The sequence below is a fragment of the Salvelinus fontinalis genome, chromosome 22 (assembly GCF_029448725.1).
Source record: "Salvelinus fontinalis isolate EN_2023a chromosome 22, ASM2944872v1, whole genome shotgun sequence".
NCBI classification, from domain to species: domain Eukaryota; kingdom Metazoa; phylum Chordata; class Actinopteri; order Salmoniformes; family Salmonidae; genus Salvelinus; species Salvelinus fontinalis.
In genome coordinates, this window is record NC_074686.1 from 32,261,032 (window position 1) to 32,333,120 (window position 72,089).

Below are 72,089 nucleotides of genomic sequence, written 5' to 3' on the forward strand. Positions count from 1 at the left end.
CCTGGAATCAGACGTTTTTTTTGACTGAATGGAGGAACGTCATCAGAGAAATGCTGATGAATGTCTTGCTCGAGCTGTGTATTGGAAGAGATTTCTGAATTTTCTTTGCCCAGCATACACGCCTCCAACCAAACATGCTTTAACTACTAATTTGCTGGATGCAGAGTTCAACAGAGTTCAAGTGAAGGCCAAGCAAATCATAGAGAAAGCAGACTGTATTGCAATCATCTCTGATGGGTGGTCCAATGTTTGTGGGCAAGGAATAATTAACTACATCATCTCCACCCCTCAACTAGTATTCTACAAGATCACAGACACAAGGGACAACAGACACACCGGTCTCTACATTGCAGATGAGCTGAAGGCAAACATCAATGACCTTGGACCATAGAAGGTATTTGCACTGGTGACAGACAATGCTGCGAACATAAAGGCTGATTGGTCTAAAGTGGAGGAGTCCTACCCTCACATCACACCCATTGGCTTTGCTGCTCATGCATTGAATCTGCTCCTCAAGGACATCATGGCACTGAAAACAATGGATACACTCTACAAGAGAGCCAAGGAAATGGTTCGGTATGTGAAGGGTCATCAAGTTATAGCAGCAATCTACCTCATCAAGCAAAGTGAGAAGAATAAGAGCACCACATTGAAGCTGCCCAGCAAAACTCGTTGGGGTGGTGTTGTCGTCATGTTTGACAGTCTCCTGGAGGGGAAGGAGTCTCTCCAAGAAATGGCCATATCACAGTCTGCCGATATGGACAACACCATCAAGAGGATCCTCCTGGATTATGCCTAAAACTCCTGAAACCTATAGCAGTAGCCATTGCATGAATTGAGGGAGACAATGCCATCCTGTCTGATGTTTAGACTCTGCTTGCAGAAATCCGTACTGCCCTGCCCACTTAACTGTTGCTCCAAGCAGAGGAAACTGCAGTTCTGAAATACATCAAAAAGCGTGAAGACTTCTGCCATCTCCAAGATGGCGTAGCAGTTGGACGTCTGTTTTGTCTTGTCCCGTCCCATGTATATATCGTTTTCTTCTTATATATTTCGTATATATACAATATATACAAACAAATATATACATTTTAAATCTCAATTTCCATCTACGGACTGAACATGCTCTCCTGCAACCCGCCTCACCCAATATGGTATGGATCTGCTATTTTTATACTTTAGAACCAGAACCCCCATCAGCAGCTAGCCAGCTAACTAGCTAGTGGTCAGTTAGCCACTGCTAGCGGTCATCACCGTTAACTCGGACATCAGCCAGCCTCAGCCCAGTCAATTCCTACCAGTCTGCACAGCGCGATATCAACCCAGAGCATATCGGACTGCTTTTTCTCTACCACATCTCCAGATTCCTACCGCAAGCTCTGAACCTTTACACCGGATCATCACTGCTAGCTAGCTGCTATCAGAGTGGCTACTCTTGGCTAACGTCTCTGTCCCAAAGCAAGCACCAGTTAGCCTGGAGCTAGCCTGGAGCTAGGCCCATCTCCCGGCTAGCCGAAGAGGTCCATCAGCCAATTCTTGGGTTACAATACCTATTTTGCCTATTGGCCTGGACCCCTTTACTGCCGACACAGAGCCCCGCCGATCCATCACGACTGGTCTGCCGACGTAACCGCCCGAGGGGGTTTCAACAGGCTCTTCCGTTCCGATGTCCCCCGGAGGCCCATCTGCTAGCCTGCTAGCCCCAGCCCGCTAGCTGTCTGAATCGCCGTGTCTCTAGCTCGCCTAGCTAGTCATAGGACCCTATGATCACTCGGCTAAACGTGCCTCTCCCTAATGTCAATATGCCTTGTCTATTGCTGTTTTGGTTAGTGATTATTGTTTTATTTCACTGTAGAGCCTCCAGCCTTGCTCAATATGCCTTTGCTAGCCCTTTTGTTCTACCCCCCACACATGCGGTGACCTAACCTGGCCTAAATGGTGCCTCTAGAGACAAAACCTCTCTCATCGTCACTCAATGCCTAGGTTTACCTCCACTGTACTCACATCCATCCATACCCTTGTCTGTACATTATGCCTTGAATCTATTCTTCTGCGCCCAGAAATCTGCTACTTTTACTCTCTGTTCCGAACGCACTAAACGACCAGTTTTTATAGCCTTTAGCCGTACCCTTATCCTACTCCTCCTCTGTTCCTCTGGTGATGTAGAGGTTAATCCAGGTCCTGCAGTGCCTAGCTCCACTCCCATTCCCCAGGTGCTCTCATTTGTTGACTTCTGTAACCGTAAAAGCCTTGGTTTCATGCATGTTAACATTAGAAGCCTCCTCCCTAAGTTTGGTTTATTCACTGCTTTAGCACACTCCGCCAACCCGGATGTCCTAGCCGTGTCTGAATCCTGGCTTAGGAAGACCACCAAAAATCCTGAAATTTCCATCCCTAACTATAACATTTTCTGACAAGATAGAACTGCCAGAGGGGGCGGAGTTAGCCTGCAGAGTTCTGTCATGCTATCCAAGTCTGTGCCCAAACAATTCGAGCTTCTACTTATAAAAATCCACCTTTCCAGAAACGAGTCTCTAAACGTTGTCACTTGTTATAGACCCCCTTTAGCCCCCAGCTGTGCCCTGGACACCATATGTGAATTGATTGCCCCCCCATCTATCTTTAGAGTACATACATGCTTAACACCCCAGCCGTCCTACAATCTAAGATAGATGCCCTCAATCTCACACAAATTATCAAGGAACCTAAAGGGGTAGAACTTCATAATGAGCAAATGTATCTTTTACTGAAATATTAACTAGGAACACCAGTATTGTACATATTGTACATACAATCCTATCTCTAAATCTGTAACCATGGGCATCCTCTTAAATATCATCCTGACCAACAACTTGCCCTCTAAATACACTTCTGCTGTCTTCAACCAGGATCTCAGCAATCACTGCCTCATTGCCTGTGTGCGTAATGGGTCCGCGGTCAAACGACCACCCCTCATCACTGTCAACCACTCCCTAAAACACTTCAGCAAGCAGGCTTTTATAATCGACCTGGCCCGGGTATCCTGGAAGGATATTGACCTCATCCCGTCAGTAGAGGATGCCTGGTTGCTCTTTAAAAGTGCTTTCCTCACCATTTTAAATAAGCATGCCCCATTCAAAAAATGTAGAACTAAGAAGAGATATAGCCCTTGGTTCACCCCAGTCTTGACTGCCCTTGACCAGCACAAACACATCCTGTGGCGTTCTGCATTATTTTTTAAATATTTATTTCACCTTTATTTAACCAGGTAAGCTAGTTGAGAACAAGTTCTCATTTACAACTGCGACCTGGCCAAGATGAAGCAAAGCAGTGCGACACAAACAACAGCACAGAGTTACACATGGAATAAACAAGCGTACAGTCAATAACACAGTAGAAAAAAAATCAAGTCTATATACAGTGTGTGCAAATGGCTTGAGGAGGTAAGGCAATAAATAGGCCATAGTAGCAAAGTAATTACAATTTAGCAGATTAACACTGGAGTGATAGATGAGCAGATGATGATGAGCAGATGATGATGTGCAAGTAGTGAAACTGGTGTGCAAAAGAGCAGAAAAGTAAATAAAAACAATATGGGGATGAGGTAGGTAGATTGGGTGGGCTATTTACAGATCGACTATGTACAGCTGCAGCGATCGGTTAGCTGCTCAGATAGCCGATGTTTAAAGTTAGTGAGGGAAATGTAAGTCTCCATTAGCATCGAATAGCCCCCGCGATATGCAACTTTTCAGGGAAGTCAGGAACCAATATACTCATTCAGTTAGGAAAGCTAAGGCTAGCTTTTTCAAACAGAAATTTGCATCCTGTAGCACTAATTCCAAAAAGTTTTGGGACACCGTAAAGTCCATGGAGAATAAGAGCACCTCCTCCCAGCTGCCCACTGCTCTGAGGATAGGAAACACTGTCACCACCGATAAATCTACGATAATCGATCATTTCAAGAGGCATTTTTCTACGGCTGGCCATGCTTTCCACCTGGCTACCCCTACCCCGGCCAACACCTTAGCACCCCCTGCAGCAACTTGGCCCAAATCCAAACAGCTGATGTTCTTAAAGATTTTCTAAATCTTGATCCCTACAAGATTGCAAAATCTGGATCCCTACAAATCAGCTGGGCTAGACACTCTGCTCTCTCTCTTTCTAAAATGATCTGCCGAAATTGTTGCAACCCCTATTACTAGCCTGTTCAACCTCTCTTTTGTATCGTCTGAGATCCCCAAAGATTGGAAAGCTCCCTCTTCAAAGAGGGAGACACTCAAGACCCAAACTGTTATAGAACTATATCCATCCTGCCCTGCCTTTCTAAAATCTTTGAAAGCCAAGTTAACAAACAAACCACCAACCATTTCAAATCCCACCGTACCTTCTCCACTATGCAATCTGGTTTCCGAGCTGGTCATGGGTGCACCTCAGCCACGCTCAAGGTACTAAAAGATATCATAACCGCCATCGATAAAAGACAGTACTGTGCAGCCGTCTTCGTCGATCTGGCCAAGGCTTTTGACTCAGTCAATCACCATATTCTTATCATTTACATTTTAGTCATTTAGCAGACGCTCTTATCCAGAGCGACTTACAGTAGAGTGCATACATTTTATTACATTTACATACTGAGACAAGGATATCCCTACCGGCCAAACCCTCCCTAACCCGGACGACGCTATGCCAATTGTGCGTCCTCCCACGGACCTCCCGGTTGCGGCCGGCTGCGACAGAGCCTGGGCGTGAACCCAGAGACTCTGGTGGCGCAGCTAGCACTGCGATGCAGTGCCCTAGACCACTGCGCCACCCGGGAGGCCAGCAGACTCAATAGCCTTGGCTTCTCAAATGACTGCCTCGCCTGCTTCACCAACTACTTCTCAGATAGAGTTCAGTGTGTCAAATCGGGGGGCCTGTTGTCTGGACCTCTGGCAGTCTCTATGGGGGTGCCACAGGATTCAATTCTCAGGCCGACTCTTTTCTCTGTATATATCAATGATGTTGCTCTTGCTGCTGGGGATTCTCTGATCCACCTCTACGCAGACAACACTATTCTGTATACATCTGGCCCTTCTTTGGACACTGTGTTAACAAACCTCCAAACAAGCTTCAATGCCGTACAACACTCCTTCTGTGGCCTCCAGCTGCTTTTAAATGCTAGTAAAACAATGTACATGCTCTTCAATCGATTGCTGCCCGCACCCTCCCACCCGACTAGCATCACTACTCTGGACGGTTCTGACCTAGAATATGTGGACAACTACAAATACCTAGGTGTCTGGGTAGACTGTAAACTCTCCTTCCAGACTCACATTATGCATCTCCAATCCAAAATTAAATCTAGAATCGGCTTCCTATTTCGCAACAAAGCCTCCTTCACTCATGCTGCCAAACATACCCTCGTAAAATTGACTATCCTACCGATCCTTGACTTCGGCAATGTAATTTACGAAATAGCCTCAAACACTCTACTCAGCAAACTGGATGTAGTCTATCACAGTGCCATCCGTTTTGTCACCAAAGCTCCATATACTACCCACCACTGCTACCTGTATGCTCTCGTTGGCTGGCCCTCACTACATATTCGTCGCCAACCCCACTGGCTCCAGGTCATCTATAAGTCTATGCTAGGTAAAGCCCCGCCTTATCTCAGCTCAATGGTCACCATAACAACTGGAACGAATTGCAAAAATGTCTGAAGCTGGAGTCTTATGTCTCCCTCTCTAACTTTAAGCATCAGCTGTCAGAGCAGCTTACCGATCACTGTACCTGTACACAGCCAATCTGTAAATAGCACACCCAGCTACCTCATCCCCATATTGTTACTTATCCTCTTGCACTTTTGCACCCTAGTATCTCTACTTGCAGATCATCATCTGCACATCTATCACTCCAGTGTTAATGCTGAATTGTAATTATTTTGCCTCTATGGCCTATTTATTGCCTTACCTCCCTACTCTTCTACACTTGCACACACTGTACATAGATTTTTCTATTGTGTTATTGACTGTACATTTGTTTATGTGTAACTCTGTGTTGTTGTTTTTGTCGCACTGCTTTGCTTTATCTTGGCCAGGTCGCAGTTGTAAATGAGAACTTGTTCTAAACTGGCCTACCTGGTTAAATAAAGGTGAAATAAAAATGAAATAAAAGCACATACACGCTGCAGCGTACATGTTGGACCCCAAGTATGCTGGCAAGAGCATCCTGTCTGGTGCAGAGTTCAACAAGGCCTATGGTGTCATCACTACCTTGTCTCACCACCTTGGCCTGGATGAGGGCAAGGTTCTTGGCAGTCTGGCAAAGTACACTTCCAAGCAAGGGCTTTGGGATGGAGATGCAATATGGCAGTCGTGCCAACATATCTCATCAGCCACCTGGTGGAAGGGACTTTGTGAATCTGAGGCTCTTCCCCCTGTTGCCTCCATCATCCTCCAAATCTCACCAACATCAGCCGCCTCAGAGCGCAACTGGTCCTTGTTTGGGAACACACACACCAAAGCACGCAACAGGCTGACCAATACAAGGGTTGAAAAATTGGCGACCATCCAGGCAAATTTGATGCTTTTTGAGCCTGACAACGAGCCATCCTCAACAAGGTTGGAAAGTGACAGTGAAGATGAGGCCTCAGAGTCTGATGTTCAAGAGGTGGTCGTTGAGGAGGTCCAGGGAGAAGACATAGAAGCCTGAGATGAAGACAACCAAAGCTTTAGTTTCTAGACTATAATTTTACAGATGTATGTTGAAAACGTTTTTGGGAGATGTGATGGATCATTCAATATTCCCTTTTGTTGTTCAGTGAAATCATCCCATGTGAAGAGTGAACACATTTAATTAATGTTCAATTCATAACTAAACATTTTTTTTCTTCAATTGGAACGATTTAATAATTTGCAGTTATGTATACTTAAGGTTAATGTTTCTGTCTCCATATGATATGGTAAATATATCCAATGCAAAAAAATCTACATTTAAATTGTATTAATTTGCATATATTTCCGTTAAGTCCCATATATTCCCACGGAGAGTTTCCACCTCTGAATATTCCCCAAAATGTGCAACCCTACTCTCTCATAACCTCTACGAACTCGGGCGACATGAATGCGTCAAGTAGAATAATAAATACAAGATTTAGTAGTGACAGAAAGTTTAAGACATTCTTCACAAAGTTGATTTCGTGCTGCAAGTGAGCAACTTTTGGCGGTTTCAGGGAAATACTGAGATGAGAACTGAATAATAAAAAATGGGGTGGAATATATAGTTGTGGGTGGCTCTCCCTCCCTCTCGTATGAGTAGAGGAGGCTGTGTCTGATTTGCTGTGATAGGAGTTGCAGACCGACAGAGTGTAGCGGAGTAGGCTACAATGTGCTACGTGCCATAAATCAAGTCTGAACTGTCTCAACCGAGTCTGAGAAAAAGGCATTTTGGTTTCGGCTGTAGAGACTGTTTACCTCCTTGTTTTATTGGGAACAACAGGCTGAATTCCGATCAGGGAGCTGCATAAGGTAAGCGGCACCGGGAGGGGATAGAGCAACGAGAGAGAGGTAGAGACGAGCGCATAAACTCGTTTGGCCACATAGGTCTCTTCTCTCATAATCAGCGTGCGCTTGTTCTTCGAGGGTTATGTAGGGTTTATTATCGACCCTGTACAAACTGAACGCTGTTCTGCAAGATAACTGTTTGGTCTGTCTGTGTCGAATTCATTATTCGAGGAGCAGTTGGAAAATTTTGTGGATGTGGACCAGAGCCATATTCTAAATATATGGCTATGATGTGGACTACTATTATGTTTTGTTCACACCGGGAGTTTTAACTCGCAGGAGTGAACAAAGGTGCGGACTTTATATCCTCAAAATATAGTTCAATCTGTATAAGTGTGTGTCATCAATGCAATGTTCCACAATGCATAGCTGGAGGCTAATAATGTTATTATTGAATCAGGATGGATGTGGGCAATTGTGAAGAATGTTTTTCAAATGTTTTTTTTTTTTTTTTTGCACAGAATAAATATTGTAGTTGGTAGAGCAGATGATAAAGTCAGTTTAATGTGATATTTTTTAAATAATTGGCATGCTTGTTATTATGTTGATTTCCAGGATATCTAATGTAGCAAATTAGTTAGGGAAATGAAAACAGTGACTAGAGGTGAAATGAATGCCCTTGTTGCTCATTGAAACATTAGACCATTATTTGATGTTGCACATCATCAATCAGTTTATTTACATAGTGCTAGTTGGGGAATGAGAGAAAGCGAGGGAAACATCATTGTGTAATCAGTTCTACAGTCAGGAGGCAGCCAATGTCTTGTTTGTCTCAGATTTATCAGGGATAACTCACTTTTCTGTCTTTCTTTGCCCCTTCCCCTTTGGCTCCACACAGTTGTACACCCTTGGCGCTGTGCTTTTGATGGCGTTCTTGCAGAAGACTGGAGACTACTGTCACGCTCAACATCCCAGGGCATAGGCTGATCCAGGGGAGGATGCCCACTGCTCTGCCTTCTCCGCCTACTACCCTGCACTGAAGGGCTCCCTGCCTCCCAGGACTCTCCACCCCCTTAGATCTCTCACCATAAGACCCTCTCTCAGGAACTCTAATGGGGTGATTGGACTAACTATTCCACTACTCTTCAGTGAAAGCCCCAAGACCGTGGCTACGCTCTTCCTCATCTAAACCAACCATAGTGACAACCAGAGAATCGACCAACCCGAGGACGGATCTTTTCAAAGGAGGGAAAGGACTGAGAAGAGGATTGAAGAGTTTTCGGGGGAGTTTAGCCCACCAGCTACCGTGGCGTCCGTGGTCCACCAGTTTGTGTCCCCTGTGCGTCCCTGTCCGTGTTGCATTCGCTCCCCCAGCTGGGTAACGGTTGTCAACATGGCCCGTATGAACCGTCCGGCGCCGGCTGAGGTGTGCTACAAGAACATGCGGCTACTCATCACGCACAACCCCACCAACTCCACCCTGAACAGCTTCATCGAGGTGAGGACTGCTCTATCCAGCCCTCTCTTTCTCACTTGTTCTTTTCTCTCCTTTATCTCTCTCATCCTCCCTCTTTATTCTCTCCCTGTTCTCTCTCTCTCTCTCTCTCTCTCTCTCTGTTCTCTCTCTGTTCTCTCCCTGTTCTCTCTCTGTTCTCTCCCTGTTCTCTCCCTGTTCTCCCTCTTTATTCTCTCCCTGTTCTCTCTCTTTATTCTCTCCCTGTTCTCCCTCTTTATTCTCTCCCTGTTCTCTCCCTGTTCTCCCTCTTTATTCTCTCCCTGTTCTCTCCCTGTTCTCCCTCTTTATTCTCTCCCTGTTCTCTCTCTTTATTCTCTCCCTGTTCTCTCCCTGTTCTCTCCCTGTTCTTTTTCTATTCTCTCCCTGTTCTCCCTCTTTATTCTCTCCCTGTTCTCTCCCTATTCTCTCCCTATTCTCTCCCTGTTCTCTCCCTGTTCTCCCTCTTTATTCTCTCCTTGTTCTCCCTCTTTATTCTCTCCCTGTTCTCCCTCTTTATTCTCTCCCTGTTCTCCCTCTTTATTCTCTCCCTGTTCTCCCTCTTTATTCTCTCCCTGTTCTCCCTCTTTATTCTCTCCCTGTTCTCCCTCTTTATTCTCTCCCTGTTCTCCCTCTTTATTCTCTCCCTGTTCTCTCTTTATTCTCTCCCTGTTCTCCCTCTTTATTCTCTCCCTGTTCTCTCTCTCTCTCTCTCTCTCCCTGTTCTCTCTCTGTTCTCTCCCTGTTCTCCCTCTTTGTTCTCTCCCTGTTCTCCCTCTTTATTCTCTCCCTGTTCTCCCTCTTTATTCTCTCCCTGTTCTCTCTCTTTATTCTCTCCCTGTTCTCTCTCTTTATTCTCTCCCTGTTCTCTCTCTTTATTCTCTCCCTGTTCTCCCTCTTTATTCTCTCCCTGTTCTCTCCCTGTTCTCCCTCTTTATTCTCTCCCTGTTCTCTCCCTGTTCTCCTTCTTTATTCTCTCCCTGTTCTCTCCCTGTTCTCTCTTTGTTCTCTCCCTGTTCTCCCTCTTTATTCTCTCCCTGTTCTCTCCCTGTTTATTCTCTCCCTGTTCTCTCTGTCTCTGTTCTCTCTCTCTCGCTCCCGTCTCTCTCTCTCTCGCTCCCGTCTCTCTCTCTCTCGCTCCCGTCTCTCTCTCTCCCTGTTTTCTCTCTCTCTCTATCTATCTATCTCTCTCTGTCTCTGTTCTCTCTCTCTCGCACCCGGCTCTCTCTCTGTGTGTTCACGCGCGCTTTGGTTGCACTACTACATTATGTCGATACTGCTCCAAGCCCCTCCTCCCCACACTGTTTCTACACTGATAAAACAGTACAGGGGATGATAACAACAGTGCGCTCGCAGGCTCCTGATTTCACAAAGCCTCCGTTTCTATGGCGACGTGTCCTGGTGCCACCTTCGGACAACCAGGCGGTGAGAGGAGGCAGACACAGACAGAACCCTTCAAAATAACTCGATCAGACTCCTGTTTGTTTGTTTACTCCTGTTCTACCATATGAACATGTGCATGCAGACATATAGGCTATATTTGTAAACATACGCGTACCCCCCCCCCCACACACACACAGTGTGAGTTACTTTTAACCTAACTTGCCCCCTCCCTCCCCACACACACAGTGTGAGTTACTTTTAACCTAACTTGCCCCCCCCCGTAGGACCTTAAGAAGTATGGAGCCACGACGGTGGTGAGAGTGTGTGAGGTCACCTATGACAAGGCTCCGCTGGAGAAGGACGGCATCACCGTGGTGGTAAGTAGAGACCACAGGGTCACATGTCCCTCACATTTCCCTGTGAAGAGTAGAGGGGAGTGTCTCAGACAAGACTTCTCTTCCTGATTCCCCCGAAAGACACGACGAGGGAGGGAAGGAGGGGGCAGAGTGTTACCAAACAAACTGCGCTGTGTTCAGTGGGGGCTGAGGTAGATGGGGGGGGGGCAAATTCCTGGAGCACACCCGGACCTTATATGCACGCAAACACAGGCACACATGCATGCATAAATACTGATATACACCCAACATCCTGATAACAGCCAATACCTCTTTGAAGACTCATCTGGGTCACCCCTAAACGCACAACTCGGACCAGTATCTGAACTCGAAGACACACTGTTTCTGATTACCCATACGTCAACGTTCCATCGTTGCCATGGCAGCTGCAGAGCCTGGTTACTCCGCACGGCCTCCACATCTCCATTTTTTTCTCTCTCGTTACGTAAGCACTAATCTTGTCGCCAGACACTTCCACCCAAATGGGAGAAGAGTCTGGTGGACCAATGTGTCAAACTTGGCCTTTGTTAGTCCAATACAGAAAGATATTGGCTTTATCTCCCACAACACACAATGATGACAAATACTTTACTCAGTAGGTCACACCCATTGAATTCTATGGTCAATCCCACTAAGGCCAACTTTTAATCGTTGATATCCCAGTCTTATATGCGCCGTGCGCAATAGCCTGGGGACGAGGTTAAGTAAACACAAGACCCTGGATTTTTGTTTATGTGAAGGACATACTTGGCTTTCTGCCAGAGCCCTGGAAAACATTGAGGATCATGGCAACAGCATCCAGAAAAACAGAAGTGAATGCCTGGGAGGGGGTAGCCTTTGTCTGGGGGGCGTCATGCACCCCAAAAATGAGGGGGGCTGAGGGGATGTCTGGAGTGGCCCCCAGGCCCTCTGTCCTGAAGTTGGAGAATTTAGAATTTTTCAAACACTCTGCAGCGTGGTCACTAGCTGGCACAGCCACAATCTGATTCTAACATTAACCACACTGCTAACCCTAATGCCTAACCCTAACCTTAAATTAAGATTTTTTTTAAAAGCACAATTTTGTTGTCATTCATTTTTGTGATCGAGCCAATATTGACTTTGCAGTTGGCCCATCTAACGCCCAGTTCTGCCTCCAGGGCAAGATTCAAATCAAATGTTATTTGTCACATGTTCCGAATACAACAGTGAAATGCTTACTTAAAGCATTGTTGGTTAAGTGCTTCTAAGAAGTTAAGAAAAAAAATACAAATAAGTGTACTTTTTTGTTGTTGGTAAAAGTAACAAATAATTAAACTGCAGCAGTAAAATAACAAGTGAGGCTATATACAGGCGGTTACCGGTGTGGGGGCACTGGTTAGTCGAGGTAATATGTACATGTAGAGTTAAAGTGACTATGCATAGATTATAGCAGCAGCGTAAAAGAGGGGTCTGAGTAGCCCTTTGATTAGCTATTCAGGAGTCTTATGGCTTGGGGTTAGAAGCTGTTAAGAAGCCTTTTGGACCTCGACTTGGTGCTCCGGTACCGCTTGCCGTGTGGTAGCAGAGAGAACAGTCTATGACTAGGGTGGCTGGAGTCTTTTTGACAATTTTTAGGCCTTCCTCTGACACCGCCTGATATGGAGGTCCTGGTTGACAGGAAGCTTGACCCCAGTGATGTACTGGGCTGTATGTTCTACCCTCTGTAGTGTCTTGCGGTCAAAGGCCGAGCAGTTGCCATACCAGGCAGTGCTGGAACCAGTCAGGATGCTCTCGATGGTGCAGCTGTAGAACTTTTTTGAGGATCTGAGGAACCATGCCAAATCTTTTCAATCTCCTGAGGGGGAATAGGCTTTGTCGTGCCCTCTTCACAACTGTCTTAGTGTGTTTGGACCATGGTAGTTTGTTGGTGATGTGGACACCAAGGAACTTGAAGCTCTCAACCTGTTCCCTTATATCCCTGTCGATGAGAATGGGGGTGTGCTCGGTCCTCCTTTTCCTGTAGTCCACAATCATCTCCTTTGTCTTGATCACGTTGAGGGAGAGGTTGTTGTCCTGCCCCCACACGACCAGGTCTCTGAACCCCTCCCTATAGGCTGTCTCATCGGTGATCAGGCCTACCACTGTTGTGTCATCGGCAAACGTGTTGTTGGTGTTGGTGAGTCGTGCCTGGCCATGCAGTCATGAGTGAAAAGGGAGTACAGGAGGGGACTGAGCACGAACCCCTGAGGGGCCCCCGTGTTGAGGATCAGTGTTGCGGATGTGTTGTTCCCTACCCTGCTAGAAAAACAGTCCTGTAACTTAACATCTGCTTCATCTGGCCACTTTCTCATTGACCGAGTCACTGGTGCTTCCTGCTTTAGTATTTTCTTGTAAGGAGGAATCAGGAGGATAGAATTATATTCAGATTTACCAAATGGAGGGCGAGGGAGAGCTTTGTACACGTCTGTGTGGAGGGAAGGTGGTCTCGTTTTTTTCTCCTTCTGGTTGCATATTTAACATGCTGATAGAAATTAGGTAAAACTGATTTGAGTTTCCTGCATTAAAGTCCCCAGCCACTAGGAGTGCCGCCTCTGGATGAGCATTCTCCTGTTTGCTTATGGCCATATACAGCTCATTGAGTGCGGTCTTAGTGCCAGCATCGGTCTGCGGTGGTATATAGACAGCTATAAAAAATATAGGTGTAAATAGATCGCTCCTGCTGTCTCTAGAGAGTTGAAAACAGCAGGTCTGGGACAGGTAGCACGTCCGGTGAACAGGTCAGGGTTCCATAGCCGCGGGCAGAACAGTTGAAACTGGAGCAGCAGCACGGCCAGCTGGACTGGGGACAGCAAGGAGTCATCAGGCCAGGTAGTCCTGAGGCATGGTCCTAGGGCTCAGGTCCTCCGAGAGAGAGAAAGAGAGAATTAGAGAGAGCATACATAAATTCACACAGGACACCGGATAAGACAGGAGAAATACTCCAGATATAACATACTGACCCTAGCCCCCCGAGACACAAACTACTGCAGCATAAATACTGGAGGCTGAGACAGGAGTTGTCGGGAGACACTGTGGCCCCATCCAACGATACCCCGGACAGGGCCAAACAGGAAGGATATAACCCCACCCACTTTGCCAAAGCACAGCCCCCACACCACTAGAGGGATATCTTCAACCACCAACTTACCATCCTGAGACAAGGCCGAGTATAGCCCACAAAGATCTCCGCCACGGCACAACCTAAGGGGGTGTGCCAACCCAGACAGGAAGATCACGTCAGTGACTTAACCCACTCAAGTGACGCACCCCTCCTAGGGATGGCATGGAAGAGCACCAGTAAGCCAGTGACTCAGCCCCTGTAATAGGGTTAGAGGCAGAGAATCCCAGTGGAGAGAGGGGAACCGGCCAGGCAGAGACAGCAAGGGCGGTTCGTTGCTTTCCGTTCACCTTCACACTCCTGGGCTAGACTACACTCAATCATAGGACCTACTGAAGAGATGAGTCTTCAATAAAGATTTAAAGGTTGAGACCGAGTCTACGTCTCTCACATGGGTAGGCAGATCATTCCATAAAAATTGAGTTCTATAGGAGGAAGCCCTGCCACCAGCAGGGTTTGCTTTGAAATTCTAGGGACAGTTAGGAGGCCTGCTTCTTGTGACCGTAGCGTACGTGTAGGTATGGACGGCCGGACCAAATCGGAAAGATAGGAAGGAGCAAGCCCATGTAATGCTTTGTAGGTTAGCAGTAAAACCTTGAAATCAGCCCTTGCCTTAACAGGAAGCCAGTGTAGAGAGGCTAGCACTGGAGTAATATGATCAAATTGTTTGGTTCTATTCAAGATTTTAGCAGCCGTGTTTAGCACTAACTGAAGTTTATTTAGTGCTTTATCTGGGTAGCCGGAAAGTAGAGCATTGCAGTAGTCTAACCTAGAAGTGACACAAGCATGGATACATTTTTCTGCATCATTTTTGCACAGAAGGTTTCAGATTTTTGCAATGTTACTTAGATGGAAAAAAGCTGTCCTTGAAACAATCTTGATATGTTCGTCAAAAGAGAGATCAGGGTCCAGAGTAACGCCGAGATCCTTCAGTTCTTTTTGAGACGACTGTACAACTATCAAGATTAATTAACAGATAATCTTTGTTTCTTGGGACCTACAATAAGCATCTCTGTTTTGTCCGAGTTTAAAAGTAGAACATTCCTTATGTCTGAAACACAGGCTTCCAGCGAGGGCAATTTTGGGGCTTCACCATGTTTCATCGAAATGTACAGCTGTGTGTCATCTGCATAGCAGTGAAAGTTAACATTATGTTTCCGAATGACATCACCAAGAGGTAAAATATATAGTGAAATTAATAGTGGTCCTAAAACGGAACCTTGAGGAACACCGAAATTTACAGTTGATTTGTCAGAGGACAAACCATTCACAGAGACAAACTGATATCACAGATAAGATCAGATAAGATCTAAACCAGGCCTGAACTTTTTCGTGTAGACCAATTTGGGTTTCCAATCTCTCCAAAAGAATGTGGTGATCGACGGTATCAAAAGCAGCACTAAGGTCTAGGAGCATGAGGACAGATGCAGAGCATGAGGACAGATGCAGAGCATGAGGACAGATGCAGAGCATGAGGACAGATGCAGAGCATGAGGACAGATGCAGAGCATGAGGACAGATGCAGAGCATGAGGACAGATGCAGAGCATGAGGACAGATGCAGAGCATGAGGACAGATGCAGAGCATGAGGACAGATGCAGAGCATGAGGACAGATGCAGAGCCTCGGTCTGACGCCATTAAAAGGTCATTTGCCATCTTCACAAGTGCAGTCTCAGTGCTTTGATGGGGTCTAAAACCAGACTGAAGCGTTTCGTATACATTGTTTATCTTCAGGAAGGCAGTGAGTTTACATTTTTTTGATAGGAATGGGAGATTCGATATAGGCCGATAGTTCTTTACATTTTCTGGGTCAAGGTTTAGCTTTTTCAAGAGAGGCTTTATTACTGCCACTTTTAGTGAGTTTGGTACAAATCTGGTGGATAGAGAGCCGTTTATTATGTTCAACATAGGAGGGCCAAGCACAGGAAGCAGCTCTTTCAGTAGTTTAGTTGGAATAGGGTTCAGTATACAGCTTGAAGGTTTAGAGGCCATGATTGTTTTCATCATTGTGTCAAGAGATATAGTACTAAAACACTAGCCTGTGTTTTAGTAGCCTGAAATGGCTTCTTGGTAGCTAGTTGCCTGGGCTAGCTAAAGCCAACTTCATACAATTGCTAGGTGGCTAGTAGTATTACAGATGCATTTATTTTAAATAGGACAAATCTGAAGATGCACGTGTCCCTGTGCCCCCTATGGGAATGACACCTCTGCTACCTCCCACCCTCTCCTTTATCTCTGTAGGGATATTGGGGAAATCTGGAAAGATCTAGTCAAAGGGCTCATACTCTATTAACCTCTCTGGGGTAGGTGGGACGCAATCGTCCCACCTGGCCAATAGCCAGGGAACATACAGAGTGCCATATTCAAATAAAATGATATAAAAATCTAACTTTCATTAAATCACACATGTAAGATACCAAATTAAAGCTATACTCGTTGTGAATCCAGCCAACATGTCAGATTTCAAAAAGGCTTTTCGGCGAAAGCATAAGATGCTATTATCTGATGATAGCACAACAGTAAACAAAAAGAGTAGCTTTTTTTAACACTGCAGGCACGACACAACGCAGAAATAAAAAATATAATTCATGCCTTACCTTTGAAGTAGTTGATTTGTTGGCACTCCAATATGTCCCATAAAAATAAATGGTCCTTTTGTTCGATTAATTCCGTCGGTATATATCCAAAATGTCAATTTATTTGGCGCGTTTCATCCAGAAAAAAACACAGCTTCCAACTTGTCACTACAAAATATATCAAAAGTTACATGTAAACTTTACCAAAACATTTCAAACTACTTTTGTAGTACAACGTTAGGTATTTTTAAACGTTAATAATCGATCAAATTGAAGACGGGATGATCTGTTCAATACAAAAGAAAACAAACTGACGCAACTTTTCTGGTAATGTGCCTCTCTCAAACAATTTACTTCAAGTGACCCTCATTTTAAGATGGCCGTACTTCTTCATTACACAAAGAAAAAACCTCAACCAATTTCCAAAGACTGGTGACATCCAGTGGAAGCGGTAGGAACTGCAAACAAGTCCCTTAGAAATCTGGTGTCCCAATGAAATCTCATTGAAAAGACAGTGACCTAAAAAAAAAATGAAATCTGAATGGTTTGTCCTCGGGATTTTGCCTGCTACATAAGTTCTGTTATACTCACAGACATGATTCAAACAGTTTTAGAAACTTCAGTGTTTTCTATCCAAATCTACTAATAATATGCATATTTTATATTCTGGGGATGAGTAGCATGCAGGTGAATTTGGGCATGCTATTTATCCAAAAGTGAAAATGCTGCCCCCTACCCTGAAGAAGTTAAGCAATCAGCTGTCCAGTGCCCCAAAATATCGACAACAACAATGAAGCTGGGGCCAGACAGATGGATGGAGCTGTACTCTGTTATCATAGCTCTATCTGTCTGGCCTGCAGGGTGTTTTGCCTAGAACTCCACTCACATGGACGGAGACCTGGGAGGATGGCTGTTCTTCTTAAAGGCTGCTTCAACTGTTGAATAACTGTTGTAATAGGGAAGAAACAGGTGATGTGAAGTTTTTCAGTTGAAGTGTGAACTCAATTGGGATATCACTGTTAACTAGGAATTGATTATAGTGAATTGTATGTTTATTCAATGTCTCCACTGTGATTTGATGCTCTGGAGGCAGTGAGTTGCCTTGGCTACAGGATTTCACAGCTAGGGTCTCATAATTGGATAGTTAATGTGAACAGTGTGTTCTGTGTGTTGAGAGCATGGTATTGGAGCAGGTCATCTTGTATCTATGACATTCTAAAAAGCATTCCGAGGTCACGTTGACCGGAACGGAACCCTGTGTGTGTGTGCGCCAGTATGCGAGGTGCGCATGCGCGTGATCATACCTCGTTTCTGAAGTAGTCCAGTGCTGCTGTTGTTCCTGCCCTGTTGAGCCCATATTACCTCAGCCAACATCATGCAGCAGCTTACAACATGTACTACACTGCAAATATTTAGCCTTCAGGGGCTGATGCTAGAAAGCCTAGGAAAACAGTAAGACACGGCCCAAGGCAAATAAATAGCCTAACCTCCAAATGAGAGATGGTCTGTTTTGGTGGTGACTGCCGCCCCAGCTGCCTGGTAGGATTATGTGTGTGTGTGTGCGTGCGTGCGTACACGTGTGTGGGCTTTGTGGGGGTAAGAGACTCTTGGTCTCTGCTTCCTCATCAAAGGCCAACTCCCTCCTCTCTTAGGTGCTACCATGGTAATTCCACACTGTTTAATATAAATTACACACCTACAGTACCAGTCAAAAGTTTGGGCACACCTACTCATTCCAGGGTTTTTCTTTATTTTTACTATTTTTTACATTGTAGAATAATAGTGAAGGATTTTTTTTTATGACATAACACATGGAATCATGTAGTAACCCAAAAATGTTTAAAAAAAAAAAAAATTATATTTGATTCTTCAAAGTAGCCACCCTTTGCCTAGATGACAGCTTTGCACACTCTTGGCATTCTCTCAACCAGCTTCATGAGGTATTCACCTGGAATGCATTTCAATTAACAGGTGTGCCTTAAGTTAATTTGTGGAATGTCTTTCCTTCTTAATGTATTTGAGCCAATCAGTTGTGTTGTGACAAGGTAGGGGTGGTATTCCGAAGATTATTCCTATTGGTAAAATACCATGTCCATATTATGGCAAGAACAGCTCAATTAAGCAAAGAGAAATGACAGTCCATCATTACTTGAAGACATGAAGGTCAGTCAATCCAGAAAATTTCAAGAACTTTTAACGTTTCTTCAAGTGCAAGTCCATCAAGCGCTATGATGAAACTGGCTCTCGTGAGGACTGCCACAGGAAAGGAAGACCCTGAGTTACCTCTGCTGCAGAGGATAAGTTCATTAGAGCTACCAACCTCAGAAATTGCAGCCCAAATAAATGTTTCACAGAGTTCAAGTGACAGACACATCTCAACATCAACTGTTCATTGGAGACTGAATCAGGCCTTCATGGTCGAATTGCTGCAAAGAAACCACTACTAAAGGACACCACTAAGAAGAATAGACTTGCTTGGGCCAAGAAACAGGAGCAATGACATTAGACCGGTGGAAGTCTGTTCTTTTGTCTGATCCAACATTTTATATTTTTGGTTCCAATTGCCGTGTCTTTGTGAGACGCAGAGTGGGTGAACAGATGATCTCCACATGTGTGGTTCCCAACCGTGAGGCACGGAGGAGGAGGTGTGATGGTGTGGGGGTGCTTTGCTGCTGACACTGTCAGTGATTTATTTAGAATTCCAGGCACACTTAACCAGCATGGCTACCACAGCATTCTGCAGCGATACGCCATCCCATCTGGTTAGTGGGACTATCATTTGTTTTTCAACAGGACAAAGACCCAAAACACCTCCAGGCTGTGTAAGGGCTATTTGACCATGAAGAAGAGTGATGGAGTGCTGCATCAGATAACCTGGCCTCCACAATCACCCAACCTCAACCCAACTGAGATGGTTTGGGATGAGTTGGACTGCAGAGGGAAGGAAAAGCAGCCAACAAGTGTTCAGCGTATGTGGGAACTCCTTCAAGACTGTTGGAAAAGCATTCCAGGTGAAGCTGGTTGAGATAATTCCAAGAATGTGCAATATTGTCAAGGCAAAGGGTGGCTACTTTGAAGAATGTAAAATCTAAAATATATTTTGATTTGTTTAACACTTTTTTGGCAACTACATGATTCCATATGTGTTATTTCATAGTTTTTATGTCTTCACTATTATTCTACAATGTAGAAAATAGTAAACATAAAGAAAATCCCTGGAATGAGTAGGTGTGTCCACACTTTTGACTGGTACTGTATGTGGGACTATTGTTGAGAGGTATGAGTTAGTGATGCATTTTAAACGCTCCCCAGACAGCCAGTCAGGTTTGTCCCTCCCTCCCTGGAGATTAACAGGCCCTGGGTACAAACCACTGTGGCTGATACTGTGACTAGATCAACAGGCCCTGGGTACAGACCACTGTGGCTGATACTGTGACTAGATCAACAGGCCCTGGGTCCAAACCACTGTGGCTGATACTGTGCTCTTCACTAAGGCCATTCTACTGCCAATTTTTGTCTATTGAGATTTCATGACTGTGTGCTTGATTGTATACACCTGTCAGCAACGGGCGTGACTGAAATAGCCGAATCCACTAATTTGAAGGGGTGTCCACATACTTTTATTCAGTGCCTTTGGAAAGTAGTCAGACCCCTTAACATTTTCCACATTTTGTTACGTTACAGCCTTATTCTAAAATGTATTACATACTTCCCCCCTCAAATCTCCATAAAATACCTTAAAATTACAAAACAAAAACAGGTTTTTAGACATTTTTGCTAATTTTGTGTATATATATTTTTTTAAACATACAGTTGAAGTCGGAAGTTTACATACACCTTAGCCAAATAAGTTTAAACTCAGTTTTTCACAATTCCTGACATTTAATCTGTCACGGTAGTGTTGTGGTGAATGAGTGGACCAAGGCGCAGCGTGAGAGAAATACATCTTCCTTTTATTAGACGAAGACGTAACACGAAAACGAAACACTCTTACAAAACTAACAAAACAATAAACGACCGTGAAGCTATAAACGCAAGTGCACACACAAGCTACTAACGTTCAACATAGACAATTACCCACGAAAACCTACTGTCTATGGCTGCCTTAAATATGGCTCCCAATCAGAGACAATGAATGACAGCTGTCTCTGAGAACCATTCAGGCAACCATAGACTTGCCTAGACAACTATACTAAGCCCAACCCCATACACTCAACAAAACCCCCTATACAATACAAACACCCTAAACTAGACAAAACACACAAACATCCCCCATGTCACACCCTGACCTAACTAAAGTAATAAAGAAAATCAATATAACAGAGGCCAGGGTGTGACATAATCAGAGTAAAAGTTCCCTGTCTTAGGTCAGTTAGGATCACCACTTTATTTTGAGAATGTGAAATGTCAGAATAATAGTAGAGTTATTTATTTCAGATTTTATTTTCTTTCATCACATTCCCAGTGGGTCAGAAGTTTACATACACTCAATTAGTATTTGGTAGCATTGCCTTTAAATTGTTTAACTTGGGTCAAACGTTTCGGGTAGCCTTCCACAAGCTTCCCACAATAATTTGAGTGAATTTTGGCCCATTCTTGCTGACAGAGCTGGTGTAACTGTGTCAGGTTTATAGGCATCCTTGCTCGCACACACTTTTTCAGTTCAACCCACAAAATCTTCTATAGGATTGAGGTCAGTGCTTTGTGATGGCAACTCCAATACCTTGACTTTGTTGTCCTTAAGCCATTTTGCCACAACTTTGGAAGTATGCTTTGGGTCATTGTCCATTTAGAAGACCCATTTGCGACCAAGCTTTAACTTCCTGACTGATGTCTTGAGATGTTGCTTCAATATATCCACATAATTTTCCTGCCTCATGATGCCATCTATTTTGTGAAGTGCACCAGTCCCTCCTGCAGCAAAGCACCCCCATAACATGATGCTGCCACCCCCATGCTTCACGGTTGGGATGGTGTTCTTCGGCTTGCAAGCCCCCCCCTTTTTCCTCCAAACGTAACGATGGTCATTATGGCCGAACAGTTCTATTTTTGTTTCATCAGACCAGAGGACATTTCTCCAAAAAGTACGATCTTTGTCCCCATGTGCAGTTGCAACCCGTAGTCTGGCTTTTTATGGCGGTTTTGGAGCAGTAGCTTCTTCCTTGCTGAGCGGCCTTTCAGGTTATGTTGATATAGGACTCGTTTTACTGTGGATATAGATACCTTTGTACCTGTTTCCTCCAGCATCTTCACAAGGTCCTTTGCTGTTGTTCTGGGATTGATTTGCACTTTTCGCAGCAAAGTACGTTCATCTCTAGGAGACAGAACGCATCTCCTTCCTGAGCGGTATGAAGGCTGCATGGTTCCATGGTGTTTATACTTGCATACTATTGTTTGTACAGATTAACGTGGTACCTTCAGGCGTTTGGAAATTGCTCCCATGGATGAACCAGACTTGTAGAGATCTACAAAAAAAATTCTGAGGTTTTGGCTGATTTCTATTGATTTTTCTCATGATGTCAAGCAAAGAGGCACTGAGTTTGAAGGTAGGCCATGAAATACATCCCCAAGTATACCTCCAATTGACTCAAATTATGTAAATTAGCCTATCAGAAGATTATAAAGCCATGACATTTTCTGCAATTTCCCAAGCTGTTTAAAGGCACAGTCAACTTAGTGTATGTAAACTTCTGACCCACTGGAATTGTGATACAGTGAAATAATCTGTCTAAATAATTGTTGGAAAAATTATTGGTGTCATACACAAAGTAGATGTCCTAACCGACTTACCAAAACTATAGTTTGTTGACAAGAAATTTATGGAGTGGTTGAAAATGACTTTTAATGACTCCAACCTAAGTGTATGTAAACTTCCGACTTCAACTGTACCTGATTTACATAAGTATTCAGACCTTCTTTTGCTATGAGATTCGAAATTGAGCTCAGGTGCATCCTGTTTAAATTGATCATCCTTGATGTTTCTACTACTTGATTGGAGTCCACCTGTGATAAATTAAATTGATTGGACATGATTTGGAAAGGCAAACAACTGTCCAAATAAAGTCCCACAGTTGACAGTGCACGTCAGAGCAAAATCCAAGCCATGAGGTCGAAGGAATTGTCCGTAGAGCTCCGAGACAGGATTGTGGCGAGGCACAGATCTGGGGAAAGGTACCAAAACATTTCAGCAGCATTGAATGTCCCCAAGGACACAGTGGCTTCCATCATTCTTAAATGGAAGAAGTTTGGAACCACCAAGACTCTCTTCCTAGAGCTGGCCAAACTCAGCAATCGGGGGAGAAGGGTCAGGGAGGTGACCAAGAACCCGATGGTCACTCTGACAGAGCTCCAGAGTTCCTCCGTGGAGATGGGAGAACCTTCCAGAAGGACAAGCAATCTCTGCAGCATTCCACCAATCAGGCCTTTTATAGTAGAGTGGTCAAACGGAAGCCACTACTCCGTAAAAAGCACATGACAGCCCGTCTGGAGTTTGCCAAAAGGCAACTAAAGACTCTCAGACCATGAGAAACAAGAATGAACTCTTGGGCCTGAATGCCAGCATCACGTCTGGAGGAAACATGGCACCATCCCTGCGGTGAAGCATGGTGGTGGCAGCATCATGCTGTGGGTATGTTTTTCAGCAGGGGTGTTGTGTTTTAAAAAAATTCATCCATTTTAGAATAAGGCTGTAACGTAACAATGTGGAAAATGTGAAGTGGTCTGAATACTTTCCGATTGCACTGTGTGTATATATATAGTGTATATATAGTGTATCTTGCTGCGATTTGTAAGCACAGATCTAAAATGCTTCTTATTGTAATTTCTGCTCGGCATCAGACTAATTCTGTGCTTCAGATGAGCAGACAGCGCTCTAACTGATTTGTACTGTAGCTACTGTTCTCCGGTGCTTTTCTCTTTGTAGCCAGCCTATTTCTCAGGTAAAATGCAAGATTAACTTTAAGCAAAAAATTTGAAATATAGCTGGCTCCATTATTTTTATGATAGGCCTACACATTAGAAATATGATGGACATGCATAGTGTTAGCTTTTTCATTGTAAGCTCATTTACTTGTGGCTGCACGCCAAATAGCATTGTACTTCTGTTGTCATCTGATGAAAATGAATCTATTTTCTGCTGAATGTGTTGCATTAATGTATTTTCTGTGAAGGATAACTATAGTTGCACGTCCCTGATCACTCTGTTGAAGCAAAAAAACGACACCTGTCAATACACAGCCGGACTCACCTGCTCCCGCTTTCACCCGTTGTGCTATTTACAAACAAACACGTGACTGGATAATCTGTTCTGGGGAACTAAGTAAGCTTCATACTGTAAAATAATGTGACAGGTGAAATGAAGAACGCAATCTGCTTTATCAATGGTATTGAAAAACAATCCCAAATACCCTGGTATACGGTATACTGCCCAATCCTAGTGTGCTTGGCATTGCAGTGGCATGCAAGCCAATGTTTTCACCACTGTGGTCAGCTGAACTTTCATTTTAAACAACTTTGTGAAGCTTAGAAAATGACAATAGAGAACACTTCCAGTACAGTCAACACAACATTCCAAAGTGCTATGCATGAGATTCCAAACCATACTATTTCCCAGGAGCATCGTCTCATTAATGCTCGAACACATCGCACCAAAAGTAGATCTAGTGTTAATCTGCCGATCGTTTTCACAAGATTCAACATGTAAAATCGGTGCGCTAATTATGTTCAGAGGTGCTAAGCCAGCAAATGCGATTGGTGTGTCTGAGCCCTAAGGCCTCAGTCTATCTCTCTCTCTCCCCAGGACTGGCAGTTTGACGACGGCGCGCCCCCTCCCTCTAAGGTGGTGGAGGACTGGCTGAGTCTGCTAAGGTCCCGTTTCCTAGAGGATCCAGGCTGCTGCGTAGCCGTGCACTGTGTGGCTGGACTGGGCAGGTGAGGGGACCAGCTCAGCTGGTAGAGCATGGTGCTCATAACACCATGATAGTGGGTTTGATTCCCGGGACCACCTATATTTAAAATGTATGCACACATGACTGTAAGTCACTTTGGGTATATGCATCTGCTAAATGGCTATTATTATATTATTATTATTATTATTATTGATACTCTGTATTAGGGGACCAGTACGATGCTCTGTAGTGAATTGACAACAGTGTTTGAGTATTCATGCATATCATTGCTTATAATCAGATCAAGGGGACATTTTTGATTTAAGGTTAACAAGGTATCCCAGCGAACCGGATCCAGAGAGGTTGTGTTGACTGTCACTGAGCTTTGCACAGTGCTTACCAAGTTTATCTGCCAGTCAGTTGGTTAAACCTGGGTCAAGGGAGGCTCACTCTCACTGTGCCCACACCTCTCCAGGTTCAAGGATAGGATAGGCACCTCTGGTTGCGTCCCAAGTAGCACCATTCCCTGTACACTATATATGGTGCCGTTTGGGACATACCCATTGTTAATCTCTAGGGAAAGGAACAGGGGCCTTCTGAGTAAGACAGATAATGGCGGCGAGTATCCTTCTAGCTCAGCGCTTCAGCGTGAGTTTTCCCAGTACCCACTCTTCCTGTACACAGCCACAATGAGGTAGCCTGGTCCCAGATCTGTGTGTGCTGGTGTGACAATAACCAAAGGAGTTGGCAAGAAATCACAAAAAGATATGGGACCAGGCTAATGCATAGCTGCCCACCCCATCAAACTGAACAACCTCTTCTAGACCTGTCTGTAGACTCAGACCCCCTCCCTGTCTCCCCTTCTCTCTGAGGGCTAGCTAGCTAGCCTAGCACTGGGCCAAAGTCAACACAAACAGTCCCATTGGTGCTCCCGTGCTGCAGCAATTCAGTAATCCCACAGTATTATTAGAGGCACCGGGGGGTGAAGTCTGAAGACGAAACAGGAAGGAGGCATTTGTTTTTGCGGTCCCCTCTTCACTGTACGTACGCTGGGCTCTTTCCATGACCTTTTAGCTGGGATCAGGCCTGGCCCCAGTCGGAGAGGAGCGGGGGCCAATACCCTATAATTGAATCTGCTGTTCCATCCCATTCCATCGAGTGTTTATATCAGGCCCCAGCCCAGCAGCCCAGTAACTAGAGATGACCCTGGATCCACCCCTCTGTCTGCAGCAGGGATAGGCTAACTTTCCCTCCTGTCATTTTGAAGCTGTGAAGGGAGAAAGTGAGCCATTCTAGCTAGCAACCGCCCCACTGGGACAGTTGGTGTCCCTCCCCACTGGGACAGTTGGTGTCCCTCCCCACTGGGACAGTTGGTGTCCCTCCCCACTGGGACAGTTGGTGTCCCTCCCCACTGGGACAGTTGGTGTCCCTCCCCACTGGGACAGTTGGTGTCCCTCCCCACTGGGACAGTTGGTGTCCTTCCCCACTGGGACAGTTGGTGTCCCTCCCCACTGGGACATGTTTTTGAACAATAGGACAGTATTATACTGATCAAACTTTGTAACACAGTGTGGGTGCTGCTCTTCTTCTTATTAGAGAGTGTGGTGCGCACACACACACACACACACACACACACACACAAACAAACAGTCCAACAGAACGTAGTAGGGGTAGAGTCATAAACCGAGTGACATGGTGGGAGGGGGCCCCCGCCCCTGGCAGTCTAGTTTGGGGGCAGTATAACCCTGGCAGTCTGGGTTTGGGGGCAGTATAACCTTGGCGGTTTGGGGGCAGTATAACCCTGGCAGTCTGGGTTTGGGGGCAGTATAACCTTGGCGGTTTGGGGGCAGTATAACCCTGGCAGTATGGGTTTGGGGGCAGTATAACCCTGGCAGTCTGGGTTTGGGGGCAGTATAACCATGGCAGTCTGGGAGCAACTTCACCCTCCATGTCCCAAGCTTTCACTGTTTCAGTAAAGGGCACCACTCACCAGCTGTACTCTGGCCCTCGTATTCTGGAGGAGTCACTTGTCCTATCCAGCCACAGGTTATTCTGTTCTGTACAGTAAGGTATAGCAGTGTGTCCCCTACCATTTGTATAGTTGGCCTTAGCCCCCTATCTATCCCCTTCTCTATTGTACCCTGCCTAAAATCATATTGGTTTCAATAGATCATTTTGGTGCCGGAGGGCCTGAATGAAGCTTTGGGACAATTTGCATCCCATCTGGAAAAGAATCTGAGAAGTCATCTTTCTATATCAGTTAGTGAAGTGATTGTTTCTGACTGGCCTGCTGTGTATGTTCTGTCTTGGCAGAGCCCCGGTGCTGGTGGCGTTGGCTCTGATCGAGAGTGGTATGAAGTATGAGGACGCCATCCAGTTCATCAGACAGTGAGTATCCCCCCTCTCTTTCCGTTCTTCTCTTCTGTATTCTGCCAAACTCTCTTGATCTACTGCGGTCATGTTATGAAACTTGTTGCTCTTGCGTTCATTGTCATGGCTGTCAGACACACCTTTTTTTGACTGATTTAAATGCATCTGTCTGTTTTGAACAATTGGCCCTATTATTAGAGAGGATATGAACCTCTTCAGATGAGGTCTGTTGAGCTCAGTTCTCTTACTGTAGTTCGTTCTTCAATATCCATGTTTTTTTTGTTTTCCAGGAAGCGCCGAGGGGCGATCAACAGCAAGCAGCTGACCTACCTGGAGAAGTACCGACCCAAACAGAGACTGCGCTACAAAGACCCACACATCTTCAAGAACAAGTGCTGCATCATGTGACCCCCCCCCCCCCACCCCTCTCCTGCTCAGCCAATCAACTGCCTGCCACCAACTGATCTGACCCGAATGGATACCGACGACGACGGACGAGTCCACAGCCAATGCACTTTGTGACTGAACTTTTGAGAACTATTGGATTTATAAATCATGAACTGAGCAGCTCCACCAAAGGAAGGGTGTGATGTCTCCCTGGTGCCTAATGACAGTGCTTACTGGGGGGGGGGGGGGGGGGGGGGGGGTCGATGGATCCAGCCAAGACCTCCTTGAATCTGACTTTTTATCCAAGAGCCAGGTGAAGGTAGCTTGGAATGGATAGTGGACGTCGCCACATTGAACTCCATCATAACCATTGGGTGGTGCCTCGCCGCAAATGACTTGACTTGGTAATTGTACCTCCAACACCCCTTACTACCAAACGGTGGTAGCGCCTCAACTCATGGTCTGAAAGACAGACAGCTTTAGCTGTATGAATATAAAACCAATGTGAATCATGGGGGGAAAAAAGAAAAAAAATTGTGCCTGGTTGCCCTTTTTCATCCTGCCTAGAGTAGGTACTGGGCTGTTCTGTTCACTCCTTGTTCCAATGACCTGATGTTTACTGTAATATATTTTTGTCATGATGCCCCTTTCTAGCTTGAATATTCAGTGGGCTTGCAGATGAGAACAGAGGGGTTGGGATGGTTACAGGAAAAGGGTGGGGTGCACTTGGATGATAACCAACAGGTTTATTTGTACTGTACCTCAATTTTGTAACTGATGTTAGCCTAGGTAGGACGGTTATTCACTTACACTGGCTCACGTGTGTATGGGAGGAAGTAGGGTTAAATTGCCCCTAGACTCTGATCTTGGGTCAGTTTTGCAGTTTCCCCACTAATGTTTAAGGTTAGGATTCGGGGAGGGTAAGCTGATCCTAGATCTTTACCTAAGGGACATAGGAGAGCACTTTGTGGCTCTAAGTCTATGGTCATATCCTGTACTGAATACGTGTTCCTCTCTCTACCATACTTTGTTACACGGCAGCTGTGCGTTGAGTCTACTCGCAGGGAGTTAAAAGCTGTTGCTGAATTCAAGGGTCACGTCAAAGCACTTTGATTTGGTTTACCCCACCCGCCCCCATTGGCATAGTTGGTTAGGCCAACCAGAATGAATGCACGTTCTGCGTTGTTTTCTAGCCCAGTTTCTCTATCAGGTCAACTCTTGTACAGGTGTAGTCAGTTTACACCTCACCAGACACACAGCCTTGTCTCTGTTCTCCGCATTGTAGTCGCCTTCTGTTTGCCTTTTGAAGAAACCACATTCAGCTGTATAGAAATAAAGTGTTTTCAGTCATGGAACTGCTCATTTCTGGTGCTGTCTGGTGTGATGAGCTGAGTGGGAGTAGTGTGAGACATTGGATTATGTAAGAGGAGCGTGAAAATTTGACACAGCAGTAGCAGTCATCCACTTTGTTTTGATTGACTCACTACTTTAATTACTCCAAGAAATGCTTCCACCTGCTGGACGTAATGAGTAACTACAGGGTGTGGATTTAACTTCGATGGACTCGATCCAAAATATGGTATAATTAGCTGTATTAATAATAAACAATTTTGTTATCAGAGTATGACAAAGTAAAAATACCTGTTTTGCCAAGTAGATGGTGCCTTTGAGTTATGGGTTGACCTCAAGACTTACAAAGGGGGATTGACCTGAGGAAAGGGCTTTCAAGAGCCCTGTTTATACCTGGTGTTAACATGTCCCCTGAAGGTTGGCCAAATGTTTAGGTGTAGACGAGTAAAATAACTGATTGGATGAAAGAATCCCTTTCTCAAATTTGGTAGTCTCTACTGTGTGTAGGGGCCCACGCTCATATTCCATTCTTCCACTTCAGCAGGACCAGGGCCGTTTCCCTTCCACAGATGGGAGAGAATCCAAACGGTTTGGTTTCGATTTCCAGGGTTGTATCCCAAATGGCACCCTGTCGAAAGTAGGACACTATATAGGGAATAGGGTGCTATTTAGAACAGGCCCGGTGAGATCTGTGAGTGTTCTCTTCCAGTAAAGGAGATCTGTATCAGACTTACAACAATATCCTCCTTGTGACTCCCATCACTGCATGGAAATCCCTGCTGCTGTTGAACGCCCCCCAACTGTAACGCCATGTCTAGACTTGAATCTGAACACGTCATGCATCTACACCTATATTTAAATGCATCCAGTGTCTACATGCCCTTTTCCCACGCTGTAGGCTAAATCTGACAACTCAACTTGATAGCAGTAGCCAGCTAACCGCTAAACAAAAACCGTTTTTCTAAATAAGCTTGCTGGCTAGCATTTATGAAGCCACAAAACACATTCCTCAAAATCTAGGCATGAAAAAAGGTCCCTCTTGCTCCGACAACACACCTTTACTGCAGACTTGTGGGCGGAGTATTGATGTTGCCACTGTATGTGGTTTCAGTAACCTGATCACAGAGTGAGGAGAAATCAGCAATGTGTCCCTGACCACCACCTGAAGTGTTCAGCCAGCTCTGAACACAATCCAACTTTTGTGCATCTAGATGTCTTTTCAATGTGATATTCTTATTCAAGTGTGCCAGGGCTTTTCCACTCAAAGCTGCAATGTCACTTTTTGGGCTACCTGACCAAATTCATATAGAAATATGAATTATAGATCTGCTTTGTACACCAGGTTCAAAACAGCTGAAAATATTTCACAGCTGTTGAGATGGGACAATTATTCTCTACACTATACTTGTTTTATCGCAACCAGTTAATGGCTGAGCGATTTCTGCATAACCAAATCTACTGGGCCTCCTGGGTAATGATTCAGTAGGGTACACCAAAGCATAAGGTTTTGCTAAAAAAATAAAATACTTATTGGATAAATTCAGGTTATAAATCCCTTCTGAACAACCCTTAAATTTCCCCACCCGACAGATACTGAACCCTAGTCCTACATTTGAGTAATTTAGCAGACACTTATCCAGAGAGACTTACAGTAGTGAGTGCAAACTCTTCTTCACCCACTGTTTGAGCTGCAGCCTCTCACAACATCACTTACTCTTATGAATCCATTTAATCTCAGAATTGGAACTCGTGATAACCCTTTACCTACGGAGTGAAAGATTCCATTCCTGGGCTCATTGATATATACTTACATGGTTGTTTAATTATTCAAATTGTACCAAAAAAAAGGAGATTCAATAATTAATCTTGGTGCGTTTCCAGAAGGTAAGAAACTAGCAGACTAAGGTTATGATCATTTATCTAACTGGACTGTCTCCATTTTCCATCTCAGCTTCAAACAACTCATTTAGTAAAACTGGGAGAGTGAGGTCTCGTAAACTACACACAGCATGTAGTAAAAAAAAGAGCCAGTGAAGTCTCAACTAGCCAGTAAACTACACTGGATAGTAAAAAACAACAGCATGGGCTTATTGAATACATTTTATAAACACAATGTCATATGTCACCTTAACTCTTGTACAAAATGGTTGTTCAATGAGCCTTGAATAGCCACAACTAAATAACAAGCATAATCATTGTGAAAATGCCTCGTGATAAAAACATTACATAACATTGAAAATAACTACCGGGGGGTGTCGTTCTATAGAGAGAAATTCAATGTTGAAACTATGTGACCAACAGAAGAAATGTATTTAACAAACAAAAAGTGTTACATGCAGCCCATGAGTCATTTCATGTGACCACTAACGGTTGATTAGAAAATGATAACCTCTGGCCCATAGAAAACCACCTCAAACAAAAGTACTTTAGGGACATATAAAATACATTTTATTATCCATTTTGCTTCATTTCTACATTGTAGTTGCATTTCTAGACACTCATTATGAAAGAACGCAGCTACTGTTTTTATCCGGACACAGACGCAAGTAATGTTTGTTTTATCTTCTTTTTTCTGTCTCTCGTTGTGCGCCCGGATCTCAATATATAATTATTGTATGGAAAAAGAAAAAAGGGGAACCTAATATCTTTTTTTTTTCTCTCTTTGTTATACTCAACATAAAAATGATTGTTGCCTGGACCTTCTGAGGGCTTGGTAGGCCGTCCCAGACAAGGGCAGCGGGTCCGTCCCGGGCCCCAGGCTGAGAGCACCGTTCAGGGCTGGGCCCCGGCAGCTGGGACCTGCGTGGCCAGAGCACTGGGGGAAGAGATCACAGGAGAGCCCGCCACGTTAGCCAGGGGCTGCGACGAGGACATGGAAGTGATGCCTGGAGAAGAGGAGGAAAACAGAGTCAGAGGAAGAAGAAAATGATCACATAAGAACTGATACTATTCTATAATTAACAGTCCTCCTTGGCCAGCTGTAGAATCATCTCCTCAGAACAGCAACATACTGACCCCTGCAGACACCTCATATCATCAGAACCCGCGTTTGTTACCTGTCATCATACTGGAGGAGCTGACTGGGGTAGAACCAGTCGACAGCCCTGATATAGAGCCCATCCTCGCCTGGTCTTTCACAATGGGGTCTGACAGACAGAGAATGACAGAAAAGCCCATGAATGATAAGCAAACAAGGCCACAGAGATGCAGCAGATATTTCAGACACAAAAAGTTCAATACATTCCTGTGAACAATGGGAAGAAATGTATATATAGTAAGGTAGAAATGCCTCGCAGCTCACAGAAGTAGGAGGAATCAATGGCCTCCACTCTGACCATGCATGTTAAGTATGTATGTTATTTAAGAGGTGGAGCTCACAGAAGTAGGGGTGTTCCATGGCCTCCCGGGCGGTGAGGCGGGCGTGGTGGTCGTAACGCAGCAGCTTGTCCAGGAAGTCCAGTGCTTCAGTGCTGACCAGGTGCTGGTTCTCACTGTGGACAAACCTCTCCCACCGCTTACGGGAATGCCTGGGAAACATACTAAACGGTCAAAGACAGAACACAACATGGACACAGCATCTCCTCACGGTCAGACAGAATGCGCAGAATATCTGAACTAGATTGACTATCGCAGTCGGAATACGCAGAATCTCTGAACTAGATTGACTATCGCAGTCGGAATGCGCAAAATCTCTGAACTAGATTGACTATCGCAGTTGGAATGCGCAGAATTGCTGATCTACAAATCACACTGCATCCAAAATAACTAGTCATTGTGATTCTACGCCTTCTCATGCTCAAACTGACAGACGCAACACTAACAACTTCTGCGATTTGAGACCAACCTACCTGCCCAGAATGTCATTGAACCTTGGGTCTAGCTCGATGTTGTATTTGTCAATGTAGTCATACAGGTCTTCTGTGCCCAGGACTTTTGCGATCCGTACAAGCTGCAAACCAAACGGGACATGACATGCATTAAACAATGGAGGGCAGCCCCAGCTGTCTGAACATCACTAGAACCACTACTACTAGTTGTCTATCAGAGGGGATAAAGCAGCAGACATGCCATTGGACAATAAAGTAACGTTATAATCAAATCAAATTTTGTTACATGCGCCGAATACAACAGGTGTACCTTACTGTGAAATACTTACAAGCACTTAACAACAATGAAGAGTTAAGAAAATATTTACTAAATAAACTAAAGTATCTATAAACAAATACAATACAATTGATTGATGTATAGTTTGGTTGATTTGATAGGATGGCTGAGCTCTCACCTGGTCGTAGTTGTCGTGTCCATGGAAGAAAGGCTCCTTCCTGAAGATCATACTGGCCAGCATGCAGCCCAAGCTCCACATGTCTAAACTGTAGTCGTACATCTATACAGGGACAGTCAACAGGGAATAGTATCAAAACATCGGACCACAGAATAAGTCAAGGAAAAGGAGACAGTAGAATTAAATTAGGATGTAGGTTATTGAGGTGAATTTTTAATAGAACAAAAAAAAAGTATCCCTTTTATATTCTGAGTGGGGTTTTTTCAGGACGGTGTTCTGGGCAGATGTGAAATGACATCTGCTCTGACTGCATGATTTATTTCCTGGATAAAATGTGGCATAAACCTACATTGAACAGAACAGATGCATCTAATTCAATCTTCTGGGGACAAAAGTAAACCAAGAAGAACCATAGCTATACGACTGAGTCGATTGTTCCCCAGATCATGCAGTAGGAACACAGTATATCGTCTTTAGAAGAAAGCTGAGAAAACAGGGCCGTGTTCAATGGGGCACGACGCCTGACTGACCTGGTAGTCGACCAGCAGCTCTGGACCCTTGAAGTACCGGGAAGCCACTCGTACGTTGTACTCCTGAGCAGGGTGGTAGAACTCTGCCAAACCCCAGTCTATAAGGCGAAGCTAGGAGACAGAAGATGAAATCCAGTTAGTTTGAAAACATTACTAGAATCCAACAGCCAGGACTAATATTCATATAGAATGGATTAAATCAACACACTCAGGACTTTGTCAAAACATTTTGCAGATGTGTGTGTGTGTGGGGAGTGCATGAATTGTCATTTGTGTATACAGAATCATATATATTATCAATTCATTTATTAGATTTCTATGTTGTTTACTAGTCACAATGGGGGACCGAACCTTAGTAAAAAAATATGATTAATGTTTTATATCATATTAGAAAAATAAACCAAAGACTATCTCTGAAATTTGTCTTACCTCAGGAGGCAACATGAATTATCCTACCAAGTGAATGAAAAGGTCCCATTAGACCCCTCAGAGGGGTTGTGCTGAGTAGTTCTCTATTGGGGAAAGATTCATGTTGAGCTTTCTACTGTGGTGGTTAAACACTCACACGCTAGTCAACGATTGGCTACATTTATTGTATGCCACAATTGGACCAATCACAGATGAGAGAGTGCTTTGTGAACCAACTAAACCCAACAGCAGCAAACTGTCAGGCAATACTCCGCCCATAAGTTGGTCTCTGTGACCACACGTACATTAGCCAATCAGAGCAGAGAAAGGAGGGAGGGGAAAGGGAGAGATAGGCCAGTACCTTTCTGTGTTCGTGGTCGATCATGACGTTGTGTGGCTTGACGTCTCTGTGCATGATTCCCATACTGTGACAGTAGTCCAGAGCCTGAGGGTGGGAACAGAGAGGAGAAACAGCTGACAACTGGCTCACGTTCACTACGGCACACTGGAGAAACGTTTTGCAACGGAAAACAAAAAAAACAAGCATTTCTCAACGGCCAAGTTCAGATAGTACCTCCCAGTTTGTGAGCGTTTCCTTCCGTTTTGTGCATACTGAACACAGCCCAGAACATAGCCACGGTGCTCACAGGTGGATAACAGGTCCCTCTAACGTATTCCAGACAATTAAGTGGGGAGAAATACCTTGCCAGTCAGCTTTATGGCTGCATTAAGTCCTAGTGACCAAAACATAATGGAAAACACTTGGCTAACACACCTATTGGGTATTATCATCAGTGGTGTAATGATTTTCCCACCGGCAGCATGTGACCCTACACACACTATACATCACTAAAACAGATTTTTATTAATAAAGTAGTATAGTTTTACATATAATAATCCTACTGAAAAGCAGATGAAACGGGAACATTATAGGCCAGTGATTCTCATCAACCCTGCTCCTGGAGATCTGCAGGCAGCAGTACTGCAGCTTTCTGTCCCATGATTGGCAGGAGGAATCAACAAGGCTGCTACCACTATTCTGAGGTTTGCTGCTCTACAACAGCTCTGTCTAAGTGAAAACTGTCCATAGTACTGCCATTTTTAGAGCCTTTTTATTTTAAACATCAGGTGTCTTCACAAGAAAGATGCTGAGGACAAACAAAAGTCCAGTATATTCCCATTGTCCTCAGGGATCAAGTCAACGGGTAAATGCTTAAAAATGCTATTAAAATAATTATAAAACCTGCAGGTTTTTATCCATCCATACAGGCTACAGTGTAAACTGAATAATAATAAACTCATGAAGTCTCAGGCATAGTGGTTTTCCTGTCGCTAGTTGAAAAGCAGCCACGTGAGGAGCAGCTGTGTTATAAATACTCCTGGCTGAGCACGGGCTAGGAGATGGGTTGTGCTGAGCACGGGCTAGGAGATGGGTTGGGCTGAGCACGGGCTAGGAGATGGGTTGGGCTGAGCACGGGCTAGGAGATGGGTTGGGCTGAGCACGGGCTAGGAGATGGGTTGGGCTGAGCACGGGCTAGGAGATGGGTTGGGCTGAGCACGGGCTAGGAGATGGGTTGGGCTGAGCACGTGCTAGGAGATGGGTTGGGCTGAGCACGGGCTAGGAGATGGGTTGGGCTGAGCACGGGCTGGAGATGGGTTGGGCTGAGCACGGGCTAGGAGATGGGTTGGGCTGAGCACGGGCTGGAGATGGGTTGGGCTGAGCACGGGCTAGGAGATGGGTTGGGCTGAGCACGGGCTAGGAGATGGGTTGTGCTGAGCACGTGCTAGGAGATGGGTTGGGCTGAGCACGGGCTAGGAGATGGGTTGGGCTGAGCACGGGCTAGGAGATGGGTTGGGCTGAGCACGGGCTAGGAGATGGGTTGGGCTGAGCACGGGCTAGGAGATGGGTTGGGCTGAGCACGGGCTAGGAGATGGGTTGGGCTGAGCACGGGCTAGGAGATGGGTTGGGCTGAGCACGGGCTGGGAGATGGGTTGGGCTGAGCACGGGCTGGGAGATGGGTTGGGCTGAGCACGGGCTGGGAGATGGGTTGGGCTGAGCACGGGCTGGGAGATGGGTTGTGCTGAGCACGGGCTAGGAGATGGGTTGTGCTGAGCACGGGCTAGGAGATGGGTTGGGCTGAGCACGGGCTAGGAGATGGGTTGGGCTGAGCACGGGCTAGGAGATGGGTTGGGCTGAGCACGGGCTGGAGATGGGTTGGTCTGAGCACGAGTTGGAGATGGGTTGGGCTGAGCACGGGCTAGGAGATGGGTTGGGCTGAGCACGGGCTAGGAGATGGGTTGGGCTGAGCACGGGCTAGGAGATGGGTTGGGCTGAGCACGGGCTAGGAGATGGGTTGGGCTGAGCACGGGCTAGGAGATGGATTGGGCTGAGCACGGGCTGGAGATGGGTTGGGCTGAGCACGGGCTGGAGATGGGTTGGGCTGAGCACGGGCTAGGAGATGGGTTGGGCTGAGCACGGGCTAGGAGATGGGTGGTGCTGAGCACGGGCTAGGAGATGGGTTGGGCTGAGCACGGGCTGGGAGATGGGTTGGGCTGAGCACGGGCTAGGAGATGGGTTGGGCTGAGCACGGGCTGGAGATGGGTTGGGCTGAGCACGGGCTGGGAGATGGGTTGGGCTGAGCACGGGCTAGGAGATGGGTTGGGCTGAGCACGGGCTAGGAGATGGGTTGGGCTGAGCACGGGCTGGAGATGGGTTGGGCTGAGCACGGGCTAGGAGATGGGTTGGGCTGAGCACGGGCTGGGAGATGGGTTGGGCTGAGCACGGGCTGGAGATGGGTGGGGCTAAGCACGGGCTAGGAGATGGGTGGGGCTAAGCACGGGCTAGGAGATGGGTGGTGCTGAGCACGGGCTAGGAGATGGGTTGGGCTGAGCACGGGCTAGGAGATGGGTTGGGCTGAGCACGGGCTGGGAGATGGGTTGGGCTGAGCACGGGCTAGGAGATGGGTTGGGCTGAGCACGGGCTAGGAGATGGGTTGGGCTGAGCACGGGCTAGGAGATGGGTTGGGCTGAGCACGGGCTGGGAGATGGGTTGGGCTGAGCACGGGCTAGGAGATGGGTTGGGCTGAGCACAGGCTGGGAGATGGGTTGGGCTGAGCACGGGCTAGGAGATGGGTTGGGCTGAGCTGGGGTTGTGGCTGGCAGCACAGAGAGAGGCGCGACGTGTCAGGCCTGTCCACAGATAAATCCTCGTCTTTAACACGTATCCTCCATATGAGTCGCCTCTCCCTCGCCTGCCCTGATTGCCACAGTGAAGAGCGAGAGGCCCTCAGCAACAGCAGGGGTGGGGAGGGATTAGGCTTTAACCAAAATTCAGCTTTTAAAATAATTAGACACCGGACTGACCGCAAAAAATAAATAAATCTTAGCTCCGTTTACATCGTTCTCTTGCATTCTGTAAATGGCTAAATATCATCTGTCACATCACGATGACGTCACCATCGACAATTTCCGCCAATCATCTTCGTTATCTGATACTATCCTAATAAATCGCCCAACTCTATAGTGCTGCGACTTAAAGCTGAAGTCCTGAACAACATAACGCTATTTAAATCAGGGGGTTTGCAGAAGCTCCAGTCTCAATCACCCAGACGGTGTCCCTAATTGCACCATATTCCATTATAGTTCACTATATATAGAACAGGGTGCCATTTGGGAGGCACAACCTGTTATAGGTTACAACAATGGGGTCTTACCTTCAAGATCTCATACATGTAGAACCGTATGTCGTAGTCGGAGAGCGTTTGATACAATTGCTGCAAAAAGAGAAGAAAAACTGAAGACATTTCAGCAGAATGCCACCATGAGGGGCATGTGGTATAGAGGCATAGAGGCATGTGGTCAAAGCTTCGGCTTCCATTTTGACTGGATAAAAATGAACTGTAATTCTTCTTACCTTGAAGTCTGTGTTGTTGACGTGTTCAAAGACCAGAGCTGGAGTCCGAGACTGCAATACAAAAAATAATAAAAAATCATACAATTTCTTTTGAAAAAGAGACCAAATATGATCAGTATAAACTACCATTAAATAGCAGATTCATACCAGATTCAGCTGGATTTTCAGCGAGAGTGGTAGCCAAAATGTCATATGATATGTACCGAGCAGCATGATGGCATGTATTATTGGTAGGTTGATGAAACTGACCACTGGATCCTTGACGATGTCTAGAAGTGAGATGATGTTGGGGCCGCCTCGCAGGTTTTCTAGAATCTTGATTTCTCGCTTGATTTTCTTCTTTTTTACTGGCTGTTGAGCACGAGAGAAGAACAGACCGAGAGATTGGTGCAAAGAGAATGTTTGACAGAGCTTCTGTGATATACTATGCTGTGAGCGGTACAGGGCTGGGGTCCCAGATTATATTCAGCAGCAGGCTAATTTTTTCTTGAGTCGGGAGGACAGAACACTACAAATTGACCACACAGATATAGTAGGCCTATTACATTGGAATACGATCACATCTGCCTCTATTTATGCATGGGAATACTTGGGATCACTTTGAGCTGATTTCCTGGAGAATTTACAGTCGTTAATGTCCAACAATTAAAATAGGCCGCCTATTGGGGAACCCTGCTATATGGCCCATACATAATCATCAGTCATAGGCCAAATAACAGGTAAAAGACTAGCTGTCAATCTCTTAGTGAAGCCCATCCAGAGCATCAGTAACTATGGGTCTGAGTTGCAGAGCCTGTGGTCTAGAGGTAGTATGTATGTATGTCTCTCCCCAACAGAGACACGCTCCACCCCCAACAGAGACACGCTCCACCCCTGACTCCAGCCTTCCCACTGTTACTCCCACAAGCCCGTCTCCCCCTCTGTTCCCAACGGTCTTCAATAAAGGGTAAAAAAACAAACATTCAAAACATATATTTGAAAGAAACACACTGGGTCTCAATAGGGCGACGTCCAGCGCCAGTACCTTGAGTATTTTGACGACTACTTTCTCGTTGTTTGTGATGTTGATAGCTTCAAAGACTTCGCTGTATTTGCCCCGGCCGAGCTTTCGCACCAGCTGGTAGTCATCTTGATTCCTGAGGGACAGACAGACAAAGATAACAATGAGTAATATTCACAACAATGTTAACACAGATAAGCCCTGATTCCCCCAACTGATAGTTAACACTGATACCAAATGATAAAGCTGGCACATTCCACGTTTTAGATTAGACCTGCAACGCACCAGGGCCATGTTCAGTAGGCAAACGTTGTGGAACGTTGCAGATAAATGTCACGAATAAAGCCCACATGACACCTTGTTCTACAGAGATTGTTCTACTTCATATATTTCTATCTGAACATTCCAATTCCACACAGTTGTGCCCAGCTCTGCTGACCCTGATAAGTCTCTGTTCTGGTGTTTCCTCAAAAATGATGGTCAATTATGCTTTTATATACACATGACAAATATATGTCAACAACCCTTCCTCCAAAGGTCCATTCTATGCATTACATTTTGTGACCCCCCCCCCCCCAAAATAAAAGGTATTTTTTGGTCCTGCTGCTGTGTCTAACACCGAATGGGGTAACGGTGTGGTGCTGCCGCCACCGACCAATCAGATGGCTCGACGACTAGCTCAGCTCACCCCCACTCTACAACGTGTGACTCGTAGTCCCAGTACTCCCGGGGTCTTTGTGTGTTCACATCGGGGTAAACCCGGGATCGGCTGGTGACCGGGCCAGACATCTTCAGGTGGATGCAAAGGCTCTCTCCTCAGGACCTGAGGGTCGGGCGGGGGAGAAAAGAAGACCATAGAAATTCATTAAAAATACAGAGAGAGAGAAGCGCACACACACGCTTTAACATGGATGGACCAATGTGGCGAAGCCGCCAAACTCCCACGATGCACTTCACTGGCTGCATCGACATGGCTAAAGGCATAATGAATCCTATGACCTACATTGAGTCCAGACAATATCAATTATAGGTTGAGCGATATGAAACCAGGGTGTTTTTGTCATCACAGCCTATCCTAGAGCCTCAGCCTCTTATTCCAAATGGTCACAATGTGGGCAGTTACTCTGGAAACATTTTATTTTGCAGGGAATTTGACTGGGCCTACTCTCAGAGGCAATTGGATTTCAGCTTCTGAATCAATAAACGGGGAAAAACATGGACTCTAGCCTAAATATAGGCGAAATAAAAAACATACTACAAGTTTTGTTAACGCAACATTTAACCTAGCAACAGAATGAATGCATTGTGTTCCCCAGGCAACTAGACACAACAGCTGTTTACGAGGTATTGACACTATGGTAACTGGGAGGCTACCAATGTCATTTTAAAAAGGTGGGGGGGGGGAGTCTTGAGCTTAGCTTCCCAGTCAAAACATTTTGTGAAATGTCTTTTCATTTTGGTCTATGGCAGGTTTTTCCCCCCAGCTGTTCATACACACAAAAAAATTGAAGTACGGTAGCCGAAGTCTACACACCTTCGTCAGTGATTGCTCAATAGTACTACTCCCAGGAGTAGGAACTATGGACGGTATTCTTCAATTAAGTGTTTGCTGTCATTCAACGACTAGATTTCATGCAATTTTTTTCACTTCAGAAATACTGCACCGAACATCTTAGATGTAAAATTGCACGACTACGATCTCCTTGGCAAAATATATATCTTTTTTTTTTTTTTTACAGATTTCTTGATTAATTCTGCCCATTTTGAGGAAGTGTTTCTGGGTATGTTGTTGCTACGGTGGCTCAAGAGGGACAAACTGTGCTTTTTTCAAGCTAATTTTCAAGCTAATTTTTCAAGTTAAGGTCTTTGTTTCTAGCTAGCTGAGTTCTGCTAGAAGCAAACTGAACTGATGTATGCTGCAGGGTATCCGTTAGGAACATGTGGCACCGGACAACGTGACCGTGAAGATTTTAAGTTACCGGCCATTTGAGACATTTACTGGACCCATATGTATTGGGTGCAGAATCCATGAGGTCGTCCACCCACGGTATGCTCCAAAATCACATTTACATTATGGTAATGCATCTTAACAGAACAATTAGCGTAATGAAGCAGCCAATAAAAAGACATTCAAACATTTGCCAAAATGCAATTCATGGGAAAACCCCATTCTAAAACAGAACACCTGGGAAAATTCCATTCTAAAACAGTGTACCTTATAGCAGTTCCATGTGTGACAGATGAAAATCTCTGTTAGAAACTTTCAAAGAATCTAAAGATGAATGGGTTGCTAACATGACTAGGATTGTGACTTTGGCTTCAGGACAACGAAAGAAAGTTGATATGAAAACCAATAGAACAGGAGAGAAATGGCATATTCCAATAGGAATATTATATAGTTACTCCTGTCTAAAATATGTGAAGATAATGTCTCAAGTATAATTTAAAATGTTGAGACAAGGGGAGGGGTGTGCTGCGAAGATATAGGCGAGTCTCTCTCCAGAATGGCTGAGCTGTCTCCCGCCAATTCTTGAACATTCATCGTTTCATTGTGAGAATTATTTGCCCTTTGATTCTTTAAAAAAAATGTATTCCCCATTTCATATGTCACCAATACTACATGTAATGTTAATCCCTGTAATTTGGTTCCGTTCATTTCTGTTAATTAATTTACCGTTCTCCATCTCGGAGGGGAAACGGTTGTTTGCAGAGTTCACAACCACTTGTGAAAAAGAAGTCTTGGTTTATTTCATAGACATAATTTACGAAATTTGTCAAAATGTTTTCCATTGTCTTTTGTTTGGAGTCCTTCATGTGAGCAATGAGCATGTGTCTGGTTTCTCTGTCCTGATGTCGTTGGAGCGCGTATAGAAGTACCTGGACTGCTACGCGGTAATGTAGACGTTTGGATGTTTTTTATTTATTTATTATTTTAAATCATGCATTGCGAATTATAATATATTAAAGAACATCAACTAGATTCACCCGCAGCCTGGTTGTTTTCTTGAGCAGATGGTCGGGGCGCCGGAACATACTTATAAATCATTTGAAGACTACAAATTGACCGCAAGAAACCCAAACAGATATATTTGACAAAAACATAATTTCAAACCTTGCTTACATTTGTCCATTATGTGTGGAAATACTTGGGAAAAGATTTTCCCCAAAAATAATCACTTGGAGCTGATATTTTTTTTTTTTTTACGCAAATTATTTTTTTAGCTCAGAAAACTTGGTGGATCAAATAAAACTACCCACGGACCAAATTCGACATGGAAAGATTTTTCAAATGGCTTATTAACAATCTCCCCCTCGATAATCACCAATCCTCGGTGTGAAAGAGCAATGGAAGTTATAGGCCTACTGCTGCATTTGCCTGCATATAGGCTATGAGTTCCATGCGCTCATTTCTTTAGCCACCAATGGATCAATGTGTCCATATGGCAGAAGTTGACTTTGTTGACTTTGTAGTTGACTTTTCGATTTTTTCCTTTTAATTCAGCTTTTTATGATTAACCATGTGACAATGATTTTGAGAAACAAAATCGTTATTGAAATGAAACTATTCCACGGAAACGCGCATATGAAAATCACTCACTGGCACGCAGAACGGTAGAAATAGTAGGATAAATTGTAAGCTTCCCCAAACTTGAAACGCAAGTGGTCGGATTTTGCCTATAGGCTACTTTGAAGCAAGGCAAGGCCTCATAATATGAAATAAAACATTCAGGTTTCAAACAATTAAGCATGTTTTCAAAATGCATACTGCATTCAGCTCACGTTGTAAAGTGGTGGGTGACTTGCTGATAGCCTGTTGCCTGCACTTGAATGGTGAATGGGAGGTGCGCTTCAATTACCAGTTGAGAAATAAAAATAGTAGCTCTTTTTAAGCGGGCACCAAGTTTCTAACCCTAGATTGCATTTAGAATTGTTGTGCAATGAAAGCACATGTATTACTCCAGAAGCAACCAGCTGAGGAGCTACAGGAGAAATCCCACTCAAAATAGGCGCTGTATGCTGTGCGCGTGTGATAGTTGTGTTGGATAAATAAGATACATGATGATCGATGTTCCCTCAACAACAACAAAAAAAAATCGCCACTGGGCAAATTTCAGGTCTGCTGAGCACAAACTTGAATGCTGTGAAAATCCTGTGCAACTTCAGGAGAGCTTTAAGTTACAGTTTTAACTCACAGCTAAAAAACAGCTAAAGAAAGCAATCCAATGTTATTTGTTGCCTAGACTTAACTGCAAATGACTCAAGTCTTGAGAAAAAACAATACACAAATATTGCAGTTAGCCATGACAGCCTTTATAATAGAACGCTTGTGACCACACACATCTAAATATCACACTTGAGAAAACAACATCTTAAAGTAGAAATAGAATGAAACAAACAGGGATTCTATTTTTGCCCTATTATAGTGGCCACTATAGTAGACATCGATCAAGTGCGATCAAGGCTAGATGTGTGCAAAAATAACATTCACATATACAGTTTAAGTCGGTTGTTTAAATACGCTTAAGTTCGAGTCATTAAATCTTGTTTTTCAACCACTCCACAAATGTCTTGTTATCAAACTACAGTTTTGGCAAGTCGGTTAGGACATCTACTTTGTCCATGACAAGGACTTTTTCCAACAATTGTTTACAGACAGATTATTTCACTTATAATGCACTGTATCACAATTCCAGTGGGTCAGAAGTTTACATACACTAAGTTGACTGTGCCTTTAAACAGTAAATCATGAAGAGCCTGGCTGCAGAGACAACTCTGCTGTCCCCAGAACTGGATAATTATTCAATGATTCGCATTTAGCCTAATCTTCCTCTCTTATGAGGCCTAGGCTCCTATAGGTTGTAGGCAGGTTCTATGCATTGCTAATAATAGTAAATAGGCCTAACACACGGTTTATTTTATAAGCTCGACTTCTCATTCGATTTTTACACCTTGATATTGTTTGCTCAATTTGACTTGTTGCATGTCATACTTGTCATTCAAAATAAAGCAGTGATACAGAATAACCCGTAGACTGACCTTCACAATTGTTCCCATTTGAAAGCTGCAACTTTAGGACATTAAACATTTGACTAGAATAACCTATTTAGAAAATACTCTTCATAACTTTAACTTGGCTTAATGCTCTTGATACACTATTTTAAATCAGTAAGATTTGTCTTTTGGCCATTTGGGTCACAACGGCAAGTAGAATTTATAATACACTAATCTTTGCTCAACTGTAAGGTTTGTTCAAACTACTCGTTAGATTTTTCTATCCTGCTATTGTTTTTTCTACCGCTCATTATTACCTTGGTCCTATTATGTTTCTAGGTCCTTTGAAAACAACTGAACTTTGAGAACACCGTTAGATAAATGCATTGTTTGATCAGATGCGCGAATTGAATGTGAGACTGTGTTGCAGCGATCATGAAGTAGCGAGTGGGATGAGGTGGGAGAAAGCCTACTGTATGAAAACTGAGGTCATATTCATATCAAATGTAGACAAAAGACAACATTTAAAAATAATAAGACACCGGAGTGTCCGCTATAAAAAACAAAATAGGCTTTAGCTATACGGCCTAGAACATCCGACATTGAGAGAATTTTTTTTTAAATAAATGACTGGACATTTTGCGCCACTTTAGTGAAAATCTTAGCTCCGCTTACATTCTTCTCTTGCATTCTGTAAATTGTTTCTACCATATTTTTTTTAAATAGGTTATGCGGGCTATAGCAAAGGAATAGGCCACTTGGCATGGCCCCGCTGTGGGCTGGCTCTTTACTGCGTGGTGCCAGTCAAGTTGAAATAGGCTAAACATCGTTCGTTGAATGCCAGTTAGGGTTGGGCGATGTTTATTAGGATAGTTTCAGATATCGAAGATTATTGATGGCCATTGTTGATGGTGATGTCACCATCAACAATGGCCATCAATAATCTTCGATATCTGAAACTATCCTAATAAACATCGCCCAACCCTAACTGGCATTCAACCTGTCGTTACTGCAACAAAGGGAAACACTAACAACCTCAGAATATATCAATAGCACACAATCTCACAATGGCTTCAAATACAAAACTTGAAACAAGTAGATACATTCCACTCAAACCAAAACACCAAAGCCGCCTCAAAATAGAACAATTTAACAGAGACGTGTGCATTTTAACTGCTCGGCCTCCGACCGCAAGGCACTACAGAGGTAGTGCGTGCAGCCCAGTACATCACTGGGGCCAAGCTTCCTGCCATCCAGGACCTCCATACCAAGCGGTGTCAGGGAAAGGCCCTAAAAATTGTCAAAGACTCCAGCCAACCAAGTCTGCTACCGCATGGCAAGCGGTAACGGAGCGCCAAATCTAGGTCCAAGAGACTTCTAAACAGATTCTAGCCCCAAGCCATAAGACTTTAGAACATCTCATCTACCCTAACCAGAAACCATGGATAGATGGCAGCATTTGTGAAAAACTGGAAGCGCAATCCACCGCATTTAACCATGGAAAGAGGTCTGGCGATATGGCTTTACATAAACAGTGTAGTTATTCCCGCTGCAAGGCAGTCAAACAAGCGAAATGACAGTACAGGGACAAACTGGAGTCGCAATTCAATAGCTCAGACACGAGACGTATGTGGCAGAGTCTATAGGAAATTCACGCACTACAAAAACAGCCACGTCACAGATACCGTCATCACGCTTCCAGACAAACTAAACACCTTTGTCCGCTTTGAAGATAATACACGCGTGCTTGTGCCACCGTCGCGGCTCGCTAACAAAGTCTGCGCCCCCCCCCCCCCCCCCCCCCCCCCCTCCTCCTTCTCAGTGGCTGACGTGAGTAAAACATTTAAACATGTTAACCATCGCAACGCAATGAGTCCTCAGAGCATGCGCAGACAGGTCCACAGGTCCACAGACGATGCAATCGCCATCACACTGCCCTATCCCATCTGGACAAAAAGAATAGCTTAGTAAGAATGCTGTTCATTGACTTCATAGAGCTCAGCATTCAACACCATAGTACCCTACAAGCTCATCATTAAGCTGATAGTACCCTACAAGCTCATCATTAAGCTGGAGGCCCTGGGTCTAAACCTCTCCCCACGCAACTGGGTCCTGGACTTTTTGACGGGCCGCCCCCAGGAGGTGAAGGTAAGAAACAACATCTCCACTTCACTGACCCTCAACACTAGGGCCCACAATGGTGTGTGCTATGCCCTCTCCTACTCTTGTTAGATATTACTGCACTGTTGGAACTAGAAGCACAAGCATTTCACTACACCTCCATTAACATCTGCTAACCATGTGTATGTGGCTAATAAAATTTGATTTGATCAAATGGCTACCCAGACTATTTAGATTACCCCCTCCCTCTTCTACACTGCTGCTACTCTCTGTTACTATCTATGCATAGTCACTTTAGTAACTCTACCTCCATGTACATATTACCTCAATTACCTCGACTAACCGGTGCCCCAGCACATTGACTTTATACCGGTACCCCTGTATATTGCCTCACTATTGTTATTTTACTACTGCTCTTTAATTATTTGTTACTTTTATTTCTTACTTTTTTGTATTTTCTTAAAACAGCATTGTTGGTTAAGGGCTTGTAAGTAAGCATTTCACTATAAGGGATACTACACCTGTTGTATTTGGCGCATGTGACATCAAATTTGATTTGTACGAGGTGAAGCAGAAACAACAGCTACTGTGTTTTGCAGCATAACGTTTTGGAATGAATACCATTCCAGAGATTCCAAAGCCCCCCTTCCAACAATCACCCATGCCTCCACACTACCTTAAAGTCAGCAGTCTTGCTCAAGAGTAAGTACCATGGTTAAACTAACTTCAGGTCACATGCCTCTATCAAAATGAGAGCCAGTCACAAGACATGTGTCAGCCACTCAATGGCAGATCTTTGTTGACCTCGTAGATTAAAAAGGGAAAATATAAAGCTAGGGAGTCAAAATCTAAAATACCCAAGGAATTCAAAGGAAAAACCAATGCAAAAGGATCTCAGTATTTTAGACTGTGCCGTATGAGACTTAGGCAAGATCAAAACATTGGCTACATTCAATTTTCTTTCAAAGTTTGAAACCGACTGTCTCAATTAAATATCAAACTATTGAATAGGCATAGTCCTAAATAGCATGGTAAAACAACTGGGTTTCATCAATAGAAAGACAGAGGGGCATTAGCCTAATGATCATGGCAGACATGATCCGTGAGAGTACACCTAGCCTACACAGCAGCTGACAAATATCGCCGCCCAGGTAGAGAGGAGAGGAGCTACTCAGGGCGAGAAAGGTATATTGGCAGGAGAGGTTTGGTATCAAATCAAATGTCTTTCCAGTTGAAGGTTGAACTGTAAAGGCCGTCTAGATTCATAGAAGCTGGATTTGGTGGGGGCAATACAGAAAATGTAGGCTAGTCCTAGCTACCATTACAGCTACCATTGCAAACCAAGAGGTGAATCCCAAAAATGTGATTGAGTCTGGAACATAGCCCAATTCAAGAAGGTCTACATGAGTAATAACTAACATATTAGCTACATTTGTGGACCGTGGTTCCATTTCCTTAATTTTCCTATCAGAAGTTACTCTGTCTGTATGAACACAGAAAAAGATAAATTGCAAAAGATGGGGCAGCAGGTATCCCAGCGTTTAAGAGCGTTGGGCAAGTAACGAAAAGGTGCTGGTTCGAATCCCAGAACCGACTAGGTGAAAAATCTGTCGATGTGCCCTTGAGCAAGGCACGTAACCCTAATTGCTCCTGTAATTCGCTCTGTGTAAGAGCGTCTGCTAAACGACAAAAAAAACAAACATGTTAAAATGTGATATTCAACCTTAGCTAGTTACCTTGCTATAATTCCCCTGTAATACAATTAGCTACAAGATGTAGCCAGAGCTTGCGCCAAGCTTGTGGTCATTCAATAAATTAATGAGTTGTTACTCATATGATTTAATGGCTTCTAGTAGCAAACATTTGTATTACTGTAATTGAACAGTAGTAAGTAGTAAGACAAGAGACATTGCATAAATTAACTAGTTACAGTAGCTATCGAACAAAATGTCCTCTTTACTTTAGCTTCAGACTGACTCAACATTTATCAGAATGTCAGCTGTGAAAATGTAAACCCAGCTAGCTAGATGAGATGGTCATTCACCTGTACAAGGCACTAAATGATTACAACAGTACACAATAAAGTTCATCAATAGATTCCTAAATATATATTTATATTCAATATTAGTTGATACTAGTAGCTAGCTACCTACTTGATAGCAGCATCAACTAGTTAGCCGGATAGCTAGATATTCACCAATGCTTTGTTAGTTCCTGGTAGTAGCTATAGCTTAAAAATTGTAACATCTTTAAAAGTCACATTTAAGGCCATCATTGCCCATCACAGTGGTCTTCTTGTTACCGTTACCAAAAAGCACATTTCATTGATTGATAACCGCACGGTCACAAGGCCGCTCCTAGCTCAAGTCTGGGTCTGGGATTAGTCGATGAGCCTAGCATAGCCAGCATAGCTCGAACTAGTGCTTCCCTACAGTAAAATGTCAACATTTAGTGATTTTAAAGCTAGTATGTGCTATATTCTAACTACGTGAGTAGGATATTTCATAGCCATTTCTATCCTGATGCCTCAGTTACGCCTTGCCACAACGATAATAAATAGCTTGCTAACTGGCTAAAGTTAGCCGCTCACTAGCAAGCCGTGGCCGGGAAAAATTCACTTCACAGTAAGTTAGCTAGCAAGCTATCACATCCATTCCACGAGACGATAATGACTCTAACCATTCATATGTCTTCTAGGTTAAAAAGGACAATTAAACGCTGGTAAAATCGATTAAAATATACAGTATATTACCTCTCAGAGCTTCGGGATGACAATATGGCGACACTGGACTCCAGCAACCAGTTTTCGATAAAGGAGGGCAGTTACTCAAGACCTCCACTCCTCGGGGTGGCGCATGTCAGCACTCATTTGATGGGTACTACATAGACAAGAAGGCTAGTAGTAGCGAAGCAGATCAGAGCCAGGAGCAATGCAACAACATGACAAGATGTTAGTAAACCCCACACTGAAATTGGAGGCAGTGAACAAAATTGAACTATATTACCACAAGACTGTGTTAGCTCGCCAAGCTAAAGCATTCACTCACAGAGCTAATGCAAATCTTCAGATATCGGGCAAGGACATACTGTATCACATCATTCAAGCATGGTTCACTGAACCACCTGCAACTTCACCCTCCTTTGACCCCCTCTTCTTCGCTTTGAACAATCCAAGTCAAGGTACCAACCAGCGGGGAATCGAACCTGCATCTTCTGCGCCACAAGACCAAACCAAACACCACCATTACACATAGTAGTTTATACGATTAAATCCTGAAATGAATGAAGTTTTTGCCTATGTAGGCCTACATTCAACTATTAGAAGTGTTCAGTCTGTCCATTGGTCAGGACAAAGTAGGACTCTATCTGATGAGACAGTTGACAGACTGTAGTAGTCTGGAATGTGGTTGCATCGCACGATGTTCTTGTTACACTGACCTTGATGTATATAAAAAGTTTAATCCAGTGCTGTTGTGCAACACAATTTCCCCCAAAACAAAGTGGTCTCTGTCTGTACCATAAAGGCAACATGAGTACTTTTTAGATCATCTATAGGCCTATTGATATAAAATCTTGACTTGTCTGCATATATCATACGTTATAGGTGTTCCCTTCATAAACGGTGTTGAACATGTCACTCACCACAACCCAAAAGATAAGTAGGCCTAAGTATCTATACTGTTCATTACAGTTGGTGAATCCATAAATGATACAGTCCATAGATATTCCTCTGCACAATAAAGACGATACATCATGATTCAGGTTCATTCTAGGCCTGTGTGGGACACTATATATTAAAAAGACATTCAATACCCTCCCCACTTGAATAAATCCTGTCTGGTATGTGCTAGTCATAGGGTCTGATTCTTCATGGTGATGGAGAGCTCTGGAAATTGCAGCGGATAGGCAATTTACAATGTGGGCACCAAACGATCATATTCAATAGTATCTGAGAGGACACTGGAGACCTGAGAGTGTTTGCTCTTATGTCATCACATCGTATTCAAAACAGATTATTACAGTGAAAGTCGAGATGTATCAGGAGTAAATCACAATGTCTTGTAATGAAAAATAAAACTGCGATTTTTAATTTGTATCAAGAATAACTCAAGGATTAGCATGTTGTTTAATAAACAGTAAATAAAAATAGTGATGTCAATGAGTTCGGTATAATTTGTTTACAGTCTCATGGACTTTCCCCAAGAGGGTTCACTGCCACTGTCGTTGATATACAGTACGGTAATCTTCCTTTTTTTTTTTTTTACTGTACGAGGTTCCCTACTGTACAGTGAAGTGAGGACAGTCCTTTCAGTCCTTGGGTTGGAACCCTAGTAGTCCAGTGCAACCAATGGGCTTCCTCCCTATGCACATGTAAATCAGACATTACCAGCTTTCAAAGGCTTTCCAGGCCAATGTTTGCCTTGAAAAGATCTCTCCAAACGGCCTGATCAGCCGCTCCATAATGAAAGAGAGAGAGAAACGTCTAATTATCTTTTAACATTTAAAGAGAGAAATCCTTTTAGTGAGAGCAGACAGAGGACTCCTTTGATACCTGGGCCGGAGAAGGCTTAAACACCAAAGCAAGAGGACGTGTGAGATGTAACTGTACTACAGGGGTACTACTTTCTCCCTTTATCAGCACTCTAACCTCTGTTCTGCTCTAGAGAGGAGCCTTCCTTTTTGCGTCGACTCCCCATAGAAAGCCAGGAAAGGTAAAACCCAGATGGTTAGACTTCGTGTCTTGTCTAAGGAAGGCCAATTCATTTCCATTAGCATTTGTTCCTTCTGATAAAAAGCACATAACCCGGCAGATCGTATGACGACGGTGGATGAGATGAGAATGGGAGGGGCGATTTACAAGGGCATTAGTCTTAGCGGCATGAGCTTGTGAAATCGACCATGTCTGGTAGTGGGGGTGTTCTTTCTCCTCTTTTCCAGGTTATTTTGGATGCACATGAGACAAACTTTACCGCAGTCTGGGGCTCAAAGTTGCCTTTCATTCTCCAGAGAGCAATGCCCGTATTGCCATTGTATTCAGACTGGGGCAATGAGTTCACATAGCTACTGCACTCTAATGACTATTACTCTATACTTGACTTATTCACTGAAATTGCTATCTGTATTGTGCTGGAGAAGGTTTTCATTCATTAAAAGCTGGTTTTGTTGAAAAAGTGCTATCTCATTTTCACACATCAGACATGCAATTGGATTTGTTACTAAGTTATAATCAATCAATCAATCAATCAATCAAGTTTATTTTATATAGCCCTTCGTACATCAGCTAATATCTCGAAGTGCTGTACAGAAACCCAGCCTAAAACCCCAAACAGCAAGCAATGCAGGTGTAGAAGCACGGTGGCTAGGGAAAACTCCCTAGAAAGGCCAAAACCTAGGAAGAAACCTAGAGAGGAACCAGGCTATGAGGGGTGGCCAGTCCTCTTCTGGCTGTGCCGGGTAGAGATTATAACAGAACATGGCCAAGATGTTCAAAATGTTCATAAATGACAAGCATGGTCAAATAATAATCAGGAATAAATGTCAGTTGGCTTTTCATAGCCGATAATTAAGAGTTGAAAACAGCAGGTCTGGGACAGGTAGGGGTTCCATAACCGCAGGCAGAACAGTTGAAACTGGGACCGCAGCAAGGCCAGGTGGACTGGGGACAGCAAGGAGTCATCATGCCCGGTAGTCCTGACGTATGGTCCTAGGGCTCAGGTCCTCCGAGAGAGAGAAAGAAAGAGAGAAGGAGAGAATTAGAGAGAGCATACTTAAATTCACACAGGACACTAGATAAGACAGAAGAAGTACTCCAGATATAACCAACTGGCCCTAGCCCCCCGACACAAACTACTGCAGCATAAATACTGGAGGCTGAGACAGGAGGGGTCAGGAGACACTGTGGCCCCATCCGATGATACCCCCGGACAGGGCCAAACAGGAAGGATATAACCCCACCCACTTTGCCAAAGCACAGTCCCCGCACCACTAGAGGGATATCTTCAGCCACCAACTTACAATCCTGAGACAAGGCCGAGTATAGCCCACAAAGATCTCCACCACAGCACAAACCAAGGGGGGGCGCCAACCCAATAATGCTAACTGTACTTTATGATTGTATCTGCTGCTAAAAATGGAACCTGTTATTTTATTTTGTGTGTAATGTATTTTGTGTGTGACTCTCTTTATAATTGTTATTAAAAAAAAAAAAATTAAAACAGACTTGCAATTGGATTTTGCATCTGTGAATCAAAAGCCTGCATATACTATCCTTAGGTCAGTAAGTGTCTGGGGCTCTTCTCCATAACTCTCGTGACTATATAAGCTACCCTGAGGCTACAAAGTCTGCATTGCAAGGCGAGATTTTACTACCACGTTCACTGCACTTAAAAACTAGTATAAGCTATGTAGAGAGTTTGAAGAGGAATGCCAAATGATGAATAAAATCTGCCTGTGCCAAGCTAAGCCTGTTGTTAAGTTTGATAGAATCATGGTTCAGCCTATCAAGCCCATCTACGGAAACTAGCTCCTTCGGAGCTAGAATGAAACAGACCCTTGTAACCTTATTTCACCAACTGTTTGGACCAAAATCAGACCATTTGTCCTGACCTTCCCCTAGTCTGGGTTTGCCTTACTTGTTAAATTGGGTTAACATTTCAGTCCAGGATCCCTATTTGGGACCAGGGAATTCCCCCTACCAAGATGCTGTCGTCCACTAGCCTCAAGTGCAGGAAAGTACACACATTTCTCAGGGGAAGTAGTGAGTGTAATCCTGGCCAGGTGGTCTGGTCTGGACAGAGACTGTTCAAAGCTTCCCATCATCAGGGCTGCGTCCCAAATGGTACTCTATTCCTTATTTAGTTCACTACTTTATTGGCTCTGGTCAAAAGTAGGGCACTAAATAGGGAATAGAGTGCTATTTGGAATGCAAGTCTAGCAATCGTTCCACTATGCTTTCCACTATGACCTCACTACTTGGCACAGGTTTCCAACACCCCCTCAGAGAGTAACTGTAGCGTAGAGGCTGAACTTTAAAGGGACTGTAGTGTAGAGGCTGAACTTTAAAGGGACTGTAGCGTAGAGGCTGGACTTTAAAGGGACTGTAGTGTAGAGGCTGAACTTTAAAGGGACTGTAGCGTAGAGGCTGGACTTTAAAGGGACTGTAGTGTAGAGGCTGAACTTCAAAGGGACTGTAGCGTAGAGGCTGGACTTTAAAGGGACTGTAGCGTAGAGGCTGAACTTTAAAGGGACTGTAGCGTAGAGGCTGAACTTTAAAGGGACTGTAGCGCAGAGGCTGAACTTTAAAGGGACTGTAGTGTAATGTCTCCTTCCGATAAAAAAAACACACATAGGAAAGAGAGGGGAATAGGAAGTTTGAGATACTCCTATGTAACAATAGGGTTTCTGTGATATTTAGGTGTGCCTTTTGGGGGAATGAGATTCCTTTGAGAGAATGTATGTAGGTAGGAGACATACAAATTCTTACATTAAACCACGCAATGAAATCCAATAGGTATGTCACCGTTTTTTCCTCTTTCACAGGTTGTCCACAATAAGCAGGCCACTCCTCCTTCCATCCCCAATGGTCTTGGGGATAGGTATAAAAACACCACCACCCCCTTCTGCATTAGGACCAGTTGAAGTGCAATATTGACATCTTTACGGTACAATTCAGGATCCAGACTCTAACCTCAAGGCATGTTGACCAGGTAAGTCTATTATCATTACTATGAGCATGTTTGAGGGTTATTAAATGTATGATGCAGAATGTGTCATGTCTTAATGGACGCTACGTGATTTATTGAGGTTTACATCTTTAATTGGAATGGTTTTTTTTACGCATTTTATTTATTTTTGATGCCACTATGCCTTTGCAATGAAACATAAAATAGAAAATGTAGGTGATGGTGGCTCCAAGAGTGTGCAAAGCTGTCATCAAGGCAAAGGGTGGCTATTTGAAGAATCTCAAATATAAAATATATTTAGATTTGCTTAACATTTTTTGGGTTACTACATGATTACATATGTGTTATTTCATAGTTCATATGTTCATATTTCATATGTCTTCACTATTATTCTACAATGTAGAAAATAGTAAAAAATAAAGAAAAATCCTTGAATGAGTAGGTGTTGTAAAACTTTTGACCGGTAGTGTAGGGAATTTCAATAGAACGTTGATTTAAAATGCACCATTAAGATGCTACATTGATTAAATAACCGGGTATGCTCTCAGGTCAATGGGAAAAGGTTGTGGACAATTTCAGAAGTCCTTCGGCTGGCACTTCAACTGAAATATTCCTCAAACAGCCAGTTGATTAGAAGGATTTGGTGTCTGATTGGAAATTTGAATTCAGAATAACAGATGATGTTAAAAATAACAGAGACAGGCATGCAGTACCAAAGTGAAAGAGTCTGAAATAGAGAAGCTGTTAAGGCCAGTGATCAGCACTTAGCACCCTAATCTGCTCCAGGGGCGCTGTACTACTATGGCTGACCCTGTAAAACAACACATTTCACTGCACCTATCGGGTGTATGTAATAATACAAATTATAAATACATACTACCTAGTCTGCAATTTGCAGAGCACATTGGTTTTAAATTCCTCTTTTGAATTTCTGTTTCCAGGAATTTTCTCATCCTCTGCTCTCTGGCAATTGTGCTAGTACAAGCTGACCTCGATACTAATAGCAGTAAGTGTTGGCATAATGACTGAATACAGTAACACAGCTGCTGAATCAAACAGTATGTACAGTAACATTAGCAGAAAGTAATTAATTGTTATTAATTAGTAATTTACAGTATCTTGTGTGTCTCGTGTGATACTTTCAGATCATGCTGCCCAAGCCATGTCCACAGGTATTCACAAAAGTCTGAGCGACGTTCTTCTTTTGCTGAGGTTCTATTCTGACCTTTGTGCAACTTTAAAATCATTCCAGTTAATAGCCCATGTAAAGAAAGACCCATTGCTGTCTTATTCTGAACCATACTGCCTTTTGTTACAAACAGATAAGGACTCAACCTCGGATGAAGCACCAACTGGTAAGAGTATCATCACCTCATTGGCTGACTCTGACTCTTACTAATGCTCAGTAAGCCTAGTCTTATCTATAATCCGTGGTCAATATATCCATTCATAATGGTAATCTCTGCTTCTTCCACAGAGATCATGAACGCCATCTCCTCGGACAAGTCTAACCGTGAGCACAGTAGAGGGGAGGGGTGTGTTGTCTGACCTATGGGAGAGGGGAAGCTTTGGCCTGGTTCTGACTCTGGCAGGGAGTGTGCAAGTGCACACTTTGAGAAGAGAGTGGAGGACCTATCGTCCTCAGTAAATATGGGTGGGTCTTGTAGTCTTGACTAGCCCAGGTCAGATGGTTGTTTGTCAGCTGAGTCACGTACCAGGTAAGCATTTCACTGTAAGGTCTACACCTGTTGTATTCGGCGCATGTGACAAATAACATTTGATTTGATTTGAGTCACAAACCCCACCCCTTGTGACACGAGACTGGGCACACTTGCTTGTTAACTCAGGCAGGTTGGGACTGGTTACTCGAAAGTCAAATAAATCAATTTTCTCAAGAGAGTGGAAGTACAACAGTGGTGTAACTATGGCGACTGTGTGTAAGGCATAAACAGGTAAACCATGCACTCTGAAAGTTAAGTTTTTCATTATTTGTTGTTGTTAGAATGAGCTGAATTAACATGTTTTATCTACAAATCTTTGCCAAAGAAGTGATGTTAAATGACTAGTTCTAGAACATCCTGCCTGTCTCCTCTGTGATAGCCTGCTCTTGGGATAAAGTGAGGTTTTGTTTTGTGCATGGATGTTCCGGAGTGTTCCTGAGAAGACCAGAGAGATATCACTGCCTCTCAGTGTAGATTGGAGTCAAAATCACAGACACAAATATAAGTGACCTATGGTAAGGGCTATACAGACCGACTAGCCAAAATCAAAAACTCATCCTTAACCCCTAACCAACCCCTTAACCATGTCCCTAACCCTAAACCAATTGTAACAAATTCTGAAATTACATATCGGTTTGCATGTCAGAAAAGTCTGTGTATCCCTTTCAATGACTCAGAACCAAACAAAACAGAGAAATGCTGGAACCTTTTGTCCTACACCTCCATCTAGTGGTAATTATTATATCTTGCAACATTTCCTTACATTTACATTTACATTTTAGTCATTTAGCAGACGCTCTTATCCAGAGCGACTTACAGTAGAGTGCATACATTTTATTACATTTACATACTGAGACAAGGATATCCCTACCGGCCAAACCCTCCCTAACCCGGACGACGCTATGCCAATTGTGCGTCGCCCCACGGACCTCCCGGTTGCGGCCGGCTGCGACAGAGCCTGGGCGTGAACCCAGAGACTCTGGTGGCGCAGCTAGCACTGCGATGCAGTGCCCTAGACCACTGCGCCACCCGGGAGGGAGGCGGGAGGCCCATCCTTAGTATAGGGAAGCTTGCTGGCAGACAGTAACATTTGTTACATAAATGTTGAAGCAAGGCAATATAGTGATACTGTTTTTTAATTTTGATTATGCCCTTTTTGTGCAATTTGTTAATAGATAAGCCACAGTATTACAATGGAGGGACTGCTGATAGAGACATTCTAATTCTCTGGTGTAGTATAATAGCAGATTAGCAAATACCACAGCATTAAACACAATGACATGTGATGTCTTTGAAATGAACTAAACATTATTTAGACAAAAAATGTATCCCTCGCTCTGTAACATGTCAACATGTCTCATCTTAGATGTCAGCCGCACAAGTGTAGAAGTTGGACAAGATGGTGAGTTTACGTCGTTCTGTACTCACAATAAAACTACTGAATGAATATTGGTAAACAAAAATGAAGAATGAAGGAATAAACCTAATTGTGTGGATATCTAAAGTATCTGTTTATAATTTGTTTCCCGACAGCTTCTAAACCTAACGGGGTGACTGGACCTGGTAGGTGTCTTTTTGATATGTGTAGGTATATAACACGTACATCGGATTAATTTAGTAAACATGTACGGCTATGAGAAGAAACAAATAAAATATGAATGTGATTAAATTCCTTGATGTGATTGCTTCTTTTCCAATAGGTGGCACGGCAAACAGTGTTGAGGACCGTGAAGGTAAAAGACTAAAATCAAAAACACACACACACACATGCACACACCTTGTCAATAGAAAGCACAAATATCTCAGTCGTATCATTCTAGATATTAAAAGTGGATTAAAAAAAACGGTGCATGACAAACCAGTCAAATGTGTGTAAAGTTCCACAATTAAGTTTCACATTACCTATTTTTCAGAGGATGAGAGCTCCGATGAAGGTGTGAGAATCGTTCCTCCTCCTCATCCTCCTCCTGCTGCTACACAACAAAAGTCACGGAAGTTAGTTGGGCCAGCAGGTGGTAACCGAAGAAAGACAGCAGCACCAAAACAGAAGAGGAGATCACGGCCCTCTCGTCGTCAATCCTGAAACGCCACAAAGACACACAAAAGCAAACATTTAATTTGAGTGATTACGTATAAAAAAAAACATGTTGTATCTTATTACTGTGTATGCCATAACATGGACGTGTACAAAACCGTACGCACATGATGAGGCTGTTTTGCTGTATCTTGGGCTGTAAAACAAAGTCAGCATGACATGGCATATTGTTTACTTTAACACCTGTGGAACAACTCAGTGATAGATTCAACACAAACTCATGGGCCTTTCTCTGTGAATAAAATGTACCCTTGCATTTACCATTTAATGTGATGACATGACAACAGGCCCAAAAACACCCGTCTGAGACCAGTTCACGCATCCATTAAAGTCCAGGACGAGGCATGCTTTTTGCAGTATCATGGCTTGACACTGACCTTGAGAGCTAATGAGACTGCTCTAAATTCACCAACCTGTTTCAAAATAGAAAGGACCTCACTCACATGAAAATAAACTCAGCAAAAAAAAACATCCTCTCACTGTCAACTGCGTTTATTTTCAGCAAACTTAACATGTGTAAATATTTGTATGAACATAAGATTCAACAACTGAGACATAAACTGAACAAGTTCCACAGACATGTGACTAACAAAAATTGAATAATGTGTCCCTGAACAAAGGGGGGGTCAAAATCAAAAGTAACAGTCAGTATCTGGTGTGGCCACCAGCTGCATTAAGTACTGAAGTGCATCTCCTCCTTATGGACTGCACCAGATTTGCCAGTTCTTGCTGTGAGATGTTACCCCAGTCTTCCACCAAGGACATTTCTGGGGGGAGTCCCAGACGTGCTCAATGGGATTGAGATCTTTGCTCTTCGCTGGCCATGGCAGAACACTGACATTCCTGTCTTGCAGGAAATCACTCACAGAACGAGCAGTATGGCTGGTGGCATTGTCATGCTGGAGGGTCATGCCAGGATGAGCTTGCAGGAAGGGTACCACATGAGGGAGGAGGATGTCTTCCCTGTAACACACAGTGTGGAGATTGCCTGCAATGACAACAAACTCAGTCCGATGATGCTGTGACTCACCGCCCCAGACCATGACGGACCCTCCCCCTCCAAATCGATCCCGCTCCAGAGTACAGGCCTCGGTGTAACGCTCATTCCTTCGACGATAAACGCGAATCCGACCATCACCCCTGGTGAGACAAAACCGCAACTCGTCAGTGAAGAGCACTTTTTGCCAGTCCTGTCTGGTCCAGCGACGGTGGGTTTGAACCCATAGGTAACATTGTGATGTCTAGTCAGGACCTGCCTTACAACAGGCCTACAAGCCCTCAGTCCAGCCTCTCTCAGCCTATTGCGGACAGTCTGAGCACTGATGGAGGGATTGTGCGTTCCTGGTATAACTCGGGCAGTTGTTGTTGCCTTCCTGTACCTGTCCCGCAGGTGTGATGTTCGGATGTACCGATCCCGTGCAGGTGTTGTAACACGTAGTCTGCCACTGCAAGGACGATCAGCTGTCCGTCCTGTCTCCCTGTAGCGCTGTCTTAGGCGTCTCACAGTACGGACATGGCAATTTATTTCCCTGGCCACATCTGCAGTCCTCATGCCTCCTTGCAGCATGCCTAAGGCACATTCACACAGATGAGCAGGGACCCTGGGCATCTTTCTTTTGGTGTTTTTCAGAGTCAGTAGAAAGGCCTCTTTAGTGTCCTAAGTTTTCATACCTGTGACCTTAATTGCCTACCCTCTGTAAGCTGTTCGTGTATAAACGACCGTTCCACAGGTGCCTGTTCATTAATTGTTTATGGTTCATTGAACAAGCATGGGAAACAGTGTTTAAACCCTCTACAATAAAGCTCTGTGAAGTTATTTGGATTTTTACGAATTATCTTTGAAAGACAGGGTCCTGAAAAAGGGACGTTTCTTTTTTTGCTGAGTTTACCTCAATTTCTAAGGGAGCGCACACACTGCACTGAATGTCGATGTGCCATTCATCTGCTGTTCCTTTACCGCTCATTCACCACGTGTTTGACTGCCAACATTTCTACATGTAGAATTGGTTTGCACTTGGTTAGCAAATTACGGCTGGTGGTCAGAGGTGCTAAGTACTCTCGGCGGTCAAACGCTACCGGTCTGTCCATAGGAGACTCTTGCTATTTTGATTATTAGCCAGTTGGTGGAAATATGGAGTTACAAACTAAGACAAATAACTGTCCTTAGCTAAGGTGAAAAGACTAGATATACTTTATCACCTATATTTTTCATCATACTTTACAGAAACTTGTTAAAGAAATCACAGAATCTCTCTCAGAGTTGAGGACAGTACAGTACATTTAACACATTATGTATGAAACATGTTTGATGAATACACATATCAAAACATGTTTAAGTGTAAACCTCTATCGCTTACATCTCTAAATAAACTTCTTTGAGCAAAGTGATATTTCTACTTGACTGATTTCCATATTTGAACCATGTCTGATTGTTAAAAATGAATCAAATTGAGATTGTTGTCCTACATAACAAACGGGATTTAAAAAATTGTGCTTTATTTACAGTAAATGGCCTTGATTAGCTGGCATTTCAGAATGCTATTCTTGATAGATTATAGATATAGATAGACCCGCATGTTCTACTTGAAATAATTTCTAACTGTTTCAAGGCAGGGTATCTGGAAATGGAAATTAGACATGCAAATGTGAGGATGATAGAAGACCCAAGTACAATGCTAATAATATTTCATTAATTTTATTACCATTTTCCATCTTATTATATACTGTAAGTGGTCTTTTTGGTACAGTTCATACAATTAAGTGCAACCATATTTTGTGTTTACAATGGGGGTGTGCACACTGCTCTCTGTTTCTGACCTGACGCTTCCTGTGTTCTGAATGCCAATCCTGGAGTCACTGCTCTCTGTTTCTGACCTGACGCTTCCTGTGTTCTGAATACCAATCCTGGAGTCACTGCTCTCTGTTTCTGACCTGAAGCTTCCTGTGTTCTGAATACCAATCCTGGAGTCACTGCTCTCTGTTTCTGACCTGAAGCTTCCTGTGTTCTGAATACCAATCCTGGAGTCACTGCTCTCTGTTTCTGACCTGAAGCTTCCTGTGTTCTGAATACCAATCCTGGAGTCACTGCTCTCTGTTTCTGACCTGACGCTTCCTGTGTTCTGAATACCAATCCTGGAGTCACTGCTCTCTGTTTCTGACCTGACGCTTCCTGTGTTCTGAATACCAATCCTGGAGTCACTGCTCTCTGTTTCTGACCTGAAGCTTCCTGTGTTCTGAATACCAATCCTGGAGTCACTGCTCTCTGTTTCTGACCTGACGCTTCCTGTGTTCTGAATACCAATCCTGGAGTCACTGCTCTCTGTTTCTGACCTGAAGCTTCCTGTGTTCTGAATACCAATCCTGGAGTCACTGCTCTCTGTTTCTGACCTGAAGCTTCCTGTGTTCTGAATACCAATCCTGGAGTCACTGCTCTCTGTTTCTGACCTGACGCTTCCTGTGTTCTGAATACCAATCCTGGAGTCACTGCTCTCTGTTTCTGACCTGAAGCTTCCTGTGTTCTGAATACCAATCCGGGAGTCACTGCTCTCTGTTTCTGACCTGAAGCTTCCTGTGTTCTGAATACCAATCCTGGAGTCACTGCTCTCTGTTTCTGACCTGACGCTTCCTGTGTTCTGAATACCAATCCTGGAGTCTGCCACTATGAGTCTTGTGCTTTTCTCCAGCGTAGGATTACTCTGGCATGCACTGTTTTAACATTTCCAAACTACCTAGTGTATATATTTGACATTAGTGACCCCATTACCTGTGTGACTGCACAGAACGTGGGTAACCCTACTCGAGGTTGCTTCTAGTGTAATGGAATTTATCAGCAACCTGAAATATAGTCCGACTTTTAATCCCCACACTGAGCCATCAGAGTTATGAACCACCAATACAACAACAGCATTACCTGTTCTATTTCCTCCATAAAGGTCAAGCCATTCTCAGTCACACACTGAAGCGGATACTCACCCGCTACTGGACACCCCTGACTGTTTCCCTGTGACGTCTGCAGTCCGATACGTTCAACTTCTGGGGCCGGCATGAGCCCTATTCGGATGGATAAGCCCCTGGATCCGGCCCCCAGCAGCACTTCTCAGAGAGGGGCAACCAGGGTATACTTTCTCAGCCGAATCCCACACCACCATGCAAGAAGGTTTAAGAGGTCAAGCCTTCAAGCCTATCTTATGAGGCATCAAGACTACCTCCACTCCCCATCCTTCACTCCATCCTCCCAGATCTTATATTTTCTTTGAGGGGTTTGACTTCTAAAGTGACACACAAACACACACCGGCAGGACAAAACAACACTCAGCCCGGTTCCTCCAGATTCTGTCGACCTTTTATGGGTCACTGGTCTCCGGTGTCACCTTCCTTTGCTGGGTTTCCCCCCGCTTCGCTGCGACTACAAAACGGCCTGTGATGCAGGTATAACTCAGTGAGGAGAAGGCTCTATGTTCATCTCTCTGTACCACCTCAGTGTGTTTCTTGGCTGTCTTAGAATGTTTCATGAACGGTTGTAAAGGTTTGCAAAATTTGAAAGATGTTAATGACAAACCTATCCTGCCTTATACAGTGCATTTGGAAAATATTCAGACCCCTTGATTTTTTAAACGTTTTGTTAAGTTACAGCCTTATTCTAAAATGGATCAAAATAAAAATTGTTCATCATCAATCTAAACACAATACCCCGTAATGGCACAGCGAAAACAGGGTTTTGGAAATTCTTGCAAATGTATTAAAAATTTAAAACAGAAATACCTAATTTACATGAGAATTCAGAGCCTTTGCTATGAGACTCAAAATTGAGCTCAGGTGCATCCTGTTTCCATTGATCGTCCTTGATGTGTTTCTACAACTTGATTGGAGTCCACCTGTGGTAAATTCAATTGATTGGACATGATTTGGAAAGGTACACATCTGTCTATATAAGGTTCCACAGTTGACAGTGCATGTCAGAGCAAAAACCAAGCCATGAGGTCGAAGGAATTGTCCGTAGAGTGAGACAGGACTGTGTTGAAGCACAGGTCTGGGGAAGGGTACCAAAACATTTCTGCAGCATTGAATGTCCCCAAGAACACAGTGGCCTCCATCATTCTTAAATGGCAGAAGTTTGGAACCACCAAGACTCTTCCTAGAGCTGGCCACACTGCCAAACGAAGCAATCGGGGGAGAAGGGCCTTGGTCAGGGAGGTGACCAAGAAGCCGATGGTCACTCTGACAGAGCTCCAGAGTTCCTCTGTGGAGATGGGAGAACCTTCCAGAAGGACAACCATGTCTGCAGCCCCCCACAATCAGGCCTTTATGGTAAAGTGGCCGGAAGCCACTCCTCGGTAAAAGGCAGATGACAGTCCGCTTGGAGTTTTCCAAAAGGCACCTAAAGGACTCAGACTATGAGAAACAAGATTCTCTTGTCGAATGAAACCAAGATCAAACTCTTTGGCCTGAATGCCAAGTGTCACATCTGGAGGAAACCTGGCACCATCTCTAAGGTGAAGCATGGTGGTGGCAGCATCATGCTGTGGGGATGTTTTTCAGCGGCAGGAACTAGTCAGGATCAAAAGAGACTAGTCAGGATCAAAAGAAAGATGAAATTAGTAAAGTACAGAGAGATCCTTGATGAAAACCTGCTCCAGAGTGCTCGGGACTTCAGACTGGGGCGAAGATTCACCTTCCAACAGGACAAAGACCCTAAGCACACAGCCAAGACAACGCAGGAATGGCTTCGGGACAAGTCTCTGAATGTCCTTGAGTGGTCCAATCGGAGCCCAGACTTGAAACCGATCAAACATCTCTGGAGAGACCTGAAAATAGCTGTGCAGCGACGTTCCCAATCCAACCTGACAGAGCTTGATAGGATCTGCAGAGAAGAATAGGAGAAACTCCCCAAATACAGGTGTGCCAAGCTTGTAGCATCATACCAAAGAAGACTCAAGGCTGTAATTTCTGCCAAAGGTGCTTCAACAAAGTACTGAGTTAAGGGTCTGAATACTTACAGTTGAAGTCAGAAGTTTACATACACCTTAGCCAAATACATTTAAACTCAGTTTTTCACAACTCCTGACATTTTATCCTTGTAAACATTCCTTGTCTTAGGTCAGTTAGGATCACCACTTTATTTTGTGAATGTGAAATGTCAGAATAATAGTAGAGAGAATGATTTATTTCAGCTTTTAGTTCTTTCATCACATTCCCAGTGGGTCAGAAGTTTACATATACATACAATTAGTATAAGGTTAGCATTGCCTTTAAATTGTTTAACTTGGGTCAAACATTTGGGGTAGCCTTCCACAAGCTTCTCACAATAAGTTGGGTGGATTTTGGCCCATTCCTCCTGACAGAGCTGGTGTAACTGAGTCAGGTTTGTAGGCCTCCTTGCTCTCACACGCTTTTTCAGTTCTGCCCACAAATTGTCTATGGGATTGCGGTCAGAATTTTGTGATGGCCACTCCAATACCTTGACTGTGTTGTCCTTAAGCCATTTTGCCACAACTTTGGAAGTATGCTTGGGGTCATTATCCATTTGGAAGAGCCCATTTGTGACCAAGCTTTAACTTCCTGACTGATGTCTTGAGATGTTGCTTCAATATATCCACATATTTTTCCTGCCTCATGATGCCATCTATTTTGTGAAGTGCACCAGTCCCTCCTGCAGCAAAGCACCCCCACAACCTGATGCTTGCAAGCATCCCCCTTTTTCCTCCAAACGTAACGATGGTCATTATGGCCAAACAATTATATTTTTGTTTGATCAGACCAGAGGACATTTCTTCAAAAAGTACCATCTTTGTCCCCATGCGCAGTTGCAAACCGTAGTTTGGCTTTTTTATGGCGGTTTTGGAGCAGTGGCTTCTTCCTTGCTGAGTGGCTTTTCAGGTTATGTCGATACAGGACTCGTTTTACTGCGGATATAGATACTTTTGTACCTCTTTCCTCCAGCATCTTCACAAGGTCCTTTGCTGTTGTTCTGGGATTGATTTGCACTTTTCGCACCAAAGTACATTCACCTCTAGGAGACAGAACGCGTCTCCTTCCTGAGTGGTATGACGGCTGCGTGGTCCCATGGCGTTTATACATGCGTACTATTGTTTGTACAGATGAACGTGGTACCTTCAGGTGTTTGGAAATTGCTCCCAAGAATGAACCAGACTTGTGGGGGTCTACAATTTTTTTCTGAGGTCTTGGCTGATTTCTTTTGATTTTCCCATGATGTCAAGCAAAGAGGCACCGAGTTTGAAGGTAGGCCTTGAAATACATCCACAGGTACACCTCCGATTGACTCAAATGATGTCAATTAGCCTATCAGAAGCTTCTAAAGCCATGACATAATTTTCTGGAATTTTCCAAGATGTTTAAAGGCACAGTCAACTTAGTGTATGTAAACTTATGACCCTCTGGAATTGTGATACAGTGAATGATAAAGTGAAATAATTGCGAATAATTAATTCGCAATAAAATCCAAAAAACTGATTTTGCTTTATCATTATGGGTTATTGTGTGTAGATTGATGAGGAAAAACAACATTTTAATCCATTTTAGAATAAGGCTGTAAAGTAAGAAAATGTGGAAAAAGTCAAGTGGTCTGAATACCTTCAGAATGCACTGTACACTCGCTTAGAGAAGAGTAGAGTTGTGCAAAGGAGCTCTATCCCAACAGCAGCCTGTGTGGAATGGTGTTGTGGTAAAAAAAAAGGGTGGGTAAACTCTAATCGCGGGTCTCTATGAAAAAAGTAACGCTTCCTCTACTTTCAATGCATTTTTCCGGCAAAAGGTGGGTAAGCTGTTGGGCAAAACAAAACGTGGGTAAACTGTGTTTACTTGCATTTACCCTCCACTACACCCCTGCCTGTGTTCCCTTTGTGCCCATTGACAAACTCCCCACATCGACCGTTTAGATTGGCGGTACTTCAAAGAATCCCTTCCTCTGTACATACAGTATATGTGACGAAGGAAATCTGAGAAGAGCTCCCAAGTCAATACAGGAAACTATTCAACTTTCTATCTTTGCTATGTGATACTGTGATATAGGATTAATAGGTTACATCCTAAAACAGCTTTAAAGGTGAACTGACAAGCTAAAGTTACAGCAACATCAATTCAACTCAGCACAGACTCTGAACACAACAACTTTAAAGCGGTTTAATGCTCCATCTCTCTTCTCTCTGATGTGCTGTCATTCAAAGACCTTTCTAACATGCACCAGGTGGCAGAAAAACAAAGATGCTCTGTTGCTCTGAGCAACAGCCTTTCACTTCACCCACATGAAAAAGGATCAAGTGAAAAAGTATACGTTAAACATGAACATGCTCCCTGAAGTATCACATGTCAAACTGACACAGAATTATAGAAATATCTCCTGCATGTAGCTACTATAAAGTTCAGCTAGTTATGTCCCATATGAAGTTTGAGTAAGCCCATCCGTACACAGTTCATCAGGTGGTGGCATCACTGCTGCCCCCTGCTGCTCTTGGGAAGTATTGCTGACAAGTAAGATAATGTATTACCATTTATTCTTTCCTCTGAATTTAGTAAGACGGCATTTGTTGTCCTAAGGATGAAGAACTAATATCATAATCACACACATAATACATCAAATGAAGAACTATTGTTTTTATATTTGTATTAGGCCTTCTTAGAGATCAGGCCAAACATAAACTTCAGAAAAGTCTATTGCTCACTGAGGGCTGTAAAATATAAAAAGGCAAACCAGTTGCTCTCTGCGTGACTTCACCATCATTAAACACAGACACTGAGGTAGTTACGATTAGTGCCTGGGAGGGGGGCATTAGTCAGAACTAACTGGTAACTTATTTTATCTCAGGCTGGAGGCATACTTCAACCACCCAACGCGGTTGCTATGGACACCCAACAACAAGGACAGGGGTAAAGTGTAGTATAGTAGTGCGATTTCGACCATGTCCCAGTCAGTTAGGCCTATAGAGAAAGAGGTGGGACTCTTGTTAACCAATACCACATATTATGTTAACTCTTCTGCGGGATCTGGGGTTTCCAAGTCCTGAGTAATCTCTCTTTCTCACATTAAGAGCAGTTTGCATGCATACCACTGACTTCCAACTGTGAAGAAAACAGTTGAGGAAACAGAGCAATGAAAAGAGTTTGGCTGACTAGCTTGTGCTTTCACTGAATGTTCTCCATCTTCTAACAGAGGTATCTGTCTTCAAGATTTACCCTTCTATTTTTCTGTGGATCCCTCATTTAACCTCACTTTGTTGTTGTCTATTTTCTGGGTTTTCTGTCCGGGCCTGTGACTGTAGCTTTATAGGGCATGGCGTGCAAGCAGTCAGCTAAAGGAACAAGCCTTTCCTTATGACGCTGCACATTCACAGGCAAGGAGTCTGTTTCCAAAGAGGGATTAGCTATACAGGACTGGTTTTCAAAAGAGGGATTTCTACAGCTCAAGTATATGCACATTTATCATTTGTTCCTGGTCTCAGCCATGATTACAGAGAGAACCATGACAATACATAATGAATTCCATAAAAACAACCACCCTCCATAGGCCACAATGTTATTTTTAAATGTGATAAAATATTTGGTATGGCCCTTCCAAATGGGCACAAACAATGTTCTTTCCACATCTTTTCAACGAAGAACAAATTCATGTTTTTCATTCTTAGGACATTGAATCAACATGGAAAACGAATTTGATTTGCAAAAAAAATCATAATTATCGTAAAGGATTTTTTTGCTTTTTATTCACCCAACTTTGAACCGAAATCCAATTGCATTGTTCACATGTTGGTCGATTTCACTTCAATTTACTTTAGTTGCCAACTCAATCAATTTGACGTCTGTCAATACATTATTAATACAAAGTAAATATATTGAATTCAATGCAAAAAGGTATGCTTCAACAGTATTAATGCATAAGTAAATACACTGCATTCATTGCAAAGAGCTATACTTCAAGAGTGCTGACTCATAAGTCAATACTTTGCATTCAATGCAAAATAGGTGGTGATATAGCTGCAATGAGTAAATTTGTTTCCTTTTTGATGACATTACAAACAATCTATTTGAAAATGTCACAGAAGCTCCCCTTTGAAAATAATAGATAAAATCTGGAATGTTCCCCTCTATTTCCATTCAACATTTGCCTAACCAAGAAGTCCCTTGACATAGTAAATTATTGTCTGACAGATATGTGGCAAACACAGCCGCTAACATTACAATGGCTGCGAAAGTATTCACCCCCCTTGGCATTTTTCCTATTTTGTTGCCTTACAACCTGGAAATAAAATAGATTTTGGGGGGGGTTGTATCATTTGATTTACAAAACATGCCTACCACTTTGAAGATACAAAATATTTTTTATTGTGAACCAAACAAGAAATAAGACAAAAAAAATGAAAACTTGAGTGTGCATAACTATACACCCCCCAAAGTCATACTTTGTAGAGCCACATTTTGCAGCAATTACAGCTGCAAGTCTCTTGGGGTATGTCTCTATAAGCTTGGCACATCTAACCACTGGGATTTTTGCCCATTTTTCAAGGCAAAACTGCTTCAGGTCCTTCAGGTTGGATGTGTTCCGCTGGTGTACATGAATCTTTAATTCATACCACAGATTCTCAATTGGATTGAGATCTGGGCTTTGACAAGGCCCTTCCAAGACATTTAAATGTTTCCCCTTAAGCCACTCAAGTGTTGCTTTTGCAGTATGCTTAGGGTCATTGTCCTGCTGCAAGGTGAACCTCCGTCCTGGTCTCAAATCTCTTGAAGACTGAAACAGGTTTCCCTTAAGAATTTCCCTGTATTTAGCGCCATCCATCACTCCTTCAATTCTGACCAGTTTTCAAGTCCCTGCCGATAAAAAACATACCCACAGCATGATGCTGCCACCACGCTTCACTGTGGGATGGTATTCTCGGGGTGATGAGAGGTGTTGGGTTTGCGCCAGACAGAGTTTTACTTGATGGCCAAAAAGCTACATTTTAGTCTCATCTAACCAGAGTACCTTCTTCCATCTGTTTGGGGAGTCTCCCACAGGCTTTCTGGCGAACACCAAACGTGTTTGCTTATTTTTTTCTTTAAGCAATGGCTTTTTTTCTGGCCACTCTTCTGTGAAGCCCAACTCTGTGGAGTGTACGGCTTAAAGTGGTCCAATGGACAGATACTCCGATCTCCGTTGTGGAGCTTTGCAGCTCCTTCAGGGTTATCTTTGGTCTCTTTGTTGCCTCTCTGATTAATGCCCTCCTTGCCTGGTCTGTGAGTTTTGGTGGTCGGCCCTTTCTTGGCAGGTTTGTTGTGGTGCCATATTCTTTCCATTTTTTAATAATGGATTTAATGGTGCTCCGTGGGATGTTCAAAGTTCCTGATATTTTTTTATAACCCAGCCCTGATCTGTACATCTCCACATCTTTGTCCCTGGCCTGTTTGGAGAGCTCCTTGGTCTTTATGGTGTCGCTTGCTTGGTGGTGCCCCTTTCTTAGTGGCGTTGCAGACTCTGGGGCCTTTCAGAACAGGTGAATATATACTGAGAGGATGTGACAGATCATGTGACACTTAGATTGCACACAGGTGGACTTTATTTAACTAATTATGTGACTTCTGAAGGTAATTGGTTGCACCAGATCTTATTTAGGGGCTTCATAGCAAAGGGGGTGAATACATATGCATGCACAGCTTTTCTTTTCCGTTTAAAAATTATACTTTTTTTTTTAAACAAGTTCATTTTTTCATTTCACTTCACCAATTTGTACTATTTTGTGTATGTCCATTACATGAAATCCAAATAAAAATCCATTTACATTACAGGTTGTAATGCAACAAAATAGGAAAAATGCCAAGGGGGTGAATACTTTTGCAAGGCACTGTAAATGCATTTCCTTAGCATGGTCTTTTGAAAGATGGCACCGTTGAGGAATTAAGTCTATCGCATTTCACTATGTACATTACAGTGTAAGGTGGGTTGGGATCGACTTAGAAAATATGTGCTTGCTTCGAAATAAGGATTAGGCCAAAAGCCTGAGCTAATATCCGGGTAAAATGGAAAGATAACAGACACCCTATCAAAAGCTCTCGTCAGAGCGATGAGGGAGTGTTATGTGGCATCCCTGTCAATGCTGAGTGGGTGTAGAAGCGGGTATAGGTGCGCTAGCTCAACACCACGGATGCCTTGACTGTAAAAGCATTGATATGACTGGTCAGCTGTACTACTACAACCATTAGGATACAAAAAAACGACTGATTACTGATTACATGGAATCTGATTACAAAAAAACTGTAACTGTAATCAGTTATGTTACCAGCAAAACTATTTTAATGACATAACAAATACTTTTAAATTCAGAAAGAATGTTTGCGAAAAAAATATGTTTCTGTTTTCTCAATGACATTAAATTCAGCATTGAGAAAAGAGCAAGTTTAAGTTTGTCGCACCTGAGCGATTCTGACCACAAGTCAGAAACCACTATGACGACACACCAGATGCGTTTGAGGGATCCTTTTTGTCTTCTTCTAATGCCTCTTAAGGGGAAAGTAATCCAAAAGTAAAGTAATCAGATTACTTATTGAGTTTGTGTAATCCAAAAGGGCAGGTAACTAGTGACTGTAACGGATTACATTTAACCTACAGATGTAGGATCTTAATTTGATCATCCTTTTGTTGATGATAATTGTCCTACACAGCAGGAAATGCTTTCTTGTAGTGTATTCAAGGTTTTAAAAGGCTTCTAAAGTTGATAATTTCCACTTTAAAATTTCAGACTTAATTTGCCCTAACGTAAAATGTATCAACCCCTACAAAAAGAATTATTAATTAGAATCCACATAATAATTCTAATTTCCTGTTGATGCAGGATTATTTGCCTGATGTAGCAAATTGGCTCAAATGAAGATCCTACATCTGTACCCAACCCTGAAAACAACCCAACTCTGAATAAAGGTAGACAAAGACTGCTAATTCCATCATAATTTCAGGCAATTCAGTAATAACACTGAACTGCCTCTGATCTGACTGACTCACTAAACAGAGAACATCCCTGGTCATCACTACTGCCTCTGATCTGGCTGAGTCACTAAACAGAGAACATCCCTGGTCATCACTACTGCCTCTGATCTGGCTGACTCACTAAACAGAGAACATCCCTGGTCATCACTACTGCCTCTGATCTGGCTGAGTCACTAAACAGAGAACATCCCTGGTCATCACTACTGCCTCTGATCTGGCTGAGTCACTAAACAGAGAACATCCCTGGTCATCACTACTGCCTCTGATCTGGCTGAGTCACTAAACAGAGAACATCCCTGGTCATCACTACTGCCTCTGATCTGGCTGACTCACTAAACAGAGAACATCCCTGGTCATCACTACTGCCTCTGATCTGGCTGACTCACTAAGCACATGCTTCATTTGTAAATTACGTCTGAGTGTTGGACATGCCGCTGGCTATCTGTAAATAAAAAAACAACAAGAAAATGGTGCCGTCTGGTTTGCTTAATATAAGGAATTTGAAAGGATTTATACTTTTACTTTTGATATTTAAGTATATTTTAGCAATTACATTTACTTTTAGACTTTTATTCAAGTAGGATTTTGATTGGGTGACTTTCACTTTTACTTGAGTCATTTTCTAGTAAGGTATCTTTACTTTCACTGAAGTATGAGAATTGGGTACTTTTTCCACCACTGGTGTTTAGCATGCCCAGGACCAGAAGCAGTGATCTAGAGAAGGCAACGAGAGTGATATGGTTGGTGTGGAGAGAGCTAGATACATCAAATCAAATCAAATTTTATTTGTCACATACACATGGTTAGCAGATGTTAAATGCGAGTGTAGCGAAATGCTTGTGCTTCTAGTTCCGACCATGCAGTAATATCTAACAAGTAATCTAACAATTTCATAACAACTACCTTATACACACAAGTGTAAAGGAATGAATAAGAATATGTACATAAAGATAAATGAATGAGCGATGGCTGAACGGCATAGGCAAGATGCAGTAGAGTAGATGGTATAGAGTACAGTATATACATATGAGATGAGTAATGTAGGGTAGGTAAACAATATATAAAGTGGCATTGTTTATTAAAGTGGCTAATGATAGATTTATTACATACATTTTTCATTATTAAAGTGGCTAGAGATGAGTCAGTATGTTGGCAGCAGCCACTCAATGTTAGTGATGGCTGTGTTAACAGTCTGATGGCCTTGAGATAGAAGCTGTTTTTCAGTCTCTCGGTCCCCGCTTTGATGCACCTGTACTGACCTCGCCTACTGGATGATAGCGGGGTGAACAGGCAGTGGCTCGGGTGGTTGTTGTCCTTTTTGGCCTTCCTGTGACATCGGGTGCTGTAGGTGTCCTGGAGGGCAAGGTAGTTTGGCCCCGGTGATGCGTTGTGCAGACCTCACTACCCTCTGGAGAGCCTTACGGTTGTGGGTGGAGCAGTTGCTGTACCAGGCGGTGATACAGCCCGACAGGATGCTCTCGATTGTGCATCTGTAAAAGTTTGTGAGTGTTTTTGGTGACAAGACAAATTTCTTCAGCGCTGCTGCGCCTTCTTCACCACGCTGTCTGTGTGGGTGGGCCATTTCAGTTTGTCCGTGATGTGTACGCCAAGGAACTTAAAACTTTCCACCTTCTCCACTACTGTCCCGTCGATGTGGATAGGGGGCTGCTCCCTCTGCTGTTTCCTGAAGTCCACGATCATCTCTTTTGTTTTGTTGACATTGAGTGTGAGGTTATTTTCCTGACACCACACTCCGAGGGCCCTCACCTCCTCCCTGTTAGCCGTCTCGTCATTGTTGGTAATCTAGCCTACCACTGTAGTGTCTTCTGCAAACTTGATGATTGAGTTGGAGCCGTGCATGGCCACGCAGTCATGGGTGAACAGGGAGTACAGGAGAGGGCTGAGAACGCACCCTTGTGGGGCCCCAGTGTTGAGGATCAGCGGGGTGGAGATG

At 43.7% G+C, this 72,089-nt stretch overlaps 2 protein-coding genes across 2 annotated transcripts; one reads left to right on the forward strand and one right to left on the reverse strand.

Moving 5' to 3' along the window:
• Positions 1 to 8,650: 8,650 nt before the first annotated feature.
• On the forward strand, positions 8,651 to 28,423 carry LOC129820210 (protein tyrosine phosphatase type IVA 3). Its single transcript, XM_055877214.1, has 5 exons — positions 8,651 to 8,958; positions 10,620 to 10,712; positions 24,224 to 24,354; positions 26,625 to 26,699; positions 26,972 to 28,423. The coding sequence occupies exons 1-5, from the start codon at positions 8,854 to 8,856 to the stop codon at positions 27,087 to 27,089; spliced, it is 522 nt and encodes a 173-aa protein (XP_055733189.1). The 5' UTR covers positions 8,651 to 8,853; the 3' UTR covers positions 27,090 to 28,423.
• A 2,082-nt stretch (positions 28,424 to 30,505) lies between these two features.
• On the reverse strand, positions 30,506 to 48,523 carry LOC129820209 (casein kinase II subunit alpha-like). The gene is made up of 13 exons (XM_055877213.1): positions 48,417 to 48,523; positions 39,240 to 39,374; positions 38,576 to 38,687; positions 37,801 to 37,902; positions 37,552 to 37,602; positions 37,352 to 37,411; positions 34,000 to 34,083; positions 33,231 to 33,341; positions 32,701 to 32,802; positions 32,267 to 32,367; positions 31,797 to 31,945; positions 31,475 to 31,564; positions 30,506 to 31,303 (listed from the first exon to the last, which is right to left on the reverse strand). Exons 2-13 carry the CDS (start codon positions 39,338 to 39,340, stop codon positions 31,191 to 31,193), a joined length of 1,176 nt encoding a protein of 391 aa, XP_055733188.1. The 5' UTR covers positions 39,341 to 39,374; positions 48,417 to 48,523; the 3' UTR covers positions 30,506 to 31,190.
• Positions 48,524 to 72,089: the final 23,566 nt, after the last annotated feature.

Bases quoted from the DNA above. Each gene is read 5' to 3' on its own strand.
- LOC129820210 (XM_055877214.1), top strand. From the start codon at position 8,854: ATGGCCCGTATGAACCGTCCGGCGCCGGCTGAGGTGTGCTACAAGAAC. The intron at 10,713-24,223 runs GTAAGTAGAGAC...CTCTCTCCCCAG, and splicing joins AGGACGGCATCACCGTGGTG to GACTGGCAGTTTGACGACGG. The intron at 26,700-26,971 runs GTGAGTATCCCC...TTTGTTTTCCAG, and splicing joins GCCATCCAGTTCATCAGACA to GAAGCGCCGAGGGGCGATCA.
- LOC129820209 (XM_055877213.1), bottom strand. From the start codon at position 39,340: ATGTCTGGCCCGGTCACCAGCCGATCCCGGGTTTACCCCGATGTGAAC. The intron at 38,688-39,239 runs GTGAGCTGAGCT...TCTGTCCCTCAG, and splicing joins TCACACGTTGTAGAGTGGGG to GAATCAAGATGACTACCAGC. The intron at 32,803-33,230 runs GTCAGTCAGGCG...GTCCCTGTATAG, and splicing joins AGCTGCTGGTCGACTACCAG to ATGTACGACTACAGTTTAGA.